This window comes from Hemiscyllium ocellatum, chromosome 9 (genome assembly GCF_020745735.1).
Source record: "Hemiscyllium ocellatum isolate sHemOce1 chromosome 9, sHemOce1.pat.X.cur, whole genome shotgun sequence".
Classification (NCBI taxonomy): domain Eukaryota; kingdom Metazoa; phylum Chordata; class Chondrichthyes; order Orectolobiformes; family Hemiscylliidae; genus Hemiscyllium; species Hemiscyllium ocellatum.
The window spans coordinates 40,224,035-40,296,123 of record NC_083409.1 but is presented as its reverse complement, the minus strand read 5'-3'; the positions used below and the strand labels follow the sequence as shown (position 1 = coordinate 40,296,123).

Here is a 72,089-nt window from a genome sequence, read left to right as displayed (position 1 = left end):
TGTAATTGCCAAGCACTTGTGAAGTGTAGTCGCTAATGCAGGAAACCCAGAAAGGACCAATAAGCTGCATACTGACCAGATAGGTTTGTTTGCAAGCAATGCTGATTAATAAATAATAACAAAGGGACAAGAGATAAATGGGTTTCTTTATGATCACTCGACAAGGTAGACGGAGCCTCCGTGTGATGCCTCATCCATCAATTGGCACTGTCAACAGTGCAGCACTCTCTCAGGACTGCATTGGAAATGTCAACTTCTATGCTAATACTCAAATCCATAACTAGGCAACTAAACCTACTGTCAGAAACCCTTGAGTGTGTACTCGCACCGCCTCACTCTCACAAATTTAGACAAAGGATTTTAAATGCAGAGTGACTGGAGGAGATGCCTATGACATTGATAAACAAAGGTTCATGTTCGGCAGCGGGAAAGTTTCCTTTGCAATAAGATACCAATGGGATGTGTCATTCGTTTCAGTCCTTTGACAAAGGAATTTGACAAATTCCTTAAGAGAGATGAAAGTATGTATTAGGTTGCATGGGTTACTAAAGTTGCTGAGTAATGTGCCACGGAAATTGTTCAATTGCCTCATGGAGCCATGAAAGAATTTCACAGAGAAATCTTTAAAATGAGCCAGAGGTAGGACACGGAGTGCATGAAAGATTTTTCTCATCCTCTTATTCACATCCCCTCATCTTGTGAATGCACTTTTTCTTCAGGGCCATCAGCTGCCCCATTCTACCATTCACGTTCCTCCCCCAGAGACTGAGACTAATATAGCCACACAACTACACTGTTTGTCTTCTCAGAGAATCACTGAGATACACAGCACAGAAACAGACCTTCGGTCCAATTCGTCCACACCAACCATATACATTAAACTAATCTAGTCCCATTTACCAGCATTTGGCCGATTTCCCTCTAAACCCTTCCTGTTCATATACCCATCCAAATGCCTTTTGAATGTTGTAATTGTAGCAGCCTCCACCACTTCCTCTGGCAGCTCATTCCATACACATACCACCCTCTGTGTGAAAAGGTTGGCCCTTAGGTCCCATTTAAATCTTTCCCCTCTCACCTTAAACCTACATCCTCAAGTTTTGGACCCCCCCCACCCTGGGAAAAGACCTTGTTTATTTACCTTGTCCATGCCCTCATGATTTTAATAAACCTCTATAAAGTTACCCCTTGGCCCCTAGGGAAAGTAGCCCCAGTCTCTGAGATACAATGCAAGCCAAAAGTGAAAGGAACCGCTTAGATTTCAAGCACTGCTTAAATTATTTAGGGTGAGTATTGTTCCAGCCATCATTTGATATCAATATTTCTGGAGCCTGTAGTCTGAAGGTGGTGTCCGCGTGTATCTGCTACCGTTGTCCTCTTAGATGAAAGTGATTAGAGATTTGACAGGTACTGTCTAAGGATGCTTGTTAATTAATAAAGCAATCCCACAGCGAATCAATCAGATCAAAGCTCTACAAGATATCAATCCTGAGTAATGGTGGACAATTAAACAACCTTGAAGGGGGAGGCACTGAAAACATCTTCATTCTCATCCATAGAGGAGCTCTGCACATCAATGCACAAGATAAGGCTTTTTCTGATTCACAAATGAGGTGTGGGTGTTACTAGCAGGGTCAGCATTTATTGCCCATCCTTAGTTGCCCTTGAGAAGGTGGTGGTGGTAATCTGTCTTCTTGAACCACCCCAAAGTCTATTTGGTTTAGGTAGACCCACTATGCAACTAGGGAGGGAGTTCAAGAATTTTGAACCAATGAGATTGAAGGAATGGCGATATATTGCCAAGTCAGGATGATGGGTGGTTTGGAGGAGAAGTAGCAGGAGGTGGTGTCCCCATGTATCTGCTACCGTTGTCCTCTTAGATGGAAGTGATTATAGATTTGACAGGTACTGTCTAAGGATGCTTGTCAAATTTCCACAGTCATAGAGTCATAGAGATGTACAGCATGGAGACAGACTCTTTAGTCCAACCCGTACATGCTGACCAGATATCCCAACCCAATCTAGTCCCACCGGCCAGCACTTGGCCCATATCCCTCCAAACCCTTCCTATTCATATACCCATCCAAATGCCTCTTAAATGTTGCAATTGTACCAGCCTCCATCACTTCCTCTGACAGCTCATTCCATACACGTACCACCCTCTGCGTGAAAAAGTTGCCCCTTAGGTCTCTTTTATATCTTTCCCCTCTCACCCTAAACCTATGCCCTCTAGTTCCGGACTCCCCGTCCCCAGGGAAAATACTTTGTTTATTTATCCTATCTATGCCCCTCATAATTTTGTAAACCTCTATAAGGTCACCCCTCAGCCTCCGATGCTCCAGGGAAAACAGCCCCAGCCTGTTCAGCCTCTCCCTGTAGCTCAGATCCTCCAACCCCGGCAACATCCTTGTAAATCTTTTCTGAACCCTTTCAAGTTACACAACATCTTTCCGATAGGAAGGAGACCAGAATTGCATGCAATATTCCAACAGTGGCCTAACCAATGTCCTGTACAGCCGCAACATAACCTCCCAACCCCTGTACTCGATACTCTGACCAATAAAGGAAAGCATACCAAACGCCTTCTTCACTATCCTATCTACTTGCGACTCCACTTTCAAGGAGCTATGAACCTGCACTCCAAGGTCTCTTTGTTCAGCAACACTCACTAGGACCTTACCATTAAGTGTATACGTCCTGCTAAGATTTGCTTTCCCAAAATGCAGCACCTCGCATTGATCTGAATTAAACTCCATCTGCCACTTCTCAGCCCATTGGCCCATCTGGTCCAGATCTTGTTGTAATCTGAGGTAACCATCTTCGCTGTCCACTACACCTCCAATTTTGGTGGCATCTGCAAACTTACTAATTGTACCTCTTACGCTCACATCCAAATCATTTATATAAATGACAAAAAGTAGAGAGCCCAGCACCGATCCTTGTGGCGCTCCAGTCTGAAAAACAACCCTCCTCCACTACCTTCTGTCTTCTACCTTTGAGCCAGTTCTGTATCTAAATGGTTAGTTCTCCCTATACTCCGTGAGATCTAACCTTGCTAATCAGTCTCCCATGAGGAACCTTGTTGAACATGTTATTGAAGTCCATATAGATCACATCTACTGCTCTGCCCTCATCAATCTTCTTTGTTACTTCTTCATACAAGTTTGTGAGACATGATTTCCTACGCACAAAGCCATGTTAATTATTCCGAAACAGTCCTTGCCTTTCCAAATACACGTACATCCTGTCCCTCAGGATTGCCTCCAACAACTTGCCCACCACCAAGGAAAGGCTCACTGGTCTATAGTTCCCTGGCTTGTCTTTACCGCTCTTCTTAAACAGTGGCACCACGTTTGCCAACCTCCAGTCTTCTGGCACCTCACTTGTAACTATCGATGAAACAAATATCTCAGCAAGAGGCCCAGCATCACTTCTCCAGCTTCCCACGGAGTTCTCGGGTATACCTGATCAGGTCTTGGGGATTTATCCACCTTTAACCGTTTCAAGGCATCCAGCACTTCTTCCTCTATAATCTGCACATTTTGCAAGATGTTACCATTTATTTCCCGACAGTCTATATCTTACATATCCTTTTCCACAGTAAATACTGATGCAAAATATTCATTTAGTATCCTCCCCCATTTTCTGTGACACCACACAAAGGCCGCCTTGCTGATCTTTGAGGGGCCCTATTCTCTCCCTAGTTACCCTTTTGTCCTTAATATCTTTGTAAAAACCCTTTGGATTCTCCTTAATTTTATTTGCCAACACTATCTCATGTCCCCATTTTGCCCTCCTGATTTCCCTCTTAAGTATACTCCTACTTTCTTTGTACTCTTCTAAGGATTTACTCGATCTATCTTGTCTGTACCTGACATATGCTTCCTTCTTTTTCTTAACCAAACCCTCAATTTCTTTAGTCATCCAGCATTCCCTATACCTGCCAGCCTTCCCTTTCATCCTGACAGGAACATACTTTCTCTGGATTCTTGTTATCTCATTTCTGAAAGCTTCCCATTTTCCAGCTGTCCCTTTACCTGCGAACATCTGCCTCCAATCAGCTTTCAAAAGGTTTTGCCTAATGCCGTCAAAATTGGCCTTTCTCCAATTTAGTTCTTCAACTTTTAGATCTGGTCTATCCTTTTCCATCATTATTTTAAATCGAACAGAATTATGGTCACTGGCCCCAAGGTGCTCCCCCACTGACACCTCAGTCACCTGCCCTGCCTTATTTCCCAAAAGTAGGTCAAATTTTGCACCTTCTCTAGTAGGTATATCCACATACTGAATCAGAAAATTGTCTTGTACACATTTAAGAAATTTCTCTCCATCTAACCCTTTAACACAATGGTTGTCCCAGTCGATGTTTGGAAAGTTAAAATCGCCTACTATAACTTTCCTATTATTCTTACAGATAGCTGAGATCTCCTTATAAGTTTGTTTCTCAATTTCCCTCTGACTATTGTGGGGGTCTATAATACAATCCCAATAAGGTGATTATCACTTTCTTATTTCTCAATTCCACCCAAATAACTTCCCTGGATGTATTTCCAGGAATATCCTCTGCCAGCACAGCTGTAATGCTATACCTTGTCAAAAATGCTACTCCCCTCCTCTCTTGCCTCCCTTTCTATCCTTACTGTTGCATTTGTATCCTGGAACATTAAGCTGCCAGTCCTGCCCATCCTGAGCCATGTTTCCGTAATTGCTATGATATCCCAGTCCCATGTTCCTAACCATGCCCTGAGTTCATCTGCCTTCCCTGTTTGGCCCCTTGCATTGAAATAAATACAGTTCAATTTATTAGTCCTACCTTGTCCCTGCCTGCCCTGATTCACTTCTACTCTCAGCTGTACCCGTCTTGGATCGATCTCTTTCCTCACTACCTCCCTGGGTCCCACCCCTCAACCTTAATAGTTTAAATCCTCCCAAGCAGTTCTAGCAAATTTCCCTGTCAGTATATTAGTCCCCTTCCAATTTGGGTGCAATCCGTCCTTCTTGTACAGGTCACTTCTACCCCAAAAGAGATTCCAATGATCCAAAAATGTGAATCCTTCTCCCATACCCCAGCTCCTCAGCCATGCATTCATCTGCTCTATCCTCCTATTCCTGCCCTCACTAGCTCGTAGCACTGGGAGTAACCCAGATATTACTACCCTTGAGGACCTCCTTTTTAAATTCCTGCCTAACTCTCTGTAATCTCCCTTCAGAGTCTCAACCTTTTCCCTTCCAATGTTGTTGGTTCCAATGTGGACAATGTCCTCCTGCTGGCCCCTCTCCCCCGTGAGAACATTCTGCACCCTCTCTGAGACATCCTTGATCCTGGTACCAGGGAAACAACACACCATTCTGTTTTTTCTCTGCTGGCCACAGAAACGTCCGTCTGTACCTCTGACTACAGAATCACCTAACACAACTGAACTCTTGGAAGCCAACATACCCCTCGTTGCATTCAAGCCAGTCTCAATACCAGAAACTTGGCTGTTTGTGCTATGTTGCCCTGAGAAACCATCACCCCCTACATTTTCCAAAACAGCATACCTGTTTGAAATGGGTATATCCACAAAAGACTCCTGCTCTAGCTGCCTACCTTTCTTACCCTTCCTGGAGTTAACCCATCGATGTGACTGTATCTGAGACTTTCCCCCCTTCCTATAACTGCCATCCATCACATACTGTTGCAGTTGCAAATTCCTCATCGCTTCTATCTGACTCTCCAACCGATCAATTCGATCTGATAAGATTCGCATCCAACAGCATTTGTGGCAGATATAATCTGCAGTAACCCTTAATCTCTCTTTAAACTCCCACATCTGACAAGAAGTACACATCACTGCAAAGGCCATTTTTGCTCTTTCACAATCTACAGACCCAGAAAATAATACCATCTTATTCCTCTACAAACACTGCCCCAGGTTAAATTAATAGCTATGACTTATATTTTAAGTTTAATCAAGAGACTTATCTCCAAAAACATATAATCAAGAAAGAATCCACTGTACCCACTGCTGCAGCCTTTCTCTTGGACAGACTTAAAACTACAATTAACTTATTTGATTCTGTGCTGTGAACTTTGCCCAACAGTTCCCCCAAGATTAGTTGTGAATTTCACTGTTTGATCATTTTCCCAGATGCACTCTTATGTCCAGCGATACACAAACTCAACCAGTCAACTTATAGATGGTGCACACTGCTGCTACTGAGCTTCAGTGGTGACAGATGTGGATATTTAGGAAAAAGTGAGGACTGCAGATGCTGGAGATTAGAGCTGAAAAATGTGTTGCTGGAAAAGGGCAGCAGGTCAGGCAGCATCAAAGGAGCAGGAGAATCGACGTTTCAGGCATAAGCCCTTCTTCAGGAATCTTCAGATGTGGATATCTGTGGATGTGGTGTCAATCAAGTAGGTTGCTTCTTTCTGGTTAGTGTCAAATCTCTCGAATGTTGTTGAAGCTGCACTCATCAAGGCAACTGGGGTGCATTCCATCACACACCAGACATGTGCTTTGTAGATGGTAGACACCTTGATGAAGTCAAAATGTGAATTACCCACTACAAGTAACTTAGAAGAGGCTGTGGTGTGGGGATAATGTCACTGGACTAGGATCCAGAAATCCCAGGTTAATGTTCTACAGACATGGGCTTGAACCTCAAGATGGCAGACTGTGAAACTTGAATTAAGTTTTTAAAAAGCCTGGAATAAAGAATTGGCCTAATAGTGACATGTAACTCGTGTCGATTGATATAATAATCCATTTGGATCACTAATATCCTCTATGGAAGGAAAGCTGCCATCTTACCTGCTCTAGCCTACAAATGATTGTTAACTGTCCTCTGAGCAATTGGGCTTGGGCAATAAATGCTGGCCTAGTCAGTGATGTCCACATCCTGTGAATGAATAAAATAGAAGTCTCTTAGCCTTTGACTTGCTCTTGTAGTCACAGTATAATATGACATAGTCTTGGTCAATAGTAATCCCTAGGATGTTGATAGTGAGAGATGGTGATACCATTAATGTCAAGGGGTGATGGTCAGAGTATCTCTTATTGGAGACAGTCATTGCCTGATAATTGCATGTGGCATGACTATTACTTGCCACTTGTCAGCCCAAGCCTGGATATTGCTCTGGTCTAGTTGCATTTGAACATGGACTGCTTCAGTGTCTGAGGATTTGTATATGGTATTGACTATTGTATAATCATTGGTGGATATTCCCCCTTCTGACCTTATGATGGAGGGACGGTCACTGATGAAGCAGCTGAAGATGGTTGCGCTGAGGTGACTGATCTCCAACAACCACAACTATCTTCCTATGTGCCAACCTTTCTGTTAACTTCAGTTTTGCTGTAGCTCTGAAGCCACATTTGGTTAGATGGTAGTGGCTGCAATTTTGAAAAACACTATCTAATGGCCTTGGTGATTTATTGTAGACAGTACCTATTGCTACAACCATGTGCCAGTGGCAGAGATAGTAACTATTGAAGGTAGTGGATGTGACACCACTAAAGTGGATTGCTTTGGCCTGGATAATGCTGAAGCATGCTGAATAATGTTGGAGCTGCATTTGTCCAGGCAAGAAGAGAATATTCCTTCGTATTACTTGTGCCTTGCAGATGGTGGACAAGCTCTGGGGAGTCGGGGAGTGAGCTCATACCACTAGATTTCTAGTCTCTGATGTGCTGTTGAAGCCATTGTATTTATACAGCTGGTCCTCTTCAATTTCTGGTCAATGGTAACCCCCAGGATGCTGGAGAATTCAGCTGTAGTGACTTTAAGGATAGATGGTTAGATTCTCTTTTGTTGAATGTGGTCATGCCTTGGCACTTATGTAGTGTGAATGTTATTTACCACTTGTCCAATTTTTGCTGCATTTGAACATGGACTGCATCAGTATCTGAGGTGTTATGAAAACTGCTGAACGTTGTGCAATCATCAGCGAACATCCCCACTTCTGACCTTATGGTGGAGGAAAGGTCATTGACAAAGTAGCTAAAGATGATTGACCCTAGGACACTACCCTGAAGAACTCTTGCAGAGATCATTTAAAGAGCTGAGAATTTAAATAACTAACATAGTGAATGTTTTATGGGTCTTATCAGCCCCCAAAAAATATTCCCATCTATTTCATGAATTTGTGTATTCCAAACTGTAGATTGAGGTCTTTGCTAAATTGGGTCTGCCTGAACTCAGGACTGTGTTCTGACCACCCAATAACAGTCACACCCCAGAAACTTACGCAAATAAAATCACAGTTGACTCACCATTTACCACATTAGTTACCCTTCTCATCTCTTGAAGCAAAACTGAGAAATTGTATTCAGAAACACAATTACAGAATAGTTTCCTCGGATGTGCAGGCTAGGTGAATTACCCAAGGGAAATGCCGGGTGACAGGAATATGGTGAGGAGTGGGGGCTGGGTGAGTGTGGGATACTCTGCAGAGGGAAGGTGTGGACTCAATGGACCAAATTCTACACAGTTGGAATTCTATGAACCTATAAAATGAGTCCGCATACTCACCTAAAACTGAGATGAATGTATCAAATTCCCCATTAGCATGTTAACGTCAAGGCAGTGATAAATAATTCACCACTTGATTGACGTTGGTTCTGTGCCTCTGGTGCAGCAAGTACAGAGAAAAATTTTTGAAACTTGTGATTTGAGCTAAATGTGAAGAAGGTTCAGGAGAAATGAATGGCTGTATTTCCAATGACAGGATGAGGCAGAAACAAGCTGGATGATTAACGGTACTGGGAGATAGTGAGGACTGCAGATGTTGGTGAGTCATCATGGATAAAGAGTGGAGCTGGAAAAAAGCACGGCAGGTCAAGCAGCATTAGAGGAACAGGAGAGTGGACGTTTCAGGTCAGAACCTTTCATCAGGACTTCCTACTTGACCAGTTAGGTTTACTCTTAAGGCAAATTATGATTCAATTAAATATATTAAAAGCAGACAGTTGTCATATTGACAACTGTTGCCTTGATGCAAGCTTAAAACAAGATTTCTTTAACTTGTATTTTTTTTAAAGTTGCAACAAGGGAACTATCATACTTAACCACAGTTCTGAAGAAACCTCCGATAGCTGTTTTGTTTCTTGACCTCAGTCTTGAATGTCTTCTCCCCTCCCCCTTTCTCAAAATTCTGAGAACTGTATATAATCATTTAAGAAACATGGTTCTGTGCAAACTTTGGAAGTCAAAGTGTCATGGGTCTCTTTCAAATATATTTATCTATAATTGTTTATCTTTGTAAAATTATCAAGAAGTTACTACAAACGCTCAGAATATAAAATGTGGAGCAGAGGCAGAACATGCCGCCCCTTGAGAAAGTAAAACACTTCAGATCCTTAACCTGAAGTTTTACTTTAATAATTACAAACTAGATTGGAGCTAGCAGATACAAAATTACTTTTTATAAATATAATTTTTCAAAGTTGTGAAAGATATTTCAAAGAGTTTAAGATGCCTTCGTAATACTATGAGATCCTATGAAAATGCTGATTTGACTTGAGGTTACCAATTGACTTATTTACACTTTATGTTGTCTGGAGGTGGAGATAATGAACATAGGTGTCAGTCCATAATGGATCTGAGACTGGGGAATGGCCCAAGAAATTGATCATTTGAAACAAATTGGGTCCAGCAGTGACCGAAGCAAAGGCAGTGAAAATGGATATTTTGGATACAGTGCAAAAATGTTGCTGCTGTTCTTAAAGCTGCATAGTCTTTTCTCCATGGGGACATGTCTGCACACTAAAGATAGATGTGCTTAAGACAGAACACAGCAAAGATGGCTATTTTAGCTTGGGAAGATAAACATTATCTGCCTTGTGTGTTGGCATGGCAGTGAGTATTCTCACACACAGCGGTGGTTGAATGCTCTGCCTTTTTTATCCATTTTAAAATGGATTGAATTCAATTGCAACATTTAAAACAGGTGATAAAATACCAACATAATTAATTATTCTGCATCAATATTGGATATGCTATTCTAAATGCCTCTATCACTTTATTCGACTCCAGTGAGGCTGTGGTGTGGAATACTGTAGAAAATAAGAGTAGGTTTGATCCACAGAACCTACTCCACCATTCAATATGTTCGTGGCTGATATTCTCTCTCCATGCCATACTCAGTGACTTGTCCCACTCTGGTTTTTGTGATAGAGAATTCCACAGATACACTACACTCTGAATAAAAATAAATTTTCTTCATCTCAGTCCTAAATGGCTGGCCATATCCTGAGACGATGAGCCCTTGTTCCACACTGCCCAGCCACAGGGAGTATTACCCTTGCATCCAGTCTGTCCAGCCCTGCCAGCATTTTATACATGTCTTCTAGACCACTGTCGGCCCAATCTCTCAACATCTGACAACATCTGACAACCTGTCACTGAAAGTAAGTGTGTAGATGCAACAGGCAGTAAAGAAAGCAAACTGTATGTTGGGCTTCATAGCGAGAGGATTCAAGTGTAGGAACAAGGATGTCTTGCTGCAATTATACAGGTCATTGGTCGGGTCACACCTGAAATTTTCTGATTTGGTCTCTTTATCTGAGGAAGGATGCTATTGCTATGGAGAGAATATAGCAAAAGTTTACCAAATTGATTTCTAGGATAGTAGGATTGATGTATGAGGAGAGACTGAGTTGGTTCGGATTATATTCTGTGGGGTTTAAAAAAGGAGGGGAAATCTCATAGAAACCTATAAAATTCTCACAGAATTAAACAGGTTAGATGTAGGGTGTTCCCAATGGTGGGGAACTCCAGAACTAGGAGTCATAGTTTAAGAATTGCCTGCAACTGTCCATGATATAAATAAATGAGTTGGAAGAGGAGACCAAGTGTAACATATCCAAGTTTGCTGATGACACTAAATTGAGTGGAAAGGCAAACTGTGCAGAGGATGTGGAGAGTCTGCGGAGAGATTTAGGAAGATTAAGTGAGTGGGCAAAGGTCTGGCAGATGGAGTACAATGTTGGCAAATGTGAGGTTATCCACTTTGGAAATAAAAATAGTAGGTTAGAGTATTATTTAAATGGTGAAATATTGCAGCATGCTGTTGTGCAGCGGAACTTAGGAGTGCTCATACGTGAATCGCTAAAAGTTGATTTGCAGGTTCAGCAGGTAATCAGAAAGGCAAATGGAATATTGGTTTTCATTGCTAGAGGGATTGAATTTAAGAACAGGGAGGTTCTGCTGCAATTGTACAAGGTGTTGGTGAGACTGCACCTGGAGTATTGTATGATATTCTGGCTGACTGATTTGAGGAAGGATGGATTGGCTTTGGAGGTGGTGCAGAGGAGGTTCGCCAGGTTGATTCCGGAGACTGGGGGGGAGTCACCCTATGAGGAGAGGTTGAGCCACACTGGACTGTACTCGTTAGAATTTAGAGGAATGAAAGAAAATCTTATAGCGACATATTATGAAAAAGATCAATAAGGTAGAGGCAAGTAAGTCGTTTCTGCTGGTGGGAGAGACTGAGACTAGGCATCATGGCCTCAAGATTAGGGGGAGTAGATTGAGGACAGAGATGAGGAGGAGTTACTTTTCCCAGAAAGTAGTGAATCTATGGAATTCTGTGCCCAAGCAAGCAGTAGAGGCAATTTCATTGAATATATTCAAGACACAGGTGGGTGGGATTTTGCATGGTTGGGGAATTAAGTCTTTTGGGGATAATGCAGGTAGGAGGAGCTGAGACAATGGATAGATCAACCATGATCTTCATGGCGGAACAGACTCAATGGGCCAAATGGCCTACTCCTGCTTCTGTTACTATGAAATGAAGACGAAGGAGTGAACCTCTTAGCACTGAGATGTGGAGAAATTTATTCACCAAGAGACAGGTGAGCCTGTGGAATTAATTACCACAGAAAGTGGCTGAGGCTAAATCATGGTGTGTCTTCAGAAAGGAGGTGGATATAGCTCTTGTGGCTAAAGGGATCAAGGGATATGGAGCAGGGTGGGAATAGGCCATTGAATTGGGTGATCAGCCATGATCGTATTGAATAGCAGAATGGCCTACTCCTGCTACTATCTTCTACATGTTCACGTTTCTATGTTTGTGTTTGGAATTTATTTTCTTTGGAAAGAGGGGAATGTTGTGCATGTGTTGCAGCTGATACACTGATGATGTCATCACCGTATGATGACATGTGACCTAGTGATATGAAGCTTTCAGTCTCCACTGTAATAAGCTCTGTCCTCTTGGAGCATGACATACTGACAAAGGCATACTGCAGTACAACTGAACTGCTTATGCTGATCCTAGATAGGCAAGTGGCTGCGATTGTAATGTGCATATCCAGCTACCACAAGCTGGAGTAAAAGTTTCTTGTATTCTTCAGTACTATATGGCCCACTCCCTATCCTCATGTGACAGGAGCTGTATGTCTCAATGTTATAGTGAAAGATCATCAATACATCAGCTACCACATCACCTCACCATGGCATATCACATGAATACCACTGGTGTAGACCCACCCATACAGCTGTGCTAAGACATCCATGTTCCATCCTTAACTCCTCTTACAGTCAAGGCCAATGTATCATTTGCCTCCCTAACTGCATTGGCTTGCTGAAGTTAGGAAGGAGTAGAGTGAGCATTATACTATGATAAGAGTATAGCTCCTCTGGACTAACTTTATTAATTTGGATTTCACATGAATGTGAATTTTATTCTTTTGTTGGGAATGTTTGGTTTAGTAGGCATTGTCCCCTGTCTCTGAATGGTGAGGTCCAAAGCACCCCTCTAATATGGGACCATGGACCTCATTTTGAGCAAGCCGTGAGCTGCAACAGGCAGCTTGCCAGGGAAGTGAGCCTGAAGAACAGCTTACTGTGACACCAGTAACAGACCTCGGATAAGCGGTGGAAGGGTATGAGTGGAATAGGGGGAGATTCACGATGCGGAGGCATTGAATGTGGGAGGAGGCAGCAATGGCTGAGGTGGATGGGGTGGAGAGGGACTGATACTGGGGGCTGAGGAGTTGGTTTTTATGGGTTGCGGGTTTTAAACTCTGGTAATGTGTCAGCAAACATCTCACCCAAAGAAGGGGTGTTGATTATCTGAAGACCCAGGTGGTGTTCTGGGCATCCAGGTTCAAATCCTCTCATGGTGAAATTTTAATTTGATTAAAAATAAATTTGAAATTAAGAATCTAATGATGACCATGAAAACATTGCCTACTGTGGGGAAAAAATAGATAGTTCAGTAATATCCTCGAAGGAAGGAAACTTCCATCCAGACTTAATCTGGTCTACGTGTGAATCCAGACCAATGCAATATTGTTGGGTCTTAATTGCCCTCTGGACAATTAGGGATGGGAAATAAATATTGGACCAGCCAGTAATGCGAAATCCTTTGAATAAATGAGACAGCGTGCACAGTGCCCGGGATCCGGGTTCGATTCCAGCCTCAGGCGACTATCCGAATTTGCATATTCTCCCTGTGTGTGCACAGGTTTCTCCTAGGAGCTCCGGTTTCCTGCCACAGTCCAAAGATGTCCAGGTTAGGTGGATTGGCCATGCTAAATTATCTGTGGTATATAGGGATCTGCAAGTGAGGTGGATTAGCCATGGTAAATGTGGGGTAATGAGGATAGGGTGGTGGTGATGGTGGTGGTGTTGGATGGGGGTAGGGGAAAGAGTCTTCAGAGGGTCATATAGACCTGATGGTCCGAATGGCCTCTATTTGCACTGTAGGGGTTCCACGCTTCCATGACTGTCAGGAGATGCAATTAATCAAGGTTACTTCTTGCAGAAAACAAGATGTCCAATAATTTGAATTAAGCAATCACATTGGAAAGCAAAAAGTGACAACTGAAAAGTAAAAATCGAAAGAACTGCGGATGCTGGAAATCAGAAGCAATAACAGGAATTGCTGAAAAAGCTCAACAGGTATGCCAGCATCCGTAGAGAGAAACCAGAGTTCGCATTTTGGATCCAGTGAGATTCTGAGGAAGGGTCACCTGTCCCGAAACATTAACTTTGATTTCTCTCCACAGATGCTGCCAGACCTGCTGAGCTTTCCCAGAAATTTCTATTTTTGACAGAAATTACTTTTTGAATGAAGAGGAATGGAATATTGTCAAACCTGTAATTTCTGGTAGTTATGTTTGGGTAGCAAGGTGAGAAGTTATAACTGAGATGTTGAATGAAGGATATCTGTAGCATTCTATATATCAGGAATTTTTTTGTTGTTTCAGGCACTCTAATAGTTTTCTTAGTGCTAAGTATTCACTGCTGAATCTAGCATAACCTTTTTGCAATAATACTTTGTAAAGCTTTTAACTCATCCCTCTAATTACCGAGAGGTGGGATGAATAAATGTTGATTAATTTATTTTTAAGGGTCATGACCCATGCATGCTTTAAGAAATTGAGACCTGCCATTTCATTTCGGCAAAGCTGTGGGGAAAATGAAATCCACTTTGTATATCTGTGTAGGTTTCCTTTTACTGCATTGTTTTAAAAAAACAAATTGGACATGGGGGTCAATCAAATGGTTCTGATTATGGTAATCTCAGAATCTTTGGTATGGCCTATGAAGTCAAGTTGATCCCTACTGAAATAAACAGTCTCTTGTCAGGTTTAAATGCATAACAAGCATCAGTGGCATGTCTTTTTGAGTCTTGCTTGTCTTTTCCAAATTAACATTCTGAGAAGGCTTCTATTATACTTTATGTTAGGTGACCATGGATGGAGAGGAGGCCAAACAGCTAACTGAAGAAAATGGAAACAAGAAATCGATTTAAATTTACATAGCGTCTTTCATAATCTCAGGATGTTCCAAAGCAATTTACAGCCAAATAAATCATTTCACTTAAATAACAGTGGTTGACTTCATGGTAAGAACCCAAGGACACATCCAACACTTCACTATAGCACTGAAGATGTGCTGCAGTGACAAAGGTGCCATCTTTGAAGGAAAATCTTTAAGTACAGAGTAATGATACCTTGCTGCCATTGTATACAGAGTCTGGTTGAATCACTTACCCTGTGCATTACTCTATGGATATTAAGGGAGTCATGTAGCTCTTGACAATGCTATAGACTTTAAAAAGCTCTTGTAGGATCTTGCTGTTTAATTTGCACACTGATCACTACCAATCTGGCACAGGACACCAAACCAATTACATACTAACACCCTGACTGGAATTGAAACCTTGTGGTTATGGATAGCAATGGTCTGCATGAACCGGGTGTATAAGGAACTGAGGACATTGCTGCTAAATTTATCGATGACGTAAAGATAGTTGGAGGGATAGTTGCATTGAGGAATCGGAGAGGCTGCAGAAGGACTTGGATAGGCTTGGAAAGTGGGCAAAGAAGTGGCAGATGGAGTGCTATGGGGGAATGTGTGAGGTTATGCACTTTGGTCAGAAGAATAGAGGCATAGACCATTTTCTCAATGGAGAAAGGCTTCAGAAATCGGAACGACAAAGAGACTCGGGAGTCCGTATTCAGGATTCTCTTCAACTTATCATATAGGTTCAATTGGCAGTTATAAAGACATGCAATGTGAGTATTCATTTTGGGAGGGCTAGAATACAAGAGCAGAGATGTACTGCTGAAGCTGTATATGGCTCTGGTCAGACTACACTTGGAATATTGTGAGCAGAATTGAACCCTGTATCTGAGGAAGGATGTGCTGGAATTGGATAGGGTCCAGAGGAGGTTTACAAGAATGATCCAGCGGATGAAGGGCTTGTCATATGAGGAGTGGTTGAGGACTCTGGATCTATACTCGATGGGGTCAGAAGGATGAGGGAGGGATCCCATTGGGCCTGACAGAATACTGAGCAGCTTGGAGAGAGTGGATGTGGAGAGTATGTTTCCACCAGTCAGCGAGATTAGGATCCGAGGGTATGGCCTCAGAGTAGAGGGACAGCCTTTTAGAACTGAGATGAGGAGGAACTTTTTCAGCCAGTGGATGGTCAATCTCCCGAACTCATTGGCACAGGGTGCTGCCAAAGCCAAAACATTGAGCGATTTTTTTTAACAAAAATAGATTGGTTCTTGATTAATAGGAGGATCAAAGAATGCAGGGAGAAAGTAGAAGAATTGGGTTGAAAAACATATCAGCTGTGATCAAATGAGCTGACTGATTTGATTCTGCTCCTTTATCGCATGATCTTATGGTCATACCACCATGTGTACATTACTACTGGAGTGAAGGACAGTAAAACGCCTTGCAAATCCCTCTAGGCGTCTCTTGGTGACCAGGGTTTCCATACTGGGCTGAAATTGCTTCTCTGCTTTGGCTGGAGTAAACCTTTCACAATTGGACCACTAGTTATAAACATCAGTAGCCATGCCAGGTTTGTGATACCCCTGTCTGATCAGGGCAGTCATCTTATCTGTCACTCGGTGTCCTGTTTGGCCAAGTGCCACCATCAACACAAGACACTTCAGACTCTCAGAGAGTATGAGTAACTTCACCACTCTTAATCCCTGTCATGAATTACCCAAAAGAGGACTCCATCTCCTCCCAGCTGCTCTTCCAGCACCTCAACATTTGCCATGCTGGTTTGGACTCCCCCACCATCTGGTGCTGGGGTTGGTGGATATTGAGCTATCCAGCAATGCTGTCTTTTACGGATGTCCACGTGAATCAGCTAAAGCTGTCTGAGGTCCTCTTTACAGATAGATGAAACCACACTGGGGAAACCTGGCTAGACTTGGTTCGAGTCTCACTCTTAAACACACCAGCCACAATCTGAAGAATCCCAGTTCAAATGAAATAGTGAATTGGGGTCGGAATGCCATCTTTGAAGTGGGGCACAGGGGTAGCATTAACCACAGACTCCTCCTGTCCAGCAAGGGGGGGAGTGGGGAAGTGGGGGGGGGGGAGAGGGGAGTGGGCAGATGGGAGGGGGAGGTGATGCCTTCTATGGTCAGTCTTCCAACTAAGGAGTTGCATTGTTTTTACCTGACCTGTTATGGATCTGGAATCTAAACAGTGTGGCTTCAATGGCCCATTGGGTCACTGTTGTTCCCAGCTTGGCAGATGTTTAAACGCAGCTGAGACAGCTGTTGTCTGTAAATATGTCAAACCCTGCACTCATTAGAATGTCTGTGAGCCTCTGGGAAACAGATTTCCTTAAGGCCAGCAATTCAAGTTTCACACTGAAAGTAATTCTCCTCTGATTCAACTTGAGATTCTGATTGGCTGAAACAATAACCACACTTGGTCTTCCCTTGAACCACTCCTGGGCCAAGAAAATTGGCAGCAGTTTCCAGGATGAAAAGGAGTTGAAAATCTGGGTATCCAAGGACGGATGATGAGACAAGCTTCCACTTGAAGGTACAAAAGGAGACTTCCCATGCTGGAATCTATCTCCTATCTCCTTGTGATGCCAGTCAAAGTATCATGCCTTTTACATCCGTTCACAATCACTCCTGAATTAATCTCTAGTTGTCTAGCATAATTTTGGAGTGGAATGGCCAACTGTGCACAGTTTTGCAAAGACCTCAATAGTAAACATATAGACCAAAGGATCCAGACAGTTCTCTCCCCATCTTAGGCTGGAGTTACTCCACTGTGACTTGGAATTTTTCATTGTCAGAAGTAATGTTTTCTTTGGCCTTGAACTGCCCCAAGTATCATATTTTTGTCAGGAAACGTTGACACCTCTCTGGTCTGACTTCCGAGTTAGACTCCAACAAACGATCAAAGATGGTAGCCAGTCTTTCCTCCAGTTTGTTCACTGTCCGTGGCAGCAGCAAATATATAGCCTTTCTGGGCTTGTGGCAAACATTTCTACTGCTGAAATTGACAATCTGTATGGGGATCATATTCTTTTGTCATATGGTAACAAAGGTGACTCCTTGAGATACACTAAATAGGAGCTTTGCTATCAGTGACATTGGACACTCTAGCAAGACCTGACGCTGCTGACCAGTCGAAGACACTGGTGTGAGCCTTCAAGAACAATGACAGGTAAAAGAACAGCCAGAGGTACTGCTACCCAAATAGTGTCAGGTCCTGTACAAGGTGATACACCTTCAGTGTGTGGAGCAAGATGCCTGTGTAATGTTTCCTCAAATATTGATGAGTATTGCACCCAGTTACACAGCTGGAATTTAGGGTCAGCAAAAGCTTTATCCATCCCGAGCATGACAGTAGCAGGGACATTACAGAAGCCAAATTGCATTCTCATGTATTCGTGATGTCCACCAGTTTGTCTGTTTGACCATGGACATCTTCAATGTCCTTATTTCCAATGGAGTGTTGACTGGGTCACCAACAGTAAAAAACTGCAAGTGATGAAGCATGTGATGATTAGAGACAGGGAGTGCTTAATGCAATATGATAGGGAATGCCATAGATTTAATACCTGAACGTGAGAAGGGAAGGCCGCAGCACTGGATGGGATCGCTTGTGCCTGACAGTAGTGGTGGCAGTAGTTGTTAAGTGCAGTCTTGTTTGAAGTGCCCAACCCTATCAGAATTCTATCACCTCTTTGGATCAGCCCTTGAACAAGTTTTGCGATAAGGCTTAATGTGGAGATAGCAAGAACTAGATTAACATTTACTGTGTAGCAACTTACTTGGCCGGCCTTTTAGCCTGATGTCTAAATCCCTGTCTGCACTGATCATCACCTCACTTATGGTCACCTCTCTCCTGGTCTTAGATGTTCAATCCTTGCATATGATCTGGATGATGTGGTCCCACACTTCAATGAGCAGTGATTAAGGTTTGTCATTATTAAGTATCTTTGACTTTATCTGGACATTCTCATCATTCACTGCTTCTACCAGGTGATCTTTCAGTATCTTGCCCCTGGTTAATCAATAGGAGCAATCCAGGAGGACGATGCGATTGAATGACCCTTCATCAGCTCGAAGGACATGGGAACCAGATCCTCCCATCACCATTATCGCCACTTGCTGCTCTGGAGGTGCAATTACATGTTGTTAACAAAGTACTTGGTGGGCCCATGTTAGAGGTAAGCACCCCTGGAGGCTCATACACTCAAAGTCCATCTTGTTCTCCTTGTTTTTTTATGGAATGCCCTGTGGTTTTGGAAATAAAGTTACAAATGCACAGACAGTGCAGAAAGAAACCTCCAGGTTCATCCAATGCCCCACAGAAAATCACAAAATCACAGAGGTTACATCAATAATTTGGGTGTGAATACAGAAAGTGTGGTTAGTAAATTTGCAGATTACCCCAAAATTGGAATGGTAGTGGACAGCAAAGGTTACCTCAGAGTACAAGGGACCTTGATCAGAAGGGTCGATGCATCACAAAATGTCAGATGGAGTTTAATCTAGATAAAGGTAAAGTGCTACATTTTGGAAAGACAAATCAGAACAGGACTTATACACTTAATGGTAAAGTCCTGGGGAATGTTAGCAAACAAAGAGACGTTGGAGTGCAGGTTCATTGTTCCTTGAAAGTGGAGTCACAGATAGAAAGGATAGTGAAGAAGGCACTTGGTATGCTTGACTTTAGTGCTCCGAGCATTGAGTATAGGAGGGGGAGGAAATGTTGCAACTCTACAGGATATTGGTCAGGCCACTTCTGGAATACTGCATGCAATTCTGGTCTCCCTGCAACACAGAGAGATGTTGTGAAACTTGAAAAGGTTCAGAAAAGATTTACAAGAATGTTGCCAGGGTTGGAGGGTTTGAGCTATAAGGAGAGACTGAATAGGCTGGGGCTACTTTCCATGGACTGTTGGAGGCTGAAGGATGAAGTTTATAAAATCATGAAGTGTATGGATAGGGTGAATAGCGCAAGGTCTTTTCCCTGGGTAGGGCAAGTTTAGAAATAGAGGGCATAGGTTTAAAGCGAGAGATGAAAAATTTATTAGAGACCTGAGGGACAACCTTTTCACACAGAGTGGGGTGCACGTATGGAATGAGGAAGTGGTGGGGGCTGGTATACTCACAACATTTGAAAAGCATCTAGATGGGTATATGAATAGGAAGCGTTTAGGGGGATATACCTCTAAATGGGAGGCAAATGCTGGCAAATGGGACTAAATTAATTTAGGATATCTGGTCAGCATGGACGGGTTGAACCAAAAGCTCTGCTTCCATGCTGTACATTTCTATGACTCTATGAGTGTAACAGTGCAGAAGAAGCTATTCAGCTCATTATGTCTACACTAGCTCTCCATAGAATCCCTCCAGTGTGGAATCACTGAGGCCCATTGAGTGTGCATCAATCCTCTGAAGAGCATTCCACCCAGACCTACTCCTGTAAACCTGCATTTCCCATGGCTAATCTACGTAGCTGCATTTCTCTGGACAACTTAGTATAGCCAATTCACCATCTTTGGAGTGTGGGAGGAAACTAGAGCACCTGAGGAAACCCACACAGACACAGGTAGAATGTGCAAACTCCACACAGAGAGTCACCCAAGGCTGGAATTGAACCCGTGTCTCTGGTGCTGTGAGGCAGCAGTGCTAACCACTGAGCCACCATGCTGCATGTGATTATCCAAATGATCATTATGTCTTAGTGCCAATGTCCTGCTTTTCTTAACCAGTAATCTTGCTTATTGATTCTATTTAAATAATCCTTTAATGCCACCTTGAATGCTTCAATCAAAGGAGCCATGTTAAACTAGAGATTCACAGGTTCAAAATGGGATATGGGGCAGTGCAAACTATAACAACTTACTTATGTAGAGCTTACATATTTTTGGACTGTACCCAATGGGCCTATACTTGAAAAGCCCACAATACAAACTCCAATATTACATGTTACTCTGCAATTGGATATTTACTGAATAATCTCAGGTGTGCAAAGGATTGTGCTGACAACCAATTTAAGATTATCAGTTGGCCTCACAGTGTGGTTCATTTGCATGTACGGACACTACATTTATTAATACATTGGGAGCTATTCTTTGCAAACAGCAAGAACATGTGCAGCACTGCACCAGTTTCAACTCAACAAATAGCTGATGGCCAATAACTGTTTCACCTCTCAGGAAAATGCCATATCCAATAAGCCAACCTGCCTGATTTCATTTTTTTTTTAAAAAGCCTGACAGTTAACTGTCAATCTTTAATAACAGTGCATTCTCCATGGTAATGAAGTTTCTATTCAGAGACTGCTTGCCAACCAATTCAAAAATCTCCTCTGACTCAATATAAATGTTATTCTATCCCTAAATTGTGTTCTCAAGCATTGTCCTTACGGGTGCAAGGTGAGAAGTTCAACAAGATAAGACTTTTTGCAGCAATATATGAAGTTTTTTTAAATTCAATCATATGTCCTCAGGGCTTCACAGTATCCCTAGGTCACCTGATTTGACATCAAACCGCATAAGAAATATGAAGCCACATGTCTGAAAGCTTGATGAAAAATGTTGGTTTTAAGAAGCATCTTAAAGGATAAAGGTAAAGAGATGGAGAGGTTTGGGCAAGGAATTCCAGAGCCAATGGGCCACGGAGCTGAAAGAATCACTGCCAAACGTGGAGCAATTAAAATTGCCAAATATTAGAATGTGGCGGGGGTGGGGGTGGGGCTTCTTTGATACCATTAGGGGTTGCGTAGGCCTAGAAGGTTATTGAAATGGGGAGGGGTTTGAAAACAGGGGTGCAAATTTTAAAATTGAGGTATTGCTTAACCAGGAGCTATTGTAGGTCAATGTGTGCAATAGGACTTTTAAAAAATATTTTAGATTAGATTCCCTACAGTGTGGAAACAGGCCCTTTGGCCCAACCAGTCCACACCTAATCCTCCGAAGAGTAACCTACCCAGAACCATTCCTCTACCTTATATTTACCCCAACTAATACACCTAACACTATGGGCGGTTTAGCATGGCCAATTCACCTAACCTGCACATCTTTGGATTTATTAGAGTTATGGTATGAATGCATGGGGAGATGGACCCAAGATTGAAGAGCCAAGTCTGGAGATTACAAAGACCCCAATGAGGTTTTCAGCAGATAAGTGAGGCAGGATGATGTTCGATGATGCCAGATGAGAAATAGACATTCTTGGTCCCATTCAGGGATATGGGAGAAGTGCAGGAAATTGGTATTAATTCATTTTTAGTGGTAGTTCTGTCAGTGCAGACTCGAAGGGCCAAAGGGTGGTGTATAGTTTCATTCCAGAGCTTTCATCGCATGGTGAGATATAGCACAAGATTACAATCAACTTCAGGGTCAGATAGTTGCCATGAAGAGGAATAGAGTTGGAAGTAAGGAACAATGTTTGTTGAAAGTACAATGGCTTTGGAGCTCCCAATAGATAGTTGGAGGAAATTTCTATTTGTTCACTAGGAGTCTGATAATTTAGTGACAATAGAGGAGCGTTGTTAAAGGTGGATAGTGTGGACAACTAAAGAAACAAGCAGACCAAAATGGACAGCTAAGAGAGATGATCAATGAGAAGTTTTTTTACGGTATTCTTTCACGGAATATGGGCATTGTTGGCAAGTCCAGCACTTATTGCCCATTCTGATTGTCCATGAATTCAGGGATTTCCTAAGCTGCTTCAGAAGCCACTACTGGATATGGAGTCAAAGAACAAAAACAATACAGCACAGAGCCCTTCAGCCTTCTAAGCCTGTGCCAACACATTTTACCCTTCCATACTAAACTGTCATCACTTACAGGATCTGTATCCCTTTATCCCCATCCTATTCATGTGTTCATCCAGGTGCTTCTTGAATGCTGCTATTGAGTCATGTGTAGGTAAGAGCTATATGTAGGCCAGAGCAGGTGAGGATGGCAGATTTCCTTTTCTAAAAGACAGGAATCAACCCAAATTGGTTTTTATGAAACCAAAACAGAAATTGCTGGAGAAACTCTGCAGGTTTGGCAGCATCTGTGGAGAGAAAGCAGAGTCAATCTCTCGGGGTCCAATGACCAGCTGAGTTACTCCAGCAACTTACGTTTTTACTTCAGATTTCCAGCATCCGCAGTTCTTTGTTTTTTGTTGTGGATTTTTTTATGAGAATTGTTGATAGTTTCCTGGTCACCATTTCTGAGGCTAACATTCAATTGCAGATTTCATTGGTTGGATTTAAAATGCCACCAGCTACCATAGTGAGAATTAAACCTGCATTGCAACAGCCTCAGCCTGGACAGTTGGACTACTACGCAATTCCCACCTAGGACACCATCTCCGCCTTAAACAGAAGGGAGTAAACAGCACAGAAAAGATAATAACACTCTTTCATGTTAAACCATGGCAACAGATTTGAGGTGCATGTTGCAACTGGTATAAGGCAAATCTAAGCCCAAGGACAAAAACTTATTCTTCAGACAATTATCCTGTTGTTAGAGCACTCTTGACTATGAGTTAACTGTTGTGGACTGAGCCTACACTTTAAGTACATAATCCAAGTTTAGGCTTCACTGTAGGACTGAGATAAATAAAAAGTTTTGATTGCATGTTCAACTGAAGCCTCCCCTACCTGTGAATGTACAGAGAAAGATCCCACAGCACAGTCCAAAAAAGAGCAGGATTATCCCGACTCCTGGCAAACATTTAAACTGGTCATTGAGAAGCAAACCAAAATGTTGGAAATATCCATCAGGTCAGATGACATCAAAGGAGAGCGACAAGGATGATATTTCAGATCAATAAGCTGATCATCAGAACTGGGAAAAGTTTATTGGTTTGAGAAATTGATGTTTTCTGTATCTCTGTTTGTGAGGTTAGTGTAGCCCATGAAATCTGTATTCTGTGGAGGGTGTTCGAGCGGACAGATAAGTCATTTCCAAACTGTTTGACAGGAAATGTTGGATTTGTAGATAGTCATATATTACACATATCCAGGGAGCATTCCCCAGGTTTCTAATCCACTACTAGCATGGAGATAATGGGCTGAAGGACCTCCTTCTGTGCCATGATCAATCCGTGATTCTATGATATTTTTGGTCAGCTTTGAAAACTCGATTCAAACCCACTGCACTGTAAACGCAATGGCTGGGTTTTGTCCCTATTTTCCTTTCCTAGTTAGATATTGTTCTGCATCATATCAGGTTGGGTGTGTGTTCAGATGCAGGGAGCTGGCTGCAGTTTTTATCATGGAGGTGCAAACTTGGTGCTGCCTCCTCATTGATCTAACTTTAGTTTTATTATGAATGCAGTCCATGGAATTGGCTACTTCAGCACTCAGCAAGGGCTCGGGTAACCAGCGAATCTGTATTTCACACCCAATGGGTTAAATTTGAACTTGTTCCATCTTGTGGAGCATCAAAAGTGAATCGATGGCTCATTCATCTCCTTCCCTTTTTTTAAAGTTAAGCAAAGTGGCAATGAGTGGGGAGAAATGTAAAATGAGTTGCTAACACGCCATTTGGTTTTACACGAGGGACATAGAGTCAAATTACCCTCAAATTCCCCCCTGGTTCCACGTGAAATTCTAGCATAAGGGGAGCAGAGAATTTAGAACAAGGAAGTGTCTACTAAAAACCCACCTTTATAATATTGTTGCAATACTATTTATTTATATTCACATTGGTATAATTTTACATCTATAATAATATATAAATAACCTTTGTTTTAAACAAATAACAATTATGAGTCTCAATGTACTTCAGCTTATAAAAAGATCTGAAGTTAAACATATCATCCTAGCTGTAATAAGAAATAAGGATGCCTTCAGTTTTTGAGTTTAAACTTGGAGTACAGTTTACTGTATATGTTGACTATGCAGCTTTCGATTGTTCAATATTATTTTATTCTAGCCGAGACAATTACTCGGAAAGCTGAAAGGGCTTGCCAAAATTTTAAGAATATGCAAACTCCCATAAAAGAACCTTTCAATGCATTTCTCAGCCACAGACTGGGCTTTAATCTCCAGAATCAAAATACTAAAATAAATGCCTTCTCATGTAGACCTTTTCAATCTTTCCCCTCTCTTATCTCTCAGCTGCAAGCTGAACCACCTTAGCACAAGCAAAAAGCCTCCCTTCCTCCTTCTTCTCCCTTCCCCCTCCCGTGCCAGATGAATTTTGTATGTATTCTAAGGCTCTGAATGCAGTACTGTCTCGAACAAGGACACAGAAGGAGCTTGGTACTGGGTCTGCCCTCAGAGACTGCAGGAGCCAACAATAGCTAGAGCTTGTTAGGATGCAAGGCTGGCATACGGGCTGCTCCCCCAGTGAGATTTAAGTAGAGACAGAGCAAGCAATCTGGCTTCACAAGATCTGATGTACCAAGAGCTATCTGACAGTTTTATTCAGAGCATTCCTGCTTCAGTGCCGACCACCGACTGTAAGAAAAGCCATTTTAGAGCTTCATTTACATTGTTTGCAAGTGCCAGAAAGGTAAGGGTTACGCATTAATTACTGCCTTGCTGTCTTTCAGTGTGAATTCAAATGTGATATTACTGTAGGAGATAGTCCTTTACTAAGATAATCCTTTATTAATGTAAAATAATGTATAACAACAAACCTCTGACAGACTCCACTTCTCCTGTTACACCTTGCTTGGTACGAATAATATCTATTCATTTTTCAATCTAACATGGATGAATGTCGGAATGCTGACTTTGCTTATTTTTCTTCTTGCATTTGTTAATGTAAATATAAATCATAAAGGCAAACTAATTAGATGCTTGACAGCATAGTGGATAATGGATCTTAATTAAATAGCTTTCTTTAAGAAATCAAAATAAATATTGTGTATCTGAATGTATATTTTTAAATAATCTTTTGGAATCATTTCACCTCGTTCTGTGCAATGGCAAAAATGTGTTAAGATAGATCACCTGTACTTACTGGCCTTCTGAGAAAATAAGGCAATGCACATTTGAAGTCAGACTAATACAATCTAAATATGCAGACTGGCATCACTCATCTATTAATTAGAAATGAACAGCTGGAATGAATTGTGTAACGTTTCCCTACTGTTGTCTGAATGAGCAAAAAAACAAACTTGGTGTTTAGCATACTGTTTATCAAGACTTAATGTGACTCCCACTCAAAGCAGGGTTGTCCAGGTCTGTATCAAACGTGCTTAAAATTTTGAAAAGGGTGGCTTATTTCAGGCAGTGACCAGGACCGATTCTCAGATCCCAGTTACATTTACCCTGGCCATCAGAGGCAAACACATATGGATTTCCAGAGATTAAAGAACTTGCATATATACACTGCTAACAAACACAAGGACATCACACCTCCTTTTCAACTCTATGCACTGTTCCAACATTGGAAAAATAACAGCCAATTTGCACATAATGGGGTTCCTAAGGTGACAATGCAGTAAATTTCTAGATCATACTTTTTATTATTGAAGTAATATTGACTGGATAAAATATATTTATATTACTATGGGGAGAATATTCTTCTCTTCTTATTGGCTCTGGTACGTCAAGTGGATGGGGAGACAGGGCCTTAGATTAACTTCTCCTCAAAGATGTGGAGATGTCTGTGTTGGACACTGGGGTGGACAAAGTTAAAGATCACACAACACCAGGTTATAGTCCAACAGGTTTATTTGGAAGTACAAGCTTTTGGAGCACTGCGTCAGACCAGCTACCTGACAAAGGAGCGGCACCTCGAAAGCTTGTACTTCCAAATAAACCTGTTGGACTACAACCTGGTGTTGTGTGATTTTTAACCCTCTTCAAAGAGACAGCACAGCCTTTCTCAATATTGCACTGGGCTATCAGCTTGCACGATGTGTTTGAATTGTCTGCAATGGGGCCTGAGCCCATGATTTCCCTGACTCACGGGTAAGAATGCTGCCAACTGAGCCAAGGTTGACATTCAGAAGGGGAGAGCATGTAGAACTGAATAAAATGCAGGTGCACATCAAAGGTGAAGCACACCTTCACCTAGCATGGTATTTAACCATACAGCTGCAGACCACACCCGACAATAGTTCAACCAGGCACTCGTTAACCTCTACTTAAGTTCCACTGAAGTGCGCAAATGACAGAGCTTTGGTTTGTGAAAAGTAGATGAACGGTCTTTGTGGAAGTAATCCTCGCTTGGTAACGACCAAAGCAACCAATATTTAATAATAGTACTGCATGGGAAAAATGAGAAAATTCCAACACAGTTACAAACTGTTATTTTTAACCCCCTGTCCCCAACACCAAAATAACAGTGAAATTGCTTCACAGCTAAAGTATTGCCACAACGCAAGGCTAGATTATGAGGCAGTGCTTCGGCAGACGAGCTGCTCTGGAATAAATCCCACCGTTATAACTCTAGGGCTATTAACATTCTCAGCTCTGGCTTTCTCAAAAGGAAAACAAATGGCTGAGTTTCTGAGTGATGGAGCATATCATCATTGAGACATCTGCACAGCGTTCCATCCTGTTCAATTTACAGAACCTTTTCAACCCAACTCTGATTGCATTCACTGCACTTGGTCCGCTGCCTGCACAACGTACTCATTCAAAGCAAAAGGGGATGATTTGATTACATTCAGAGGCTTTCACACAGATCAGCTCTGCCACTCTTTCCAACTGTGTTGCTTCCAGCAGAAGTTATTTGCATCCTTCACATGCTTAACTCCAATTCTTGTATTTTCTAAAAAGTTTGTCAAACATCTTAATTTATAACGCTTTATACTGAAACTTAACATGGTCAAATGAATTTACTCTGGAACTTTCAGCTTGATCTCTTTAACTGCCTCCTCTCCCATCAACAACCATGCTTTGTTCATGGTTTTTTTGCAAGCCTCGATCGCCGTCCTTCACTGGCTGTGCACCGTGACTTGGTCTTTGAAACATTCACAGTGTGGCCAACAGCCTCTCTGACTTTATTCTCTGATATGTGAGTGGTACTCAGTCTCTGATGAATGCCTCCGCTGAAAGCTGTGACAGGAACTCAGTAAATTAAGAATCCTGAGTGGCCACTGTATTGTGCAAAAGTGTACACTCATGAGGTTCAAAACAGCATAGGTCATCTGGAGCATATAACACAGGATATAATAGCCTGATTAAAGCTGGACCTTTATACATGATGCTTAAGTAAATACATTCTCCATTTCATAAGGTTACATTAAGCCATTATATTGTTAAAGTTAAATTTACCGGTTAATGACATCAGATGGATAATTTACCGGTTAATGACGTCAGATGGATAACAGCCATTTATACAAAGGTTTCCTTTAAGGTGAATTGGCTACTGGATCACAGCCTGCTAAGCATCTATACCTTTGCTTCAAAGACTACTGCAAGTAAGGTATTAAGATACTTTACAATGATACAGCCACCTGGGAGACAGCTCGTGAAGGCTATTGCCTGTGAGGGCCAACTATTTGAAAGGGTAATGTAAAAGGAGGGCAGGAGCAAAAAGCCCAGCTGGTCCAAGAGAGGGTCTGGAAAAGTCAGAGGCCATCAGATCATGCACCTTCTCAGCCTACTATCTTGCACGGCATTGCAGAGTTGCCTAAATTGGGCTCCTTAATTACACCATGTAACGTTCAACACAAAAGTGACCATCATGGCACAAACCATCATCTTATAAGATGGAACTTGCCTCTTGCTTAGATATGAAGGTGTTGGTGCTGGACTGGAGTGGATAAGGTCAGAAGTCACATGATACCAGGTTATAGTTCGTCAGCTTTATTTGCTATCATGAGCTTTCGAAGCGCTGCTGCTCCATCAGGTGAAGTGCTTTTTGCTTAGTTGGTTATTTTGTTGATGCAAAACTCTCTTATCTGCAAAGTAATGCTGCACTGGTCTCAAAGATAGCTCAGCGTCATCCTATTGAGATCCAAAGGATTAAGGAAACAGTTTGCAATCTTACCAAGCTATAAACAGGAATAAAATCATCTTGGGACTAAGTACATCACTGGCTCTTTCACTTTTGATGGTTACCACCCCATCTGAGTGCAGTCACCATGCATTGTGTACTTGGTCTAAATGCAGGATTTTATTTATCTGCAATTGTTTTGTCTCATATCTTTGATAAGCCAGCTAAGTGTCTTAAATGTAGACGCACGCAGAGGAATTTCAGATAAACAAATGAGCAAGTGCACTGTTTATATCTGCAAAATGAGATTTCAAATCAATTTTGTTCTCCAATAAGAAAAGGCTAAATGATCCCAATAGTTGCCACCTGCATTGCCAATCAAAACTTGTGACAGAAGAAATGATACAGTCAGTGTACATCATAAATCTCAAGCATTTGCCTCATTTGCAAGGTGATATATTCCATTTCTCCTGAGCTTCTCACATCTTGACTTGCTAATGTGCTTCTTCCTGAGAAGATATTGACGCACTATGAATTCATGAACAGATGAACTCATCTTTGTAATATAATGTAATAACAGGTAATGTAGGAGTCCTCATATAAATGTAACTCATTCTACACTTCATGGATGAGCTGCTGGACGCCATCAAATGGTAACAACTTTCCTCACAAATCTCTTTGTACAGAATAAAAAATGCCAGGCCTGTCAGCTAATCCACGATTGAATCACATGGCAATAAATTGACAAAATTAAATGTCTAATTTGTAACTTGTCCAAAACAAGAAGCATTTCTCTACATCTCGCCCATGGCCTCTTTCATTATCTTAACCATAATCCATTAGGCCACTTTCAGCCTTCTCGGTTCCAGAGGAGAGACACATCAGTTGTTCTGCCTGACCTGCCATACAGTTATGATGTAATTCATGGAGATTTATTGCGCAGTCAGTGGATTTTTTTATAAGGTAGAATCTCCAGCTGTGCACAGTACTAGATATATCTACCTCACTCTTCTGGATGCACTGGCTTCTATTTCATTAGATTTTCACTGTTTCCACACCCTTTTAATGTGGGTGCTGCTGTTCTTAGAGATTTAATGAGCACAAGTTAGTTGCTGTGTTCATAACACCCAAAATGCTTGCCTGAAGATGTGAAAGGTGCTGTATAAATGTGCATCTCTTTGCTTTCTCTTTAACTGTCGAACAAGCACTTGATGGATAATGTAATCTCTCCATTTGACAGCAGGGAGTAGCAAAGCCCAAGTCCACTCTATCCTCAAGCTATAGGGACACTGGTTAAGAGTCAGGTTCACAAGTGCTAACTGATCATTCTTCTCCCTGCCCCGGGGTAATCGAAAGGCCATCTCAGTTATGGATGGGATCAGCCAGCTCAGCGCAGGCTTTAGACCAAGCATTAGCAACCATCTAGAATTGCATTGAAAGCCTTTTATCTTCATCTCTGACTGTGGACAGTGAATGTCAGTGGATTATTTAGCAGTGAAGGGTATCAGAGTTAAGCTCATGTCTGTTCTGGTATGTATGCACACTTGCCAGCGAGAACCACAAAATACTGACCTGAGGTGGAAATAATTCCTGATCTAGTGTTTAAATTTCAAAGTAACTGTTAGAATTTTATACAGTTTGAAGTAAATAAAAAGGGCCGACTTAATTACAAAACCATTGAACAATTTGTGAACTCAAATGACCAAATAAACATTAACTGCAGGAGCAGAATGCAGAAGCTTACATCATATCTAGGTCACATTTGCATTACAAAAACACCACATTTTTGACACAGTGCTCATGGGACTACGCATGACTTGTCATTTCTATTGCTTGCACATAGTAAAACACTATAGACTGTCATCTTTCAGTGCAGGGCTGAGATCTTTAGGCACTGCAATGCCACATGGCACAGCAACAGAATTCTCCAATTAATCTTGAAATCAGGAGGAGTATGATAAAGAGCAAGGGAACATGGGAGTGCGATAACTTCCAGCGTTTGAGGCATTAGCCTGAATGAGATCCCTGTTCTTCTTCAAAGTAGCCATGTTCTGTCTCTTTCATCTTCACAAACAGATAGATGGGAGATGGCACCACTCCCTCAAGGACTGCAATGGTACAAGGAGGCAGCTCCTGATTAACTGTTCTGAAGAAGGGGCATTGGACCCAAAATGCTAACTGCTTTCTCTCCACATATTCAGCCCAGACTTGCTGAGTTTCGACAGTAACTTCTGCTTTCGTTTCACCACCATTTTCTTCAGGCCAAGGCGGATAAGCAATAAGCATTGGGACAGGCAGCAACACTCACAAATCAGGAATATTTTGTTTTAATTGCAGCACTCCCTTGGCAATATAATGGTGCATTCAGATTTAACTTTTGGACTTGAAACTGGAACCGTGTGACTGAACCAATTAAGCTGTGGCTGAGAGAACAAAAAAAATTCTTGACAACTATTCTTTTCCCATTCTAGCACCTAGACCTGGAAAGCAGGCAAACCTGTGTCAAATGAAACAGCAAGGTGGAGGCCATTCAGCCCATCTTGCCTGTGCCTGTTTTCAAGAAATACTATCCAATTTCTCCTACTATCACACATGGAGGAAGAAAGGAATAGCTAGTTGGTCCTCTACTTGAAGTTAAATGTTTAAGTAAATGTAATAGTGACAAAGCAAGCTCCTGGTAGATGTGAAAAAAATAGAAAGAAGATAAATCCTCGCCACTCAGTGAAAGAAATATTTAGATTCACATAAATATGCCATCAATTTGAATAAAAAATAGTTTATATTGTAGCTGTTGAAACCAGGCTGTCATCTCTCTTACAAGACAGAGTGCTTCAACTGCTTGGCTTTTTTTAAGCGGAATGTATGGGGTGTTACATAATTGTAGAATGAGTAATGATACAGAAAAGGCTTGCACCATTGTAGATACAGTAATTCGTGACTGAGTGAGCCAACCTGCAAATTGCTGCTTAACTCAGACTCGGAGAACATGGAATGAATTGTCTTTAGGGAAATCCAATTGTTAACGCTCAGGAACAGAGGTGGTCTTTGTGGAAAATTACATCAAACCCGCGTGATTTGGACCATCAAGGCATTTGCCTTACAGTCATCTGATTACCACTGGGTAAGTAGAAGGGTCAACATGGGCAGAAATAAAAGAGCTTTAGAAGAAGTCTATCTCAGCAATGCTAGGGGCATCATTAAAACATCAGGGCCTAAAAATGACTAAGAGATTGTCTGTGTAGTTCATACTTCCAACGTTAAAAGGTCAGGCTTAATTGCTGAGATCATTCTAGTTAACCACCTATTTTCGCATAGAAACTGCAAGAACAACACAAACATTTGCACACTTCAAAATAAATGCTGCCGTAGTCTATAAAGCTCTCTGTGTTTTACTGGGATGAGTTTGATTGCAGAGGCAGATAACCTTGCAGAACCGTCTCTTTAAGAATTACATTGTGCTGTGCATTCATGTTTAGTTAAAGTGGTCTCGCTTTCTCATTAATATCACATATCATTAAGGCAACACTATGAAAGATTATGCAAATTTTAAAATCCCAAGGGGCTTGTTAGTGTGGCACATCTGCATTCTGGAGATCAATTCTCATGGGAAGATAAGTTTAATTAGCTCTGTACAGGAGTGTCCACAGATTGAGCTGAATATTTAGACATAAATTCGGCTTTACATGAGGCACTGCCTGTTGAACGCTCAGTAAGTTCGCACTCCGACCATGACACTATAGAGGTGATGACATTTTCGGTTTGCCAAATCCATTGTCAATCACAAAAGTAGAAAATCATTCTTCGTGTTGTGTTTAACTGGTTGTCGATTGAAGCAGTTACAATGAGTTATGTTTCTTCCAATCTTTATATTCCCTGCAAGTGCTGGCTTTATTAAGGTGGAAATATCAATGACACTACATAGGTATATGTTTGAATCAGACCCCTGGCCATGTGCAGCACAACATAAGAACATTGGATAAGGTGAACATTCAAACATATCCCAAAAATCTCACCACAGTCATTCTACAAATTCTACTTGGTTTCCTCAATTTCCGAAAGGAATATTAGATCAGGAGGAGACTTTCTATGTCTGGTTCCCTTTAAACACCCAACACCAGTCCTTCTCTAACCTCAAGCATGTAGGCAGAACAAGAGCGGTTTCAGATGACCAACTAATCTGACCTTGTTCACTCTCACTTACTGGCACAAATAAGCTCACCACAAATTAATTGAATTCAAGGAACTGAATATTCTGTTACCTTTAGCGCTAAATGTGAGAAATGTATTTATATACATTTTTAAATTAAATAACATAAATTGATAACTCATGTCAGAAACAAAGAAGATGTGTTCCTATTGTGAGCATTTATGCTGCTAGAGAAGACATGTATTTGAAACTTGGTAGTATGTGTTACAAGATCATCACAGTGGGATGACAATCATCTGGGAAACAAACTTACACTTGTCATCAAACATAATCAACAGAAATGTAACTCTTATTTAGAAAACTATATTGTTGTTGCTCAAACTTATGACAATTTATGCTGCTGATAGGAATTGAGTTTAGTTCTGTGATACCATCCTTTGATAAGTCCTGGGTTGGTTGTTCTGACCTCCTGTGTGACCTTGGCTGTGACATTGTACACTAGCAACCAACTCTTGGGCCATCTGGACCCTGAAGGATCTTGACAGATCACCAATAGTCCAGGTATTACACTTGGAGAACCACTGTCCTACAGGATCGTACAAACGGGTACAGATTCTGGCCAGAATTGTTAGTCGCCTATTGAACCCAGAGCAAGGGTAGAGAGTGATCCTATTTCCTTCCATTTGTGCAGAAACAATAAGCTATAATGGTCTCGTTATTTGGCTGTTGGTGCACAGAAGAATAAGTCAACACAAAAGGAGCGACTAAAAAAAGTACATTGGGCCTAAATGTCTTTGAACAACGTTGTGCATCAGGCTTCTTGCCTTGTTGCTGAGTTACACAACACACAATAAATTCATTTGTTTTGGTGGCATTAGCTGCTTTACTTTTTCAACAACAGTCACTGTGTCTAAGACCTACTTGAAACGCGTTTTCTTTTAACTCTTTGACAGAGGAGCAATGTTGTCTCAGGACACCATTTTGGTGACACACCTTCCAACAATGAATAACTGTGCTGAGCAGTTCATGTGTGCAGATTTTGTGATTAGAAACATTAAAAAGCACATGCACTTATTGAAATACTTGGTGTTTTTCATTTCCATAATGAAATCGTTCCAAGGATTTAATCAACAGCGTCTCTAAAAATATAACCGCTTCAAGTAGCAACAAACCAACATTTGTGCTGATCAAAGCCTGGCTGGTCTTTCCAAAAAATATTGCTGTTCACTCCAGATGTAGTGCCCTATTTTAGATAACATTAATTGTTTTCCCTTATGGATTTGAGGAAACAAGCCATTCTGATTCATTATATATTCCCAGCACAGTCCATCATGAAGGTACATAATTTTCAGTGAATTTCCATCTGCCAATTTCAGTAAGTATATTCAGTGAGTGCTTGTAAACTCTGCACTTTGGAAATCAGGCCAGTGGTGCATACACACACAACATGGTCCTGAACTGATCCTTTATAGCGCATTCTTCCTAAGCTGCCAAGCAAACCACTGTTTCACCTGGAAGGAGTATTTCGTGACAATTTGGATAGCGAGAAGGGAATTGGTTCAAGGAGCGGTCTTTAACCTTCTGCATTTTGGAACCAGGGAATCACAGACAGAAAAGTGCTTTTGAAAAGTTGGATGCAAATATATTCTTGGTGTTGGCTTCAAGTTAGAGAGAGTGGAAATGGTGGGGACTCATCCATTGAATACAGGGGTTGGTGAACAGACGGTAAGGGCAAGGGGAACGCTATCATGGTTCAGGGATAGAGGGTGGGGGTAAAGATAGAGCTGCTGAAAATGAGACAGACAAATTAAAATGAATTAAGGAGCCTTATCAACCACAGCGCAGGTTGACATTGAGAAGTGTTAATGCTAAGGAAAAGGGAAACTATCAAATGTGCTAGCACAGAAGGTAATGTCACCAGAACAAATGTAGCGGAGATTGGGAAACTTGCAGAGTGGAATGGGATGTGAGGAAGTGCTATCAAGGTATTTGTGAGTGAATATTGGTTGAGAACTTATTGCCTTTAATGGAGACAGAAAGGGAAGAGTCAGAGATGGATTATCCCAAAGTGAAGGAAGGGGGGGAAATTGAAAGCAAAAGTGATTATATTTTCCAGTTCAGCATAATAGCAGAAAACAATGTTAGCATGCAGAAAATATTAGTGAGGAAGGGGTCCCAAGTAAGACTGGAACAGGGAATCTCCAAATAACCCACCACAAGGCACATTTCTGGGACACATGGCTACCCACAGCAACATCTTTTGTTGTGTATGTTTTATCAGATTCTCCTTAAATATCAATAACACTAACTGCTGAATACAATTCCCTGAAGCTAACTCAGCACAGCACTGTTGCAATGCTCAACTGTGTTGCCTTGTAATATTGGACTAAAACAGTATGAAAGGAGAATGTCTCTTTCCTGAAGTCCACTGACTGCTAATTTTTCAATCGCCCTCCAATTTTACTCCAGTCCTTTCAGGTAAAATACCTAATTTCTATTTTTCATTAATTCATATGATGTGGGTGTTTCTAGCTGGGTCAGTCTTTGTTGCCCTCTCTGACTGCCCAGAGGGCAATTAAGGGTCAACCGGATTGCTGTGTGACTGGAGTCACATGTCGGTCAGACTGAGTGAGGAGGGCAGATTCCTTTCTCTTACTGACCCAGTCTAGGTTTTACAACAATCAACACTGTTTACATGGCCAGCATTAGACTGGCGTTTAATTCCAGGTGTTTATTGAATTCAAATTTCACCACCTGCCAACTGCTGATCATGGATGCCTGCAGTGTCCTCAGAGACACAAAGCAAAGAGGTCATTCTTCCAAATTGAGCTTAACAATTGAATGAGAAAGATCCTCATATCCTACATCCATTGAAAGAAAGGTGCTGCATTAATATAGCACTTATATCCCAACATCATGCCATTCCAAAAACACTTTGCCATCAATGAAGTAATTTTTGAAAGATAGTCGCTGTTGTCAAATAATGTTTTCCAGAAATGAGTTACTGCATGACAAGTAGGAGTAGCAACACCGCTAGATATTTACATATCCTAACACTTGAATACTTAGGTCAATTACTGTGCGTACCGAAGCTGACAAAACCAACACTGACCACAGATTGTTTTTTTTAATTTTCACTGTATACCGCAACAAGCAATGACTTTACCAGCTAAGTCATAGGGGAAGGAAAGAAGGAAGATGTACAGTGATTGTTCTTGAATATTGTCTGTTAGACATGGTCTGTAGGCAGATATGATGTTTCGATTAATACCATGTATAGTGTCATCAGCATTCACAAAGCCACTGGAACAAAGTGTCATCACGGTCCGTTAAAATGTCTTTGATCATGCTGCTTTAAGCTATCATTTCAGTTGTGACAAAAGATGAGGCCCCAGCAAGTGTCAACATCTCTCCTTGAGTATGACTGCAGTTTTATGGAGCTATTCACTAAGTACACTTTCCATTTAAGTGCAGAACAAAAGAGCTGGAAAGATGCATCAACTTGACATTGGGTGAGACACAAGCGAAAGGTTCACCCATGCCCTTTGCATGTAAGCAATTTGATGAGACTCTCACAATTAAATTATACATTTCTAATGCAAAGTGGTCAATTAGCTCAGATGGCCAGTTTAGAATGCAGTGACGCCAGCAGCTTGAACCAACTGTAGTTACCGCAAAACCCACTAGTCAAGACCCTCTGACTTAACTCGTGTGCTGCCTTGACCTAAAAGATTGAGGGAAGTGTGTCGGGAGTTGTGCTGAAATTGTTTGGGGTCACAAGTCTGTCATGGTTGAGTAGCTGGTAGTGTGAGCGAGTGGCAAGATGTGGGTATGAGGATGTCAGCAGTGCCACTTGTGAGAGGGCAAGGTGAAGCATATCAAGTACTGAATTATTTATTGAGATCATTGATAGACGAGGTGGCTGAGGTCAATTGAGCAGTAGTATTCACTGACCTTGACCACTCATGTGAGGTTACTGAGCCACAACATGGCACATAGATCCTTGCAGTTTGGCCCTCAGCATCTCTGTCACAGCCATTGGGTCCTACAACCAGACCCCAGTTCCCTAAGTTATTACGGTAACAGAGAGGATACCCAAATTTGTTCAGCTACCAGTTGAGGAAGAGGGATGAATTTGCTCCCCTTCTTTATTCACCCACCCCTTCAGAGTGGTTACAATAAAGTTAAGTTACCAAGGAATCCCTCCCTGTTGATGCCTTTCTCCCTACCCAACTAATTTCTGTTTTAAAAGTAGCCAATTTTAACTTGGCTTTCTCAGGTTATGAAGTCATACAGCACAGAAATAGACCCTTTGGTTCAACTCATCTGTGCCGACCAAGTTTCTCAAATTAAATTAATCCCATTTGCTCACATTTGATCCATAGACCTCGAAAACATTCCTATTTATGTACCTGTCCAAATGCATTTTAGTCATGTAACTGTATCTACATCACTTCCTCTGGTAGTTTATTCCACAAAAGCACATATGCACCAACCCCTGTGTGAAGATGTTGCCCCTCAGTTCCCCTCTCACCTTAAACCTGTTCCATCTAGTTTTGAGTTCCCTAGTCAAAGGAAAAGACCTTTGCCAATCACTTATCTATACCCCATAAGATTTTATAAACCTCCTATGCTCCAGAGAAAAAAGACTCAGCCTATCCAGCCTCTCCCTGTAACTCAACCCTTACAGCTCCAGTAACATGCTTGTAAATATTTTTTGTGCCCTTTCTAATTCAATAATATCCTTCCTGAACAAAGAAAACGAGTTATGTAGTGACTAAAAATTTGAAAAAACAATGATGCAACACATTAATACACCGATTAAAAGTGAGAAATGAATCTGAAAAATGATAGAAGTTAAATGATATAAGAAAAGTCTCTTTGGAATTGTTATGAAGTGTAGTTAGTGGAATCTTAATAGCTGGGAAGTTGATTTCAAGATTCTTGACTTGCTAGGTTCGTTGTAATTGTTTTGTCCTGATTTCTTTTGATGGTGATTTACTGACGGTACTCAGAATTAGAGAACCTTTCCATTATCCTGTTCTCATTTAACTGGCTTGTTGGCTGGCTGACTTATAGCTCTCAGCCTTCTACCTGCATGACAGGAATGACTAGGAGGCAGTTCTTCATTTGTGACCTTCAAAGCACAATAATTCACAAACCCAGGCTATTACACACGAGGTCCTTAGACCACTGGTACATGCAAACATCTCAGCTCACTAGCACAGCTAGTGATTTTTAAAGACAGTTCTCATGTACTCTTTAAACAGAAAGATACAAAACATATCTCTGCAGTCTTCTCTCTCATCATGTTGACAATTTGAGACACCTCCCAGGAGATTATAGATCAACTTGTAATGCATTTCTCCCCTTTTTTAAGTTCACCCCTTTGAAGCTTTCGCATTGGGTGTGACATTCCAAGGTCTCTCTGTCTTTCCAGTTCTGCCACTGAAATTACATTCATAGCTACTTTGATTGTATTTGTCCTCTTTTAAAAACACATGGTGGAATTAAAGTTTGATATATCCAAGGTGTTGCAGGGTCCTGGTGTTCTGAATGTGCATCCTGCCCTATTGCTTCTTCCATTCTTCACCTCCTGTACCAAAGTCTCCAGTGCAGCTTTGGAAACGATTGAATTGTACTCTTTTCCATTTTGTGCCAATTCTGTGTGTTTCCGAGGCCAGAATTAGCTGTAGAGTCACTTCCAGTTGTAATCTATCCTGCATTTAGGAAGCAGTCTATGTAATCAGCCATAATTAACAAAGGATCATAGGCATTACTCTCCAGTCGAGATATACAATGATTATGTAGTTTGAGGGATGGCATTCTGCATGAAGAGTGGGGTAAAGTAAGAAAGCAGACCTCTTACCATAGCCAGTACAGGGATTGAATCTGTGCTGTTCGTGAGCAGCTAGAAGTCATGGTCCATGTTGGTACTAATAACATAGGCAGAAAGAGAGATGAGGTCCTGCAAAGGGAATATAAGGAGATGGATAGAAAGTTGAAAACCAGGACCTCTAGGAATTACTCCTTGTGCCATGTGCCAGTGAGATTAGAAAGAAGAAGATAATACAATTGAATGTGTAGCTAAAGAGCTGCTGTAGGAGAAACGGCTTCAGATATCTGGATCATTTGGGATTTCTTCCAGGGCAGAGGGACTTGTAAAAGAAGGATGGGTTGCACCTAAACTGGAGGAGCAGGAATATCTTTACAGGGAGGTTTGCCAGTGCCTCTTGGGAATGTTTAAACTAGTGTGGCTGGGTGGGAAGGTGCAAACCAGAACAATAGGTCAACATGTGAAGTGATTGAGGAGAAGGTAGAGGTTAAGGCTGGTAAGTCTCATTGGAAGAATAGACAGGATTAGGTTAATGAATACGTTGGGACTGGAGGAACGGAATATATTTATTTAAATGCAAGGAATATTGCAGATAATGCAGATGTGTTTAGAATCTGGATAAGTACAGGGACTACGATGTGGTAGCCATTACAGGAACCTAGTTGAGAGAAGGGCTGGACTGGCAGCTCAATGTTCTAGTTTTGATGTTTGAGGTGTGATAGAGAGAGATGTAAAGGGGGGGGGGGGGCGACGTTGAATGACAAATTAAGGAGACTGTCACAGCTACTCTAAGAAAGGACACCTTGGAGGGCTCATCCAGCAATGCAATAAGGGTCAAACTCAGGAATAAGGAAGGTGCAGTCACTATGCTGAGGTTATGCTATACGCCTTCCAATAACCTGTAGGAATTCGAGGAACAGATATGTAAGCAGATCAGGAAAAGATGTAAAAACAGTAGGGTTAATTTTAATTTCCCCAATTTTCACTGGCACTCTCTTATACCCTGGAACTTAGAAGGAGCAGAATTTGTTAGATGCATCCAGTTAGGATTCTTGAAACAATATGCAGATAGTCCAACAAGGATCAGAGCTGTATTAAACTTTGTGTTGGGAATGAGCTTGGCCAGGTGATCAAAGTTTCAGTGGGGGAATATTTGGGAACAGTGATCATAGTTCTATAAATTTCAATATAGTTATGGAAAATGATCAAGACCTCAAGTGAAAATGGTAAATTGGGGGGAAGGCTAATTACAACAGTATTGGACAGGAATTGGAAAAATTGGATTGAGGGCAGCTGTTTGAACGGAGTCCTTTAAAAGCCATTTGACCAGAGTTCCGGACCAGCACATTCCCGTGAGGTTGAAAGATAAGGATGCCAAGGTTCAGGAACCTTGAATGATGAGAGTTGGTGTAAGATTAGTTAAAAAGGAAACGGAAGCATATGTAAGGTTTAAGAAAGAGAAATCAAACAAAGCCCTTCAGGGGTATAAAGGAAGCAGAAAATAACTTGAAAAAGAAATTAGGAGGGTCAGAAAAGGCCACGAAATTGTCTTGTCAAATAGGATTAAAGAGACTCCCAAGGCATTTTAAAGTATATTAGGAGGAAGAAGGCAGCTTGGGAAAGGGAAGGCCCATTCGCGGCCAGAGGATAGAATGTACACATGGAGCTAGAGGAAGTAGGTGAAGTCCTTAATGAATACTTTGCATCAGTATTCATCAAGGAGAAGGACATGGATGATGGTAAGATTAGGGAGGGATATGTTGATGTTCAAAGACATGTCAATATTAAGAAGGAGGAGGTGTTGAGTAACTTGAAAACATTAAGGTAGATAAGTTCCCAGGACCTGATGAGATCTATCCTAAGATATTGAAGGAAGCAAGAGAGGAGATTCCTGGGGCCTTGAGAGAGATATTCGTGTTCTCTTTATCCACAGGTGAGGTCCTAGAAGATTGGAGTAGCCAATGTTGCTCCTCTGTTTATTAAGGGCAATAGGGATAATCAAGGAAATTAGTTATAAATCTGTGAGCCATACTTCAGTGTAGAGAAATTATTGCAGAAGGTTTTGGGGGCAGGATTTACTCACATTTGAAAAAGAATGGACTTATTAGGGCTACTCGACATGGTGGGCCCACTATGAGGTTTTTGAAGAAGTGTCGAAGATGATTTGTGATGGTGGGGCAGTAGACATTGTCTCCATGGACTTTACTGAAGCATTTGGCAAAGTCCTTCATGGTAAGCTAGTCCAGAAGATTAAGTCACCTGGGGTCCATGGTGAGTTGATAAGATGGATATAGCATTGGCTTGGTTATAGAAGATAGAGTGTAGTTGTGGAGGAATGATTTACTGACTGAGGTCTGTGACCAGTGATGCTCTACGAGAAACTGAGACCTGTTAATTGTTATACATAAAAATGATTTGAATCAAAATGTAGATGATCAAATTCGTAAGTTGTCAGATGCATGAAAATTGGCGGAGTTGCAGATAATGAGGGAGGTTGTCAAGGAATACTGCAGGATATAGAACAATCGGAAAGGTGATGGAGAAATGGCAAAGGGAGCTTAATGTTGACAAGTGTGAGGTGATGCAGTTTGGGAGGTCAAATGCGAGAGAAACGTACACAGTAAATGGCAAGACACGTAGGAGGTACAGAGGGATCTTAGGGTGCGAGTCCAGAGCTCCCTGAAAGTGGTAACACAGGTGGACACAGTGGTAAAGAAGGTATACTGCATGCTTGCCTCCAGTTGGCATCTTGGAGACTTGTGGAAAAGGTGCAAAATACGTTTACCAGGATGTTGCCTGGATTGGAGTGTATTAGCTATAAGGAGAGGTTACACAAACTTGGATTATTTTTTATTCGAGTATTGAAGGCTGAGTGGGGACCTGATACAAGTATCTAAATTATGAGAGGCATGGGTAGGGTAGATAGTCAGAGTCTTTTTCCCAGGGTGAAAATGTCAAATACTTAGGGGAGTAGATTTAAGGCAAAAGAGGGAAAGTTAAAAGGAGACACACAAGGCACATTTTTTACGCACAGAGTGACAGGTCCCTGAGCTGGTGATAGATGCAGATATAATAGCTTCTGTTACGTTTAAGAGGCATTTAAGTAGACACATGAACAAGCAGGGAATAGAGGGATACTGATCATGTGCAGGCAGATGGGACTAGTTCAGAATAGCATCGTAGTTGCCACAGACATGATGGGCCAAAAGGACTGTGTCTGTGCTGTACTCTTCGATGTTCTATGTTCTATAATCTATGTTCTAAAAGACATCAGAATATCACCTCCTCCCCGCTCCCCCCCCACCTCCCCCCCAACCTCCAATTAGAATTCAGCCACTTTATGGTCCACAACTATATAGTGTCATCCAGCAAAGGGTTCTCCATAGTTTATGTAAAATAAGTTGCCCCGAATAGAAAACACTCTTACATGACTATCTAGTCTGTGACATTAATGTGGACTAGCAGTTTTGACATTAATGCTTTCTTCAGCATAGCAAATCTCTTGTGTTGTCCAATTGTAATAAACCCTGCACGGCCCATTTCTTGCTATCTTCTAAGTCCCCAAGAGGCCAATAGCATTTGCAGCTAATCACAAAATGCTTGTGACTGATGCCCGAGTGTTAGCTTCAAGCCATTTTCCATCAAATCTTTTATGTGTTCATTATGAATCTCTCTCTTTTTGCAGTTGAGTTTGAGTCTGGGCTATATTTAGCCATGTTTTTATCTCAGTGTTTCAGCCTTGAGGGAACAGTGATGTGATGGTTGACTTTTGCTTAATTAAGAATCTTCTCCCACTTAGTGATCAACTCTCAGCATTGCTGCAAATCTGTTCTGCACAGCACTGCTGTCTACCTTACATTTTGCTGATGAAATTCCTTAGTAAAGCAGCATTATCTTTATCTGATATAAATCCCAGCAAAGGGCACAATGGCTTCAGAACAACAAAATATATTTTATTCTGCAGCAGGACTCAAGAATGTTCTTGCTTTGAATACCATAAGAAGCTAAACTATCTATTTTGGCTAGTGTATGAGATACTGCTAACCTCTTGCAGTCCAGGAGGAAAAACACAAATTATTCAGCATTCAAGTGCAATGCAATTCATCCTGAAAACACTGATGAAAACAAATTGTTCCTATCCTAACTTCTGTCTATATAGCTGACAAGATCCAATCATTTTCAATAACAATAAAGCCACAGGATAAATAAAAGATGTTGCGCAGTGGTAGGATAAGCTGCACACTGATCCCAGCAACTGAAAACAAAAATACACACAGCAATTGGAACGGGTAATGTGGGGATGACAAACACTGTTGCGTTCCAGACAACAGAATGCCTTCCTCTCATCAGTTGACATTCCTGTCGAGCGGAAAGCGCTTCAGAAAAAAGATTGCACTTGAAACCGTAGGCCGACGGGCGAGTTGGTGAGAGAGAAATCACACATCCTGCTTCTCCTATCTCCACAGCTCAGCTTGTCGCAGCTTCATACAGACAGCTTGCCCGACTGCAGAGTTTGCAGAGAGAAGCCCATCGAGAAAAGGAGCAGCGCGAAACAGTGAGTCCGTTTTATTTGGCTTGCGGCTGACCTTTCCCGATATGACAGCGTGTGGGCGCAGGTGTTGCTTTGGCTACATCTGCTGCCGTCCCATTTCAATCGATTCTCCCTGAGCCAGGACAGGGCACTTACTCAGAACTGGCATCAATCTGACTGGGTCAAGTGTAATTCTGTATTTGACTAGATTCCCTCGTTGCCACTATATGAGCATCAGGCATTCAGTAGCAGACACTTCAGCTTTTCTTTTTCAAAGCTCGGTAGAAAATTTGGTGTCAAAAAGGCCAGGGAGCCCTGATTACTTAATATTTACTCAGTCTTTAACCAGGGGAATATTTTCTTTTAAATGTGCAAATTTATATTTTACATGCATCTAGCAAAGTCATTGTAACTGAACAGCATGTTGAAGGATGGCTTGATTTGCAGTTTGAGCTAATCATAACAAGGGAGATAATCTGGGCACGAGACTTGCCCAATACTTTAGCATTACGAAATCCAGTTGTGAGCTAGGGACACTTGCTGGCCTACATGTAGGGAGAACAGAATTGAGCTCAGTTGTGCTCACTCTAGGTCAAATACTTGCTGGCAAGCTATACGGAGATTGATGCATGACGAATGATCAATTCAAAATTACGTTGGGCAACAGGTAATATCATGTGCCCTACTAAGGAACATATCTGGTGAGAAAATCAAACACAAACTCTGCAAAGATTATTAAAGCTGATGAAGGAATGCGAAGATAGTAGCCTATTGAATGAAAAACAAGTTGCTTGTGAGCAGCGTGCCACAGTTAGGGACAATTTCCCAGTGATTATCCCATGCTGTGTTCACACTGGGAAGCAAGGATTCAGATATAGACTGATGAGGTTCACAAATCTGTAATTGGTACCAAAATTGGGGGCTACTAATTAATTCTGAGATCCAAAGAAAATTATTTTCAGCCAATGATAAAGTAACAACTGGGCAAAACATATACAGCAGACAGAATCTCACGTCAGTCATTTTGAGACAGTAAAAATAGCAATATTTGCACCTACAATGCAGGAACACTGTATGGAAGACAACATTATTGAAAGAATTTAGGTCATACGATATTAAAAATATCACCTCAGTGAATGAGGCCAAAAAGAAGATAGTGGAATATTGGGTTTAAGGGAAGAAGTGTAGAATATAAAATCTCAAACATAATGGTGAATTTATATTATATCTTGGTACGCTCACAAGAGGAGTGTTGCGTTCAAATTTAGAATCTATGGTAGAGACAGGATGCTGAGAAAATAGAAGGTGAGTATAGGGTTGATTCAATAGGCTGCTATCTGCTATGAGGAAGTACAAATATGAAGAATGACTGAAGTTATGTGGTTGTTTGCATAAAAGCAGAGGAGATCAAGGGATGACTCAATAAGAAGACATTAATAAATGGGAAGGGAAATTAAGAAGGAATGCTTTCTCACAGAATGTAAGCACAGGTCATATTGGATTATTTAAAAATGACAAGATGTAGTGAGTATAACAAGGTCAGCCAGGTGGACCTCATAGAATATGAGTTCCCTGATTGGGGCTGTTAACCTGATCCAATCAGGGACTCTTGGTTGACCGATATAGACAGGAGTATCAGGGGTTCCGTTCACTCTGAGGCCTGGCTCTGAGGAAGCTGGATCATTATCAAGGACTCTCCACTTGTGAATGGAGGGTGACTTGGTGAGGGGATACTGGCTCTGTGGAGTTATTTTATAAGTAATTGAAAAAGAAGGTGTATGGGAAAAGAGCAGGGAAATGAGAGTAAGGACCTGCAAGACTGCGCTAATAGATACAATACTGTCCTGTCCTCAAGTATTAATGATTTTATACAAAAATATTGTGGGGCCAGAATACTCTGATGGAGCAGGACCCAATATACAATAGAGTTATGGTTATGTTAATGAAGATCCGGGTTACCTAAATGAGGCTTAGCTGTCTGGGAATCATCTGCAAGTGACCTCAACTTCTGACAACAAATCAATCACTTTTATCGAGCTAACAGTGATTATATTACCAATGTATCTTCTTTGTCAGTCTTGGTCAATCTGAAAACAGCCCAGCATGCAATGGACAGGTGCATGTGCTTTAGATGAAGATTCTTAGATGAACTTTCTAATTCAGTATTGTCAGGTTCCTTTATGACAGCTGAGATTTCCTAGCCTATGTCCCTCGGCTAGGAGTCTGCAACCGGTCAGGTAGTGAACTGGGATTGTAGGTGCTCTGGAGAGGGAGTGGGCTTCTGGCAATGGGATGCCATACCCATGGGTCTCACACAGTGGAAGGAGCGGTCTGCAGGTTGAGAGAAGTGGGAAGATGTGCTTGGAGATGGGGAAAGTCTGGGGCTGATGAGATCTAAGGACTTCTTAGGGTGTGAGAGGGCAAAGAGGTAGTGAAGGTCTGCACCAAGCAGCTCAGAAAGACCATATTTTAAACACTGATCTCAGTTCTTTTCTTGCAAGATCACCCTTCCTTTAACTTCATATTGCAAAGTTGGACTGTGAGGTTTGAATGTTAAGTAGATTTCCAACTCGATGGAACAAGAGAATGTCAATGGCCTCATTACAAATTTGGTGGATTGGAGCCTGAAAACTGTTTTCAGATTTTAAAAGCACATACACAAGTACGCATATGCACTCACAAACAAACATATATGTACGCACGCACACACACGTAAAAAAGTATATAAACATACGTACACGCAGCACACACAAGCTTTGCTTAAAAATATAATTCTCATTTTCTAACAGCAAACACAATAATGTTTATCATCAATGATAACAGTTAGTTCTTTGAAGATTAAAGCTGCTTTTCTCCTCTACGTTGTCTTGCTTAGCTTTCTTAGAGAAGCTTTATTGAAGCTGACTTGGTCTGGTCCCTTGAGAGTGGACATGGAGGCGAGGGATAGAGAGCGAGGAAAATAGGGCTGAGCCAAATTGAGATGACCACTAACACATTCCCGCCACCATGGGCAGGGCTGGTACAAGTGTATTAGCACCCGAGGTGATCACTGATTAAAGGAGAAGTTGATGAACAACAGTAGATCAAAGCTTTGCATTTTCACCATCAAAATCAGTTTGTTTACTCAGTTGGTTTCTTGAATAGTTCATTGAGTTCCCCAGTGGTTCCACTGGCCCTAGCTGGAATCCTCAGAAGTAGACCACCACTGCAAATGTGTAAGGCCTCTGACTAGGAGCGAATGAATGAATACAGCACCCACTCACCACCCCAGGTAGCCCATCCCTGCAATAGCTTGTGTAGAGTCATCAGCCTCCTGCTCCACTTCCAAAAGAAGGGCCCACAATCTGCAAGGCCACTCTCAAATGATTCACTCAGAGGGGATTAAGCTATTAAATTTTATGCCCCTTATAATTTTGTAGTTTAAGTATCTGCCTTCAATTGCCCCTGATTTTAAGATGCCATCACGGTTTCCGATCCGTCTCAGCGGTGTCCATCTCTACGGTTGGAGATGCCAAGGCTGCAGACTACCTGCCCTCTGAAAGGCCCTGCCAATTTGATGGGCACGTCCAAGAGGATGGTGGAGATGTTCTCATGGTCAAAGCTCCATCATCAGGGCTCCGGTGTTGTGGGAAAATCCAATGCTCAATCTGTTTCTAACAAGGAAATTGTGTTTCACTTAAAACTCCAAGTACTCCAGAGTTGTGGCTTTGGCCTACACCCTGTCTCTGAGCTACAAGTTCCAGCTCATCACTCCAGAACATGATGATCAAGTTATGTATGTTCATAATGAGGCAAACAGGTTTACATTTCTACATAAACCTCTCTGTTGTCTCTTCATTTAAACAATCCTTAAAACATTGTTATTCCCAACATTCTAAGCACCTGTCCAAATATCTCCTTCCCAGATTCCTAACTCTAATGCTTCAAATGAAATGCCTTTGGGTTTATTTAAAATCTAAGATACCATATAGATCTTGTAATTACAGTGTTTATAAAATGGCCTCTTCGATGAGAATCTGTTATTGTGAGAGATGTGTTCACCCTGGCAAGAAATGTTCAAGTCGTAAGAAAGAGAACCAAGAACCTTCTTCATTGTGACCTGATCTTTCTTTAGTTCATTACTGGATGGTCGAAGCAGTCTAGTTTATGCAGGATTTGAACATAACATGCATCCGCAAGGATATTTGAACTGGTGTGTTCATCTCTACTCAAACTTGTTTGGCCAGCAGAGTGTTAGACACATTCAGAAAATCATTGCCATACCAAGTATGCAAATCGATTATCCAGAAATCTACACCATTGTTCATTGGCTAACTGCTTCCCCCACTTCACAGTAAAGAGCCTAATTTTCTCCAAACCACAGATTGAAATGCAGATTGGCAAAGGTCCAAACCAATAAGTTTCCATTAGGGTTTGCAACTGAAACAAGTTGGTGAAATGGTAAAGTTTACCAGTGTGACACAGTTCATCTTCCCACTGTATCTCTGGCTACACTACACATTCCTGTGATGACCTTGAAGCATTGACCAGAACCAAATGCTGCTATATTTATAATACTATAGAGGACGGCGCGATGGTTCAGTAGTTAGCACTGCTGCCTCACAGTGCCAGAGATCCGGGTTTGATTCCAGCCTCGGATGACTGTCTATGTGGAGTTGGCACATTCTCCCTGTGTCTGCATGGGTTTCCTCTGGATGCTGCAGTTTCCTCCCGCAATCCAAAGATATGCAGGTCAGGTAAATTGGCCGTGCTAAATTGCCCATAGTGTTAGGTACATTAGTCAGGAGTAAATGTAGGGGAATGGGTCTGGGTGGGTTATTCTTCAGAGGGTTGGTGTGGACTTGTTGTGCCGAAAGGCCTGTTTCCACACTGTAGGGAAGCTAATCTAATCTAAATGTATTACCAAGCAGTCTGAAGGCAGATCAGAATCAACAGCTGCCTGATGCAGTAAGAGATCAAGCATTTTTTTTCTCCCTCGTATCATTGCATTAACCATCATTATTATCCAATGATATCAAATAATTGGCGACCATGATGGTCTAATTCCAGCACAGTTCAGGTCAAGGCTTTCTGTCTTTCCCTGCTGTCTCTCTACTGGACTTATTCAGTATCCCAGGGCTACTTAGTGTTATAATCTTAACCTAGCCTACAGGACTATAATGCTCAAATATAATTTTTATAGCTCAGTCACTACCGATATCATCAGGTTCCAGACTGTCACATTTCCTTAAAATTAACTCCTTGGTGTCTGCCAAGGGGTAATGTTCGCCATCTCCCTTCTCCAAACATGCTCCCGAGATTTGCTCTTTGATTGTGGTGAAATTGCATTTGCAATTCATTCCATCTCACATTTGATCTTTTCGCTTTTGTATTTTGTTATCCTTCTTCTCTCATGCTATCACCTCTCATTCTCTCTCTTGCTGTAATTTGGTGATCTTACTTGCTGTAGCTTGTCAAATCATTTCTTCCATGTGTCTCTTCTTCTCACAGCTGGGCAGACCAATTCTTTTGACTGTATGCCAGAAAATCTGGAGAATATATTGCCCTACAGAGAATTCATTTGCCCCAATGTACTGCAGCAATGCATTGCTCAGGCCTTGGGGTTCCCACAACCAAAGTCCCAGTAACAATCCAGGTCTGAGGTGCTGAGACGAAGGCTTCTTCCATGTGTCTGTCAAAGACCACTATAAAAAAAGCAGTGTCTTCAAATATCTGGGAGCTTCCTGATTGGGAAATGTGCATGTTAAATGGGAAAAAAATGGTGGGAAACTGTAGGAAGGGAGGAAATGGTGCATCATTAAGAAAATAACAAAAATGCTCACAGAACCCGACACAGAGCAGCTGGTATGGAATATCGTGGCTACTGTTTTATTAATTGCTAAGGGGAAATGATATGTTACATAAGGCATAAGAAGATGCGCACAACATGAAACATACTAATGAAGGGAACTCAAGCCAACATGTGCCAAGTTCACTAAAAAAGGGAATGTGAAGTGGATTCAACCTGCAGTGTAAACAGTGCTTCATTGTTCAGCTGTCTCCCGACCTCTTCCAAAGATATGTTTTCACATTATATAATCACACTTGTCGCAAGCTTCAGCAATTACCATTATTTTTGAGGTTAAAAGCACAACTGCTTTCATTCCAAGCTGGTGGGATGGGACTAAGAAAGTACACAGAGTTCACAGTGAGGCCAGTCATTACAATTTAAAACTAACAAAAACAAGGTATAATGCTTTTTGTACCTGTCATTTTCACCCTTCCCATTAACCAAGCAAGATGCAGGAAATATGAAAATGCAACTTTCACCCACATTACTACTCCATTGACATTCAATATATAATTAAGTGACTTACTCCTTTGTATTACATCCCACGTGCAGTTCATTAATCTTCCAATATTCATTTTTCACATTCACATCAAACATCTACTTGGCCACTTGAAGGAGCAGCAATGAAAATCAGACACTGTGTCGTGATTGGGTCCACAAGTGTTCTCAAGGAGGTGGCTGTCAGTATGATACCGAAAAGGATAGACTTTATACTGTGCGCAAAGCCCTATGCCTAGTTAGTGCCAAGCTCCTTTGGCATCCTCGACATTTCATTTCATTTGCTGGCAAGCCAGCCAATGCATCCGGCATACCCAGCAGCTTCATTCAGTAACCTGTCCCATCGTAGTGATTCAGTGCATGCCCTGAATCAGAACTCCAATGCAACCGCATCCTCTTGAGAGTTGGCACCTTTCAAATCTTTGGTTTTAGCTGGCTTGATCCTGTTGTCCTATTGCCTGCAGATCACACCTGTGTGTCATCATCTAAAATACATGCAGTCTTACTGTCTGAGAATACCTACAGTGTGGAAACAGGCCATTTGGCCCAACAAGTCCACACTGACCCTCCAAAGAGTAACCCACCTAGACCCATTCCCCTTCATTTACCCCTGACTAATTCACCTAACACGACGGGCAATTATAGTGCAGCCCAAATCACCCAACTGCAATCATTGGACTGTGGGAGGAAACCCATGCAGTCAAGGGGAGAATGTGCAAACTCCACACAGAGAGTCACCCAAGGCAGGAATCAAACTTGGGTCCCTGGTGCAGTGAGGCAACAGTGCTAACCACCGAGCCACCATGCTGCCTGTATAGGTTGAGTGTAAGATTGAATGACAATGTTACATCATCAGGCACTTTATTCTCATGGCACACTGTCTGGGTGGTAGCAGTGAAAGAAGAAATGCAGAAGGTTGGCAGAAAGGCACAATGCCTTAGACATTGTGCACTGAGGGAGAAGTGGGAAGTGAAAGTGTATAGTTGGCAGGAACACATCAATATGTTCCCTGGTATTGTTACTGGCAACAGCTTTTGGCTAGGCCACTCCAATGGTAGCGAATGCTATACCCTCCATTATGCTTTCGGCATGCAATCGTATGACAAAGACTGTCAGCAAGAGTGATGCTATGTGATTGGGGAGATTGGCTGTCATGGTTGATTTTTCTATTCATTCTGAGGATGTGGGCTTTGCTGGTTTGGCCAGCATTTATTGCCTAGCCCTAGTTGCCTTTCAGAATGTGGTGGTGAGCTGCAGTCCATTTGGTGTAGGGAGATCTACAATGCTGTTAGGGAGGGAGTTCCAGGACTTTAACTCTGTAGCATTGAAAAAACAGCAATATATTTCCCCATCAGACTGTAAATGTCTTGAAGAGGAACTTTCACATGCTAGTATTCCCATGTATTTCCTGCCCTTGTCCTTCTCAGTGGTAGTGTTTGTGGTTAGGCAGGTGCTGTCTAAATAGGCTTGGTGAATTTTTGCCGATAATAGATAGTATACACACTGCTGCTACTGATCATCTGTCGTGGAGGGAGTGGATATTTGGGGATGACACGCCAGTTGAATGAATTGCTTTGTCCTGTTTGGTGTCAAGCTTCTGAATGCTGTTGGAGCTACACCCATTCAGGCAAGTGGGGAGCATTCCACCACACTCCTGACTGATGCCTTGTAGATAGTTGATAGGCTTTGGAGAGTCAGAAGGTGAGTTATTTGCTGCAGTATTCCTAGCCTCTGGCCTGCTCTTGCAGCAACAGTATTCATATAGCTAACCCAGTTGAATTTCTGCTCAATGGTAGCCCCCATGATGTTGATCATGTGGTTCAGTGATAAAATGCCCAATTGAATGTCCAAGGATCATAGTTAGATTCTCTCTTGTTGGAGATGGTCATTGCCTTGCACTTGTGTGGCACAAATGTTATTTGTCACATGTTAGCCATAGCTTGGATATTGTCCAGGTCTTGCTGCATTTGACATGGACTGTTACCCTTTTGAGGAGTCATAAATGATGCTGAGCAGTTTGCAGTCATTTGCAAAGTGACAAGGAACGATGTCCTGAACAGGAGCAAAACTGACTAATTGTGCAGAACAACTGATTTCAAGGTTCTTAAACACAGCACGGGAGACCTTGGTTCAGGATGTACACAGGATAAGAATGTGCTGTGGCTGGAGGACTTCTTTTAAGTGAGCAGGCAGAACAGTATTTCTGTGCAACTGTGCTTGCATCAGAAGGAACCAACACACGTCAGTTATAGCCCTGTACCCAATGTTGGACACTGTTCAATTTTCTCTCCCTAGCAAACTTAATTATTCTTAATATTAGACAAATAGCAAATTACTCTTTTTTAAAATATATTTCTGTGTCAGAACAGATCTCTCATTACCTTCATGTTCATCAACTAATGGATCATCAAGTTCTTTTCTACAATTAATATAAAGTTATAAATAGAGATATATTTCACAATAGTGATTTTGGTTTAATTGGTGAGTTAAACTGGTACAATGAATAGCCACAGATGAACCATTTTTCTATGTATATCACCGGCCATGTAATCCTGCATGGCGAATAAGTTCTCATATGTCTCTTCAGTATGTGTATGTTGTTAAATTTAAATTAAACTTACTTATATTCAGCCCTCAAGGGCTAACTGCTCAAACAGATGCTGTCAAAAATTACCCGGACCTTGTTAATTCCCCAAAACAATTTTAACAGAGGTTGTTTCTGCGATACTCACAAAATTCAGGTACCCTACTGTGTTGAAATGAGCTGATGCATATTTATCACTCAGTTAAATGATGTGGAGCATGAGACAAAATGAACAAATTCAGTACAAAGCAATTTAGAGGTGGTTTCACGTACTGTACAACCCAATGGACACAGATCATGCTATAGAACAATGAGATTCAGACCTTCAACAAAGGAATTTCACAAAGAAAGGCCATGGTGAAGGGCATTATGTGCCAAGGGGCTGCTAACTGATATAACTCATGGTAGCTTGTATTAGAATGTAAATAGTTTTTTCATAGTGTTCCCATTTTTGCATTTCGGTGGAGGTACTTACAAGTACAACGTTGAAATGAGAAATTTGATATTGTTATTGTTTTTGCTCTAATGTCCAACTTGAACTGTTTTGCCAGGTACTTATAGATAATTTCTGTATATCTTTGAAAATAAGTGACAGAAAATCTTTTTGTAAGTATTGTATTGATTTGATTTATAAATCTGTTTGGCTTGTCTACTGCCTACTGTGCAGTAATAATCTAAAAGGTCTACACTTATCTCTCTTGTGATAGTACCACGGATTTAACCATGCCTTTTATCTTTGCATTCAAACCATGTTTACGAACGTTGTTATGAACAGCAATAGATTTTAGATAATGGTTCTTCTGTACATATTGTATCTAGTTATTCCTTTGCTGATTTGAATGCTATTTCTGGCTAATTTGAGCAGGCATAGAGGGTGACTTCGCAGAATAACATGTAAAAACCCAGCCTGTTTAACATCTCTTCTTGTATTGCTACTGAAGTACAAAAATATAAAATAAGCTGCCATCTGGTTCTCTCCCTCATTTATACAATGGGACAAAATCAAAATCTACCCCAGGCGCATTTACGACTTCATAATATTTCAGGAGCTTTGAAGCGAACCTTATGAACCTCATTTGCTCATGAAAGATATCATGTTGTAACTCATTGACAATGCCTTTCAAAGGTGGATTGTTGCTGTGTCTTTCCACAGGGCCAGAGCAATGAAAACCCGACTGGGCTGCTTATCACAGAAATCTGACTCCTACAGTGATTTCAGTTCTTTCCTGCCCAATAAGCACGAGAAGCCGATGAGGTGCATGAAGTGAGTGATTTTTTTTAAAATTCGGGATGGAGTCAGGGTGGGCAGAGAATAAATCAACAGCTCTAACTGTACAAAGAGGCTTTTGGCATTCCTGGGAAATTTGCTTTGTCAAATGGCAGAGAGAAGAGAGCATCATTTTCAATGCAACATCATGTTCTAGTGCTGACAGGATATCGTCCAACCAGTTTGCATCAGTGCGCCAATTGTTTGTCAACAGAATGAGGAAAGGCTTGCCAGGCCATAACACAGTGCCTCTTTAGAAGTGACTCAGTTGCAGTAATTCTTCGCCATTCATTAAACCACTCATAACTTATAACTGGAAAGCTGGTCTCTTCATTTCAATCAAGCTCATCACTTTATTTTAACATTGAAACCGCTCAGTCAGGGGAACCTGGAATTCGCTGCCAATTTTGAGTCAATTGACATTTCTCAAGTCAAGAACTGAAAAATGTTGTTAGCTAGCTATCTCAGGTGATGTGGATCCAAGGCGAATGAGTTAAAATGAGGTGGAGATCAGCCATGACCCGATTAAATGTTGGCAGGAGCTAGATGGGCCGAAAGGCCTACTCCTATTCCTCATATTTTTATTTTTCCTTATGAGTGCAGAACTCAAATTTTCTTAAAAGACACAGATTGACAAGTTAATAAACCAGCCAGGGAAACAAATTCTGGAAAATTCTGAGTGCTGTTGAATCTGAATCTTCAGAAATGGATGTTTTCTCTGCCCCATCAATCATTCCTGTCTGTGATGAAAGGCAGAGCTGAACAAAATTAGTAAAATAAGAGTCACTTCTCCTTCAGTGATCAGAAGCAGATGTACAGACTGTGATATGCAATCATTCTTAGTCATTAGTCCTTTCAGCAACAACAGAAAGTGGAAAGTTCTGTCTGACAGGCCATCAAATTATAATATTATGTTTGAGAGATAATAGAATATCAGGTTCACTGTTAACACCACTGGGCATGTGTGTATGGGAGCAGTAATTGCAGAGCAGAATAATGCAGAGGCAAGTCTGCATGGACTGGTTGGATTGCAATTGGATCAGCTGACCCGGAGAAAGTTTCAGGGAGCAGCTGCTGTACGGGCTGAGGTAAAACAAAAACACAAAGACCATCTAGCACTCACCCCTCCTCCAGTCCCAGCCAGACCACTTAATGCTGCCCAAACAACCCCTATGGCTCCTTATGCCTCTCATATCCCTGTGATGCCCTCCCACCCATTCATCATTGCCCGTCATGCTACTTATGTCAGGCTATGGCACTTACAAGCCCATTCACCTGTATTATTGTGTTGCCATTGTCTTGTGCTCTCTCATTAGAAAGAGATGACTGGTAGTGATTTAACCTGAGGGGCAGCATATCTCAGGTGTGGAAAGAGGTTGAGAAGGAGAGTCCTTCATGGCATCCTCAGCTAGTTATTGAACCCATGCTGTTGGTATCACACTGCTTTGCAAACCAATCATCCAGCCAAGGATAGAGTGACAATAAACTGCAGAGTGACGGTTGGATATGTAAAGTATATCTCATTATTTTATAAAAATATTTATATGCACAATAATGTTAATAAACCCCTTTTCAATGTAACCTAATGGAAGTGTCAATCATCCAGATGCTTTGAAGTTTCAATAGCTGAAATTGGAAGCACTTGATAACTCTTAACTTTGTGAAAGTAAACTTTGTGCAATTGATAATACAAATCAGATAGCCAAAGATGACACTCGAGCAGGAGCTCACATATTTCAAGAGAATGATTCGTAGCTGGTCTCTCAGCCTTCAATACCTAATGAGGCATTGCAGGATAAGGGTTCATAGGGTGTGGAACAACGTAGTCTCATATGAAAAGGCATAAGGGTAGATGGAGAGGCAAAGCCAGGCCTGGCTAATCATAAGGGACCATCGAATGTGGGAGGAGAACAGCCTGGCAATGAAGAGGATCTTGTGAAATTACCTTCCAAAACATTTGCTGATGCAGACAGTGGTCCACAACAACTCGGAGGTGCTATGAACCATGACTCTTTAAAAGTTACCCTGACTCTGTGGAAATCAATGGTGCAAAGACGTGTTTAGCTCTGTATTGGAGCTGGCCAGATCAGCAGTGCTAGCTGTAGGTTTGTGACCCAAACCGACCTACACCCTTAAAGGGTTCAAGAAAACTGGAAAGCCCAGGAATGGTATGGGGGATCCTGCTTCAGAACAAATTAAATGTTTATGATTCAAAACAATGAAAGATACAAATGAGAAGCTAACTTGATAATCAGGGCAGGCACTGGAACTGAAAAGTCATTGTTGCTGTCAAAGAATTTCACTAAATGTACAAAACAGAAATACAGTTTCAGAAAAGCAAGGCTCCAAATAGCTGGCCAAAAAGAGGCGAAGAATGTAGAACAGTCTATAATAGAAGAAAAATCTAATGCTTCCCTAGGTGAAGTGATTGATCCAGGCCTTATATTTTAACAAAGCAATGATTATATCAAAGGTTATGTGACAAATTTCAAGTTAGACACAAGGTATGTGTCATTTTTTTTGACATGACCATGGATAAAAATTCCTGAGAACCTGCAGATATATTGAACTTTCAATTCCAGCATTTTATTTTTGAAAGGACAACGGTTCAGTGGTAGTTTTACTAAATGGAATAAAACAACAAATGCACAATATCATTAATGAGATAAGAGCTTGGTAATTCTGAGGACTGGCATTAAGTACCACCCACTATCAGCATCTTAGAATGTGTGAGATCTAAGATCTGGTTCTGCTGAAAGCCTCTGGAACACTCTATTATATCAATGTAACCTGTAACTGATTGCTCACAAGCAGCAAAATGTATTGTGTAAACTACAAAAGAGGAAGTGCTTTTATTTCTATCAACTTACATCAAACGGATCCTGTAGTTGAATGATGGCAGCAACCTTCATCATGAGCAGTGTAGTGAGCTGGCATACCCACACAACAGAGCTGAGGCAGAATGTGAAATGTAACATGTTAAAAAATGCACAGAAAGCACATGAAGAGGGAAGGCTTTTTTCACAAGAACAGAAACAAAGTCAAATGCATGGAAATAGTAAAGAATACATTACAGACCTGCACAACACACACCGCAGTTTTTAGAATACATAGTAATTATTAAAATCGGAAACCATTGTCACAACATACTATTACCCGTGCAACTAAGGTAACAAGTGCTTTAAGTAGGTATGTTTATTTTCCTCACATTCAATGTAACTTAACATAAGGCTCAATAAGTGCTTGAGGGAGATAAGAATAGAAGGACTTATTGATAAAGTGAGATGAAGTAAGATGAGCGGAGACTAGCATGAAGAGTTAACAGTGGCTCAGAGCTGTTTCTGTGCTGTAGAATTTTGCGCAACATCTTGAGTTAAGAAAAGGATACTCAGTGGATGCTGCAAGTATATTACATGACATATTAGCATAGGAATTACACTTGCTGAAAAAAACTGGTGCTAAATTAGGATGACTTTCTTGGATAATAATTATTATTCTCCTCTGGATTTTCCAAGGCTATCCACAGAAGAAGCTGTGCAATGGACTGAATCGTTCAGTCTCCTTCTGGCTAATAAGTGTAAGTACAATAATGCACCATCTGGAACAAATGTACAAAGGTAGTAATGAGGGTTAAAGCTTCATTCCAGAATTGATCATAGCGATATAATGAAAAGAGAATGAGCTCAAATGAGATGAAATCACTCCTAAACACATTTATAATTTTATTGTACTTTTCTGATAAAAATTACATTTTATATGCTTTTATGTTTTAAAATCTTTTTGCCTTTTCTTTACACAATGGGAGCACTTAACTGTTCGGAATGAATGCTGGTGCCTGGGATGAATGGAACGGATATTTAGATCTGAATCCTGACAGCAATGCAACAAAAATGCAGCCATTTCTTGTTCAATCAGTGTGTGGTAGGTGTTGGCTAATTATTTAAGAGCCAGGTCTGAAGTTTAAAAATGAGATTGGGACTCACAGTTTAAGAAAATAGAAAATGGGAGCAGGAGTGGGATCAAATGGCCTTGCCATTTTGTGTAATCGTGGTTATTCATCCAACTTAGTACCCAGTTCCCAATTTCTCCTGTAACCTTTGATCCCATTAGCCCTAAGAACTATATCAAAAGTCTTCTTGAAAACATTCAATGTTTTGGCCTCAACCACTTTCAGTGGCCAAGAATTCGGCAGGCTCACCACTCTCTGGGTGAAGAAATTTCTAATCTCAGTCCTAAATAGCTTACCTGTGAACTTACTATTCCCCCCGGTTGTGGATTCCGGAGACATCTTTCCTGAATCTATCCTGTCTAGTCCTGTCAGAAGTTTACAGGTTTCTACAAGACCTTCCTCCCCATTCTTGTAAACACCAGTGAATATAGCCCGAACTGATCCAGACCCTCTTCATACATCAGCCCTCCGTCCCAGGAATTAGTCTGGTAAACCTTCATTGCACCATCTCCAGAACCAGAACATCCTTCCTCAGGAATGCAGACAAAAACTGCATACAATACTCCAGGTATCTTTACATTATTACATGATGATGATGATGATGATAATTTTTATTACACGGGTTAGAAATGGTTAACCTCCGAGTGGCCGTGCTGACCTGTGCAATGACACTCTAGAGGGGTTTAGATCTAGCAGTTTAGCGGCCATGTGAATTTGATGGCTGTCAAATGGGGTTTACAGTGCTGGGGAGCTGAAGACTCTTTCCCCTGATTCCTCCTCGAGGGATATCAGATCACACCTCCCAATCATGAAAGACCTCTGGGTTGGATCCTCCCAACCTCCTACCCCAGGCCAACTAGTCATCAGGTTGGCCATCCTGTTTCAACACTTTCCAGACTTACCCATCCCTCTTATCTCTCTGATGAACACCCCTCCACCAGCAATCTGGAGCCTCAGCCCAGCCCTCCCTATACATATTGTCATCCAGAATGATTTCGGAGATAGATCACACCAAAGAAATTTGCATTTTTAAGATTAGGCAACTGAGAGACAAAAGAAATTAAACAAATACAAGCCTTTGCAGTATACAAATAAATTATGGAAATAACTATTATGTAGCTCAACATGCATAAGTGCAGGCAGATCCAATTTTTGTCTGTAGGTAGGTATCAGTTCCACAGAGAATATGTTTTCATGCTCTATTGCAAATTTCCCTGCATTTTCCCATTTAACTACACCTGAAAAATTACAGGCAACTCCAGGGACCAGGCTCACACAGTTCCAGGACGGAAACCAGCAGCAAGATAGCAAAATTAGTTGTAAGTGAAATTTAAAAGTGATGGGGACAATTAAAGAAGAACTTTGTGATCTGAGCACCAATTTTTGGAGAGTTCACAAAGGCATTTCATAATTCTTTGACAGTCTTTGACAAACCCAAAGAAGTGGATTTTAGAAAGGGTAGATCAAAGGAAAGAGGATACTGAGGCACAGCCCTAAGTTTATGGACAAATGGTAGAGCAATCCAACAACTGTTATCCTGTTTCCATGAACTGTTCTCCTCCAGAATGTCATTGCATGGATCAGCTCTGCATTAGATGGTAGAGGCCAGTCTTAGGCCTGCACTTGATCATCTCTGACCTACATATGTGCAAGCTATCTGCTGCAAGATTCCTACATTTTTACTCCTGCACCTCTCAAGCCAAAAGAAGCCCTGGAAAAAGGCATTTACACTGGAGAGTGAGTAGCCCCTTTAACTACTAACTAATTTAGAGTCATACAGCACAGAAACAAACCCTTCAGCCCAACTCAAATAGGTTGACCAGGTTTCCCAAATTGAACTAGTCCCATTTGCCTGCAAGTGGCCCATATCCCTCTAAACCTTTCCTATTCATGTGTTTGTCTAGATGTCTTTTATTTATGGTAACGGTACTTTCCTCGAACACTTCCCAAAATGTAAGAAAACCACATAGCAATAACAACATTTAAATCAGGCAACCAATATTGGAGCCCCAGTATAACTTACTTTTCTGACCCTTCTATTGTCCCTTGATGTTGTTCCTTATGAAGCCTACATGCAAAGATGATGGTGTCTGCTTTTGAGAGACGAGAACCTTCATTTGTACTCCATTGCCTTTTCTTTCTGGTATTTACACCATTTTCATTTCTCTTTCCCTCCTTTTCCTGCAGAATTTGAACTTTATTCCTGAACTCCTCTTTTGGTCTTGACAGAATCTTCTTCACTAAGGCTTTTCTCTTCTTCTCAGTGTGACAGGCTTTTTTGCTTCCATGCAACCTAGACCACACTGTTATCATTGTACTTCTAACCAGCTTCTTAGTGAAGGTTTGGCTATGGAGTGCTGAACTTGCCCTATTGCTATTCCATGGCTGCTGATGATCATATTTCATATTTCAGCTACTGTCTGACTGTCTTCTGAACATAGCGCAGCTCTTAAAGTTGTGTATTTGCTGTTTCAAAGCATTTTTTTCTTTTTACTTCAGTGACAAATAGACTCTGTCTGCCAATCGCCAATCACCATCCCATTTGGTTCAACTAAATGGAATTCTAATCTGCTCCACTAATCTGCACCACTGCTCACCATTGTCATATTACCAATATATGGTATTCTATTTTAGATAGTCCTCTGCCAGCAATCTTCTTTTCTCTATGTTGAGCTTAGGGTTTCTCTAATTATCAGTGGTAGAGAATGGACCATTGGTAAATTAAAACACAAGAGGCATTTGTCTTCTAGACAAGGCAGTTGTTGCATAATGGTAATATTTAGGTTACATTACTATTCAGGCATTAGTACTAAGCACTTGTGAGGGCTGTACAAAATACAGCTCTGTGTATTTGTTCAGAATTCAACTGTCTCCACCCAAAGATTATTTACCATTACCATCAATTAATTGGAGCTCAGTGTAACATGAATATTAAGTCCTTCAGAATCACTACTTTATACAATGTGTTTGAAACTGTACAGAACAATAAGGCAATTGTAAAACATACAAAACAGTATTGAATTCCAAAGATATTATTTCCTGAGAGGAAAATCTGTGTTTCTCAAACAAAACTATCTAGGGCTCAATGCACTCCTAACAATGCAGAGATATTTATCCAGAAACAACTTCAGAAGTCAGAAGAATTATGAAAAATATATAGAATTTTCCCTTCTTTACTGGTTACTGCAGTGATTGAGGGAAAAGAAATTGTAGACCATATTAAGAGTTTAAGTCTGTCTAAAAATTGGCTCACTGTACGAGGGTCTTGATACGAAAACATATTATAGTAGAACGTGTGGCCAAGCCTTAAAAAAGAATTAGTCAGTTCATGTCCAAATGTTCTGAAGCCAGCTGGATAATGTAAGCACAAGCCCAGCTACAGTGAGATTGCAAAAGATGGAGAAGTTAAATTACTGGAGCCTGTCCCATTGCCCAAGAATCCCAGAGCATGGCTCAAATAAAGGGTCAATCCGAGGTTGTGTTACCAGGATTAGGCCATGGGAAAAGTGCTCTTATCATATGCATGGTTACGTTTCTCATGAAAGCAACTTCTCATGCATCTTTAAAAAATTACCGTGCGATCCTTATTTGAAGGTGGTTTTTGAAATGTTACCCTGCGGGGTATCAAACTTTAAAGGTGGAACTTTCCGCATGTACAAAGTGAACCTTTGAATTTAGTGAGGGGTACAAGTAGAAGATAGCCATAAAAAGCTGTTGGCCTAGGTATTTAGTAATCAATTGGTGGTTAGTACTGCTGCCTCACAGTGACAGGAATTTGGGTTCAATTCCAGCCTCGGGCGACTGTCTGTGTGGAGTTTGTACGTTCTCCCATTTCTGCATAAGTTTCCTCTGGGTGTTCTGGTTTCCTCCCACAGTCCAAAGATGTGCAGGTTAGGTGAATTAGCCACACTAAATTGCCTGTACTCTTCAGAGGGTCAGTGTGGACCCGATGGGTCACATGGCTTTCTTCCACACTGTAGAAATTTGAAGATTCTATGACCCTCTGAAGAGCATCCCACCAGATCCACCTCCCTACCCTATCCCTGTAGATCTACATTTCCCATGGCGGATCCACCTAGCCTGCACGTCCCTGCACACCATGGGCAATTTAGCATGGCCAATCCACCTAACCTGCACATCTCTGGACTGTGGGAGGAAACCAGAGCATCTGGAGGGAGCCCATACAGACACATGAAAAATGTGCAAAACTCCATACAGTCAGTTGTCCAAGGCTGGAATTGAATCCAATTGAACTTCTTGGTTCTGTGAGGCAGCAATTAACCACTGAGCCACTAACAGCCAATAATCTACTCAGTTCCGCCAGGGCTAGCCAGTTCCTGACTTCATTACAGCCTTGGTTCAAACATGGACAAAAGAGCTGGATTCCAGAGGTGAGAAAAAAGTGACAGCCTTTGACTTCAAGGCCACATCTGACCCCAAATGGCATCAGAAGCATTAGCAAAACAGGAATCAATGGGAATCAGAGGCAAACTCTCCACTGGAGTTCTAATTGGCACAAAGGAAGATGGTTTTGGTTGTTGGAGATCCTCAGCACCAGGAAATCTCTGCAGGAGTTTCTCAGGATAGTGTCCTAGGCCTAACTATCTTCAGCAGCTTAAGCAATGATCTGTATTCCATCATAAGGTCAGAAGTGGGGATGTTCGCTGATGACTGCACAATGTTCACTATCATTTGCAACTCCTCAGAATACTAAAGCAGTCCCAGTTCAAACGTAACAAGATCTGGACAATATCCAGTCTTAAGCCAACAAGCGACAAGTAACATTCGTGCCACACAAATGCCAACCAATGACCATCTTCAATAAAAGACAATATAAGCATCAATTCTTGACATTCAACGGTTTTACCATCAGCAAATCCTCCACTATCAACATGCGGGAGTTTGCATTAAACAGAAGCTCAACTGGACCTGCCACATAAACACAGTGGTTACAAACCGGTTAGAGGCTAGGAATGCGGTGAGTAACTCAACTCTTGACTCCCCAAAGCCTGTCCACCAACTATAAGGAACAAGTCAGGAGTGTGGTAGAATACTCCTCGTTTGCCTGGATGGGTGCAGCTCTAACAATATTCAAGAAGCTTGACACCAACAAGGACAAAGCAGCCTGTTTGATTGGTACCACACCCACAAACACTCCCTCCCTCCACCACCGATACTCAGTAGCAGCAATGTATGCCATTTTAAGATGCAGTGTGGAAATTCATCCAGGTACCTCAGACAGCACCTTCCAAACCCATGACCACTTCCATCTAGAAGGACAATGCCAGCAGATACATGGGAACACCACCACCTGCAATTCCTTTCCAAATGAATCACCATCCTAGTTTAGAAATATATTACTATTCCTTTACTGTTGCTGAGTTAAAATCTTGGAATTCCTTCCTTAAGGGCTCAGTGGACCAACCTACAACAAATGGACTGCAGTAGTTTAAGACATCAGTTCACCACCACATTCTGAAGGGCTACTAGGGATGGGCAAGAAATGCTGGCCAGCCAGTGGTGCATATAGAGTCAAAGAGTCATAGAGATGTACAGCACGGAAACAGGCCTTTCGGTCCAACTCATCCATGCCAACAAGATATCCTAAATTAATCTAGTCCCATTTGCCAGCACTTGTCAAACTACAACTATAAAAGAAAAGCCCAAAACTTAAATACAGGGAAAGTTTCCAATGGATTGAAGCAGTGATTGGACATTTCCAAAATATTGAGAGCTAATGAAAATGTGTTCTTTTCCAGGAAATCAAACAAAATGCTGTCTCAAATTTGATCAACTTATAGTCATGACATTTTGATTGTAGATGGCACAATGACACAAGAGCAAGTTTTCAAAATTTACATTGAAATGCAAGCTATATCTCAAATCTGCAATCGACCAAAATGCTCACCCAGTTAATTTTGACGATTTTAGGATTTGGAAAATAGTTTTGGCGTCTCTAATCCTACCTGAGGGAAAAGGTCACGGAAAGGATCACATTAACAAAATAACAGTGTTCTTAAGCAGTCATTAAACTCTCCGCATTCCAATGTCAACATTTCATGCACAAAATTGAAGTTCCAGAAAGAATTGCGCTTTAAAACATTACTGCATGCAGAAATTTATATTTACAATTTGTTATAGGAGAATTTTTGGACCTGACATGTTTAGATAATATTGATCCTAGCAACAGAATCACCAAGTAGAAAAAATATTTAAACTATGGTAACCTCTTGGTATAATTTTCCCTCACCAGATGGTCTATCTGCCTTCAGAGCATTTCTCCGTTCCGAATACAGCGAGGAGAACATTGAGTTCTGGCTGGCCTGTGAGGACTACAAAAAAACTAAGTCTCCTGCAAAACTCACTTCGAAAGCTAAGAAGATCTATTCCGAGTTTATAGATGTTCAAGCTCCAAAAGAAGCAAGTATTTGTTTCTTTCAGAAAAACACCTCAATGAGATAAAGACCACAAGATATAAAAGCAGAATTAGGCCATTCAGCCCATCGAGTCTGCTCCACCACTCAATCATGGCTGATGTTCTCAACCTCATTCCCCTGTCTTCACCCCATAACCTTTAATCCCCTTAATAATCAAGAACCTATCTCGATCTTAGATATACTCAATGATTTTGCCTCCACTGTATTCTATGGGAACGAATTCCATTGATTCACCACCCTCTGGCTGAAGAAATTCCTCCTCTTCTCAGTTCCTACAGGATGTCCTTTCACCCTGAGGCTGTGGCCCCGGGTCCTCATCTCTCTTACTAGTGGAAACATCTTCCCCACATCTACTCTATCCAGGCTGCTCAGTGTCCTGTAAGGTTAATTGAGATTCCCCCCCGCCCCGCCCCCAATCTACTTAAATTAGTTCAAGTAGACCTAGAATCCCCAACCCCTCCTCATACAACAAGCCCTTCAGCCCCAGGATCATTCTTGTAACCCTATCCTGGAACCCCCTCCAACACCAGCTTACCCTCCTTAGATTCACAATATTCCAAATGCAGTCTGACCAGAAACTTATAAAGTCTCAGCAGTACATCTCTGTTCTTGTATTCTAGCCCTCTCAAAATGAATGCTCACATTGCATTTAATTTCTAACTGCCAACTGAATCTGCATGTTAACCTTAAGCGAATCCTGAACTTGGACTTTCTTTGTGTTTCAGATTTCCATAGCCTTTCCCCATTTAGAAAATAATCTATGCCTCTATTCTGCCCACCAAAGTGCATAACCTCGCACTTTCCCACATTGTATTCCATCTGTCACTTCTTTGCCCTCTCTCCTAGCCTGTCCAAGTCCTTCTGCAGCTTCCCCATCTCTTCACCACTATCTGTCCTTTCCCCATCTTTGTGTCATCTGCAAACTTAGCAACAATGCTCTCAGTAGCTTCGTCCAGATCAGTAATGTATGATGTGTATAATGGGTAGAGTGTACACTTTCGTGTATTCTAATGTATAATGTACCATTCATAGCTGTGGTCTCAATATGGACCCCTGTAGAACTCCACTCATCGCCAGTTGCCATCCGAAGAAAAAAATTCTCTTTATCCCCACTGTCTGCCTTCTGCCAGGCAGCCAATTAAAATCCCAGAAAACAGGCGAAACGGTGCAGAAATGTAGCATCCTGAGGTAGTTGTGTTATAGCCATGTTCTCATTGCCTGGAATGAGATTAAAGCTGTGACTGTTTGCATACTAAAGTGGCTCAAAACAAAAATGAAAGCTCATTTCTACTTTACTCTGAATTTCATGATAATGCACCATTATATTATAGACTCCGGTAGAGATCATTTGGCCACTCCTATCAATGCAAGCTGACAAGTAGCCATCCTGCCTCATCCAAATTCCCAGCTCTTGGTGTGCAGTCTATCTAGGCTATGGAACTTCAATGGCAGATCCAGAAACCTCAAATCAAAAATTCAAATGCAATTTTCTGCCATTCCCAAGCTTTGAGGCAGTGAGTTCCATATAACCGAATCCATGCTACCCTCTGGGTGATTGCATTTCCATCCTCAGTTCCAAAGAAAACAATTCTAGTGTATCCAAAAATAAAATCCAGGCAGTATTCCTACCAGCTTCTATCTCATACGATACATCCTTCCAATAATGAGATGACCAGAGCTGAATAACGTTGACCAACTTGAGGCAATCTCAAACAACAACAGAAATTGCTGGAAAAGCTCAGCAAGTCTGGCAGCACCTGTGGAGAGAAATCAAAGTTAACATTTCAGATTGAGTGACCCTTCCTCAGAACAATCCATTCTAACTTAGCCCACACAGGAAGTCCTGAATATGTACTTGCCCTCTCAGAAAGTATTTTTTTTAACAGCCAATATGATGCATGGCTCTTCTCTCACACCAGCCCCATGCCCCTGCAAATGGTGAGTGAAGACAAATCGATCTCCAGCAGAAATGTGACTCCCTTGATGGTGGTTTTCCCGATGTCAGTACACAGCAGTTAACATTGGTTTCTCTTCCACAGGTAAACCTTGATTTTCAAACGCGGGAGCTGACCAAGAAGAACCTTCTGGAACCAGCCCAAAGCTGCTTTAATGACGCACAGAAAAGAATCTACAGCCTGATGGAAAGGGACTCTTACCCCAGGTTCCTGAGGTCAAAGGTTTACTTGGATGTGCTAAACCAGACACAGAGCAACAGCCAGACACAACGGCGGTTCAGCTGAGGAAGACTACACAGAACAAAGAGTACAGAGAGAGAGAGAGTTTTCTCATATTCCATTCTCTGTGCCATCCCGCTCATGAATTTTACTCTGCTGTTGTATATTATTGTTGCAGTGAAGATGGGATAGATGGAAAACTTTTCCTCGTGGTGTTCCCTTATTCTTGATTTTCAACCATTACATGGAATGCAGCTTCTCTTGACAGCAGGTCTTTACCCAAATGGATTGATCCCAGTGCCAGTCACCTATACCCCAACTTATCTTTGCCATCACGTTATTTGATGACAGTTCAAATAATGCTTCTGTTTCTTTTAATTATCTGAGGCTTGTTGAAACAGCTTTACTGACCCTTACATCATTGAGGTGTAAAGGCGGTGTCAGATCAAATAAATGTTCTAGTGCACATGCATTTAAGTGTTTGAAGTGAAAATAGTTGTTTTAAATCTAGTGTTTGTAATGCAATAGATATTTGTTGATTGAATACTGTGTTTGTGAAAAAGGTATTTTTCTTAAATGCGTTTTCACTTGTATATTTATCATCTCCGCCCGTGCAGTCTGAGTGTATTTATTAAATGAGATATCGAATAAAAAGTGTTTGTGAGGAATCAGTGGGCTGAATCTCACCATGTTTTGGCAAATTCATTTTCATAGAATTTGATGGAGGCTTTCTCTCCTCGAGGCCCAATGGGGATTACTCATGCTATTAACCCAAACTTGCCTCATTAACTACCTTTTACACCCCTCTCGCCCGATGCTGTTTTGACTCTCCTGCTCAGCATTGTAAATAGTACCTACCACTGCCAAGATATGTTGGCATCCCTAGTGCCAGTGCAATCTTAGAACATCAGCCATGCACACGGTCAAGTGTTTCCTGTCCAGGGTTACCCTTCAATATCATGGCACGGCAATGTTTCTCACAGCACAGAGGTGGTATGACTAACACTTGCAGTACTTCAACTGCACAATTCTACACCTGTCATTGTTTTAAGCTTCAAGACACATAGCTTACCTGATCTTAGCCATATTCTATTCTCAACCATCTCTCAGTCACTGTTATCTTTTCCCCCAGTGGTCAATATGGTGCCATCAGGTACAGGGAACCCTTCAGTCATCTCAAAACAAAATCACTTTTATTAACAAACACCAAAAGGAAACAAATGTCACTCAAAGAGAAGTTGCACTTGCCTCCAGGAATAGAAACAATACCTCTTATGCAGAATGCCAATGTACAGTCAATTAGTGTTCACTGCACTCAGCTCTCGTCAACTGGAACTGGGTCTCACTGGAGTTCTGTGTGGCTTGTAGTGCCCAACATTTTTGGCTGTTCTCATGCCCAAAGTAATGTTCCTCCTGCTCTATGTCATCACACTTCTCCTGGTAAGACTGCTCCCACTCTCCCACTTTGACAAGATCCATTGCGTCCCCTCATTACCTTCTCCCTATGTGCAGAGCACAGCATGCTAGCATTGTGCATCACCTTCTGTCTAGAGTACACTGCAGTGCCCCACCAGATAAGTCCAAGCCTCATCTCCAGCCGACCTATCACTTGCACCACAATGGTCCTGGTCAGTGAGAATGGTTACATTGTACCTCCATTCTGCCTCAGGCAGGTGTGTGTGTGTGTGTGTGTGTCTTCACTCCAGCGTCCAGTGATTATCCTTGTAAGGCAAGTGGGCCCTCAAACGCAGTAGCAACATAAGCGTTCTCAACAATGTAGATGCTGTGGCTGCTCCTAGATTAACTTCTAAAAAAGGTGGAAAGATCACAAATGTCTTGCATATTGGTGGAATGAGACTGTTTTCTGCTGATGAACTCAGCAATGCTATAATTGGGTCCTCTGAAAGCATTGTGTGTACAGTCTATTGTGGCCCGCGCCTGGGTGAGCCAGTGATATTGCCAAACCTTACTGCCCAGCCTGCAGCACTACCCAAGCGCAAAGGAACCAGTTGCATAACAACTCCAAGTGGCTGTCACTTTGACAGCCATTAAGATAGGATGGCCACCCACTCCTTCAGGTTGAAGGGCCCACTTCAGCAGATGATGTTGTTTAATGACAACTGTCCTGGGACAAGCTTAGGCTGTATTGACACAGCACGAAGAGTGAAAGATCCTAGTCCTGAGGGAATCTTTAGCTGTGGTCTCTCCATCTGTTCAGCATCTGCTGGTCTTGGGCTTGTTGGTGCATCTGTCCCTCCTGCTCTTCTCTACTGCTTCATTACATTGCAGCTAGATTGATGATAACTCCTGGTGTGGCTGGATCCATCATATTCTCTTGCAGTGAACCTATGAAGGGAACATAGGGAACAGAACATTTCCTTCACAATACAAGCAGTCGGCATTCATATCATATACCTCACAAAATGGCAGCTTCACATAATCCTTCACACAGTGGAATGTCCCATGAGCCATTCAGACAAAGAGGGCCATGGAACGTCTCAGCTTGACACTGAACCTTATTCCAATGAATCCCTCATGGGTCTTGAAGATTGTAAGAGAGTGTGAGTGTTGCATGAGCACTGAAACTTTGTCACCCAGCTCCAAATCAGCCACAAATGGCGCTAGTACACATAGGGGAATCTTGCATTCAGGCTGTGAGGGGTTAAATTCCATACTGTTTTGAACCTTAAGTCTTGTACGAGCTCTATGTTTTGTTGCCTGCAAGTGATTCTTTTATGGTTGACTGTGATCATTTCGACTTTGCAGAGCTGCCCCCCTACAGCTTGGAGGTGCCAATGGTCGAGCTTGTGCCCAAGATTCGTATCCCGTGCAGTATTATTTCACATGCACTGTGATGCGATTGCAAATGACCTCATACTGGACTCTGCATGATTGATGCAATTTCCTCTTGAACAGTCTCCCATCACTCAGAAGTGGAACCTGCATTTTTGACAGCAAACAGACACTGATCAGCCCCTTTCAGATGTGGTCACAGTCAGGCGTGATCCATTTGGAGGATGCATTTAACAACCATTAGATCCTGGAAAACAACACAGGTTGGCCTCAATATTGTAATGACCAGGTTCAGCCCTGGTTGTTCTGTCCCCTGTTCCAAACCTACACATATCCCATTCTATCCAGCACTCTCTCAACAGTATATCTCTACTGAACCTTGACATGCGCCCACCCACCACCTCAAACTATGACTCCAAATCGCATCTTTACCCTCTCAGCCCCATATCTACAGTTTAGTGATGCTCACCATTGTGTTACACAGTCTCCCTGTTGAGGCCACAATGATGATGATCACCTACAACTCTCACGTTCAGCAGCATCCCATGTTCCCCATATGCAGTACTGGCTCCCACCCTTATATATCAAGATCCCCACTACCCTCATTGTTGTGCTTGTACTCTTTTTAACCCAGGTTGCTGCCTCCAATCCCCTATGTTGAGACCCTTCACCTTGCCACTGCAACAATGTCCTCAGATTCTTAGCCATTCAATTCAGTTCACTGACCTTCAGGACTGACCATGGCCCACCCACCCCCATAGAATACACTGGACCCAACTGATGACCAACCAGATCTTTGTACAACAACCTAACTGTTGATTGACCCATCCCTTTCCTGGCTGTACTCAGCCAGCAGGAATGACCTTGGCTCATTTCCTGGACTGTAATGAGATGGACCTCATGATCTCAACCTTTCTAAGTGGATGACTGACTATGCTGAAGCCCTTGGACTGATTGAGGACACTGACTGCACCAGCAATTCCCATAATGGCGGCAACCCTCCCTTTCGAGACATAGGCTCTGGTTGAAGCAAATTCAGTCTGTTTGTTGTGTAGGCTGCTGGTGGGAGAATGATGTAGCATGGCACCATACAGCAACATGTCCACCTCTTGACTGATGACTGCTGGCAAATATGACAAGCAGCCTGGCTTTGCATCTATGCCACACTGCAAAGTGAGGCCAAAGTACAGTGAGCCTTCAAAGTGTAATTGAAGGGGAAAGTGCGAAAAGATGAGGAATGGCAAAGAAAGGCAGGAATGTCGTGAGCATCCAGGTAGTGAGTGAGTGTGAAGAGAGCAAGCAAATCTTGAGATGCATTCTGCTTCAGTCTGTCAGCTGGAAGCCTGCCCCTGTGCACAATTTGTCCCTGCAATAGCATTGCAGTGATAGTTACCAGTGTACCCAAAGTGCAGCATTGAAGTACAGAAACCCTGTACTGTAAGTGGATGGGGAATGCGCCATGACAGGTCATGGAGGCTGGCATGTGTCAGATACCAATAGGCGATGGACATGGGGGTGCATGTGGCTGCTGGCCATAATGCATGCCCTGAGATGTTGGCGCTGGGTGTGCAAGACAGGGGCCATCTTGAACTAGAGACTCCAGGTACCTGCTCAGCTTTCATGTCAGAAATTCTCGACATTCAATTTCTATCCAGTGGGAGAATGGGAGGCAGCATATTAATAAAGTGAGATTAGTAATAATGAGGGTGATAATTAGTAATAGTTCCTGTTAACTGGCCTCTCATCACTCATTAGTGAGAATCTCATCGTCACATCCAGAATTTCATTCCAAACTGTGACTTCCAATATCCACAGACGCCTCACTCAACTTCCCACGTGACATTCTCAAATTTCTTGCCATAGCCCTTGTCATTCAGGAAGATTCCACTCATTGTCTTTAATGGTGTAACTGTTTCTTAAACATGTACAATCATTTCAGTGTAAAGCTTTGTTAATTCCAATGACAGCACTTTGAATAATAATCCAAAATGTACAGTGTTTTTAAGTATTTCACTTGCAAAGTCATGGGACATACAACAATCATTATCTCAATGTCTGCCCTATACTCTAATTTCATAATCTGGTCACTGCTCTTAACAGTACAGGAATAGAACACGTAGAAGCCTTTGCTCAAATTGTTTTGTACTAAATGTTACTGAAAATTATGTCTATATTTCCTAGCGTGGGCTTCTAATTTCCTCCTCTGCTTCAGAAAATGTTGACTGGTCCAGTTTTATGTTATCTCAGATATTTTTACCTGACTAAATGGCTATTCTTCACCCTTGTAAATCTAAACAGTATCTTTTTACATATCAGGAATTCCATAGGAAAATCGGATCTTTATCAAAAGCCAGCCTGCCTCACAATCACAGAAATGATCAAGACTGAGAACCATTGCTGACGTTTTGTCTTCCCTAGAGCACCTGCAGCCCCCCACTCTGCTATCCTGTGTAAGATCAGCTGTCAAAACATAGGTCAGGGATTGAATCTGGTTCCCTGCCTGTCTCGATAACTTGGTGTCATTCTAACTATTATCTCTCAGTTGATCTACCCTAACGCACCGTGCAAAGTAAAGTCACAGAAACATGGTCATACTTGCAAAGAAAACATTTCCATAATCTGTTGATAACGGAGGATTCGCTTTTGTTTATCAAAACAGATTGGAGCCTCCTTTGGCTCTTGCCTTGTATTCACAGAACATCATGTTCTCTTTGTCTCAAAAGCATGACTCTGCTGGAAAATATACATGCATTTCCTCTAGGGGTCTTGCTGTCCAGCTGCTTGATATCACCAGAAACCAATGTCGTGTCTGTGGTGATACCTTCCCAACAAACAAGTCTGTTAATCCCGCTGTGCGGTTATTCTGGTTGTCCAGCACACTCTTCTCTCAAGGCAAAAGGATGAAAATGCTGAGATTTTGTTCCAATGCTGTCCCCTTCATTAAGTTGCTTTGACTTGGCGTTTTGTGCAATAAGATCACAGTTGTGTAATGCTACTTCGTTAATGAGGACTTGCCCCATGGTTTAACAGACTTTGTTTAGTTTACATCTGGTGGTGCCTGCAGTCAATTCAATCTGACCAGTGGGACACCATAAATGTAATTGGGAACCTCCATCCCCACCACTCAGACTGTGTACATTTGGTACAGGCAGCTGCCTATGTCTGAAAATATTGCTAACTGGAGTCATCATCTTGATCACTTACAAAGGTGCTACTTTTTATTATATCAAGCAAGCCAGCTATTTTGGGCACCTTGACTGCAAGGCAGAATTAGCTCTGTATTGACTGATTTTAAAAGCTCGACTGATTTCAGTTATAAATAGATTTTGTAACAGAGTCGAGCAGATGTTCATGTGTGTCTCTTTAGCATTCAAATTGTTGTCAAAACTGGGAACTTAACTTTAGAATTTCAC

The 72,089-nt window shown here is 41.6% G+C and overlaps 1 protein-coding gene across 1 annotated transcript; it reads left to right on the top strand.

Annotated features, from left to right (window-relative positions):
• The first annotated feature begins 25,105 nt into the window (after positions 1 to 25,105).
• LOC132818677 (regulator of G-protein signaling 8-like) lies at positions 25,106 to 66,323 on the top strand. Its single transcript, XM_060829701.1, has 6 exons — positions 25,106 to 25,246; positions 43,080 to 43,168; positions 53,210 to 53,320; positions 56,839 to 56,900; positions 63,526 to 63,692; positions 65,749 to 66,323. Exons 1-6 carry the CDS (start codon positions 25,130 to 25,132, stop codon positions 65,947 to 65,949), a joined length of 747 nt encoding a protein of 248 aa, XP_060685684.1. The 5' UTR covers positions 25,106 to 25,129; the 3' UTR covers positions 65,950 to 66,323.
• Positions 66,324 to 72,089: the final 5,766 nt, after the last annotated feature.

Coding starts and splice junctions, on each gene's coding strand:
- LOC132818677 (XM_060829701.1), top strand. CDS start 25,130: ATGTACCAAGAGCTATCTGACAGTTTTATTCAGAGCATTCCTGCTTCA. Junction 43,169..53,209: donor AAAAGGAGCAGCGCGAAACA/GTGAGTCCGTTT, acceptor GTCTTTCCACAG/GGCCAGAGCAATGAAAACCC. Junction 63,693..65,748: donor ATGTTCAAGCTCCAAAAGAA/GCAAGTATTTGT, acceptor TCTCTTCCACAG/GTAAACCTTGATTTTCAAAC.